The 71,131-nt window shown below is 51.4% G+C and overlaps 1 protein-coding gene across 1 annotated transcript; it reads left to right on the top strand.

Moving 5' to 3' along the window:
- The first annotated feature begins 691 nt into the window (after window positions 1–691).
- On the top strand, window positions 692–29,090 carry ST8SIA2 (ST8 alpha-N-acetyl-neuraminide alpha-2,8-sialyltransferase 2). Its single transcript, XM_084868997.1, has 6 exons — window positions 692–941; window positions 12,891–12,953; window positions 16,101–16,229; window positions 18,053–18,310; window positions 20,133–20,426; window positions 25,721–29,090. Exons 1-6 carry the CDS (start codon window positions 844–846, stop codon window positions 26,004–26,006), a joined length of 1,128 nt encoding a protein of 375 aa, XP_084725123.1. The 5' UTR covers window positions 692–843; the 3' UTR covers window positions 26,007–29,090.
- The last annotated feature ends 42,041 nt before the right edge of the window (window positions 29,091–71,131 follow it).

Consider the following 71,131-nt stretch of genomic DNA (forward strand, 5'->3'; position numbering starts at 1 on the left):
GGCACAGCCTGGGGTTCCAGCCACGGCTGTGTGACCTCAGGCAACTCAGGGAACCTCTCTGAACCCAGTCTCCACCCATCTATCAGTGGAGACCAAGATGAGTGCCTGGTGCAGGGGAGTAGGGAGGAGGAGGGCGGAGAGGTGCAGAGTGTCTGGCAGTCACCATCTCCACCAAAGTTGTTGGCCCACCTCCCGTCTGAATTTGAATCCTGCTGACACGCCTGGCGGCCTGAAACCGCCTCCTGGCCGCGCGCTGGGGGCTGTCCCCAGGTGCGGGCCTTTGTGTCGGGAAAACTTTTAGAGAAAGCGGGAGGCACGGGACAAAGAGCTGGCGGAGAAGGGCGTCTGCCAGCCAGCCAGGCGGGGTACGCGGGGCGGTGCTCGGTGCTCCGTACCTGGGCGCACGCGGCTCCCCAGCTCAGCCCCCTAGGCTGGGAGTGGCCGGCTCCAGCCACGTCCCAGAGCCCCCCAGGAGCTGGAAGGAGGCACGCGGGGTACCCCGAGGCGGGCGGCTGGACATCGGAGGGGCCCGGGTGGGCGGAGGCGAGCAGAGGCGCGGAGCAGAGCTGTCAAACTGCGCGCGGAGCCCCCACGCGGGGCGGGGGAGGGAAGGGAAGAGAAGAAAGGGGAGGGGAGGGGGAGAGAAGGGGCGGGCGGGAGCCGAGGGGGAGAGGGAGAGCTGGCTCGCCTCGCCTGAGCAACAACCCCTGTGTGCCGCTATCGCAGCTGCCGCCGCCGCCGCCGGCCCCGATCGCCGGGAGCGCGGGGTGTGTGCCCGGCTGCGCCCAGCTCCCCGCTCCCCGCTCCGGCCCGCACGGTCCCTCCCGGGGGCGCGAAGCCACCATGCAGCTGCAGTTCCGGAGCTGGATGCTGGCTGCGCTCACGCTGCTGGTGGTCTGCCTCATCTTCGCGGACATCTCGGAGATCGAGGAAGAGATCGGGTAAATAGCTGCGCCCGGCGGCGGCGGGATCCGTCCCTCCCGGACTCTCCGCACACGCCCACCCCATCACCCCGATCCGCTTTGTGCGCGCCGCGCCCCCCTAGGTGGCGGGCGCTTGTGGCCAGGGTGGCCGCGCCTTGGGCCCGGGACGGTTTGGGGAGCGGCGGGTGGGGTGTCCCCCGGGCAGCCTCCAGCCGGCCGGGCCCCCTGTCCCCCTCCCCTCTCCGGAGTGTCCACGCGCGATGTCGCCGGGGAGTGTCTGGGGCGGGCGGAGGGGCCGGGAGCAGAGGAGGCAGGAGTTTCTTTGTCTCCGGCTCCGCCGCTTTCTCGCCCTGGCAAAGTGGGCAAGGGACGCGCGGGGATCTGTGCGCTGGGGGAAGGGATCCCCAGACCGGCGGAGGGCGAGGGCTCTGCATGGGGGGCTCCCGGGAAAGGGGAGTGTCCCCGGTAGAGAAAGACACACACGCGCTCTCCCCGCGGTCCGGAGAACCTGGCGTTGGGGTGCGCGCGGGGCTGGGCTGAGACCCCCCGCCCTCGCCTGGCTTTGGAAGCGCAGCGAACCCACGGCGCCCCTGCACCCCCCGAGCTCCCGTGCGCTCTCCCCGCGGGAGACCGAGACCTTTCTGGAAAGTCTATGTCGCCGCCCGGTGGTCTTCGGGGCCCCCTGGCGCGCGGTCTCGCCCCAGCGTTTCTGGGGATCTCTCCAGAGAGGGGCGCGGCGGCGAGCCCCTGTCCTAGCGCGGACACCCCAGCCGTGGATCCCGGAGGCTGATGCTCGCACCCGCCCGGCAGCCTCCCGCACGCACGCACGTGGGGCCCGGCCCCTCTCTGCTTCCGCGCCACACAAAGCCGCCAGCCCGCAGCGGGCAGGTGGGGGGGGGGGGGCAGCGGGGGTTCGGAGGGGCCCAGAGCAGAGCTACCCGGCCCTGTGCCCTGAGACGGCGAGTTCTCAGCGTGGGCAGAAGGTCCCTTGCTCCAGGGGGCTAGTGCCAACCCTGGCATCCGTGCCTCTTGCGCCCCTCCTTTGTCCCATTTGTAGTTTCATCCCATCAGCACGGAGTGGAGAGCCTGCGGTTGACAGTTTCCTCGAAAGGAAAATTAATGCCAGTCTTAGGCCGAGAATGCCCACACCCCATGGACCCACACCTGGGGCCGGCGCCGCTTCCCGTTCTCCTCTTTCCCCCTGCCCCTGTCCATCAGTGCCACCCCAGGACCCCTCCTGTGAACCCCACCGCGCTTCCAGAACCCTCTCTGCCTCTTTCTCCGCATCATCCTAGCTTTCCCCCACCACGGAGCTCCGAAAACTTTCACAGATGCCGCCGAGTTCATACGCGGCGCGCCAACAGCTCCCACCCAGACAGGGAAGAGCTTGCTGTGACCGCTTAACTCCACAGCGTGGGTAGGAGGGGAAACGGGCTGGCCACCTTTGGGGTGATGGGGGTCCCACTGGGGAGGGCCTTCCTCTAACCCCCGGCCCCCCACTCTCCTCCCGGATGTCGGCTCGGCCTGGCCCAGAGCACTCGCTGACCTGGGCATGTGAGAGGGCGGGACCAGCGGCTGCCCATTGTTCTGCTATAAAATCCTAACGAGTGCTGGGTGTGCATGCGGGCACCCCTCGCTCGCTCGTCTGTTCGCTGAACTTTTGTGAAATGCCTTCTACATGCGGGGGACTTCTGATTTTTTTTAATGCCATCAGGTCATCACTTTGCACGTAAAGCTGCACTTTTCTGCCAGGTGTGTCGTAACGCCCCCATTCCCTACATCAGGTTGTTCCAACAGGCCAGCCATAAGCTCTAAGGCCTGAGCTAAGAAGGGTGCTTGCATATCTATTTAAAACCCGCCCATCCCACATGGCTCAGTGGTTGAGTGTCGACCTAGGAACCAGGAGGTCACGGTTCAATTCCCGGTCAGGGCACAGGCCCAGGTTGCCGATCCCCAGTAGGGGGCATGCAGGAGGCAGCCGGTCCGTGATTCTCCCTCGTCATTGATGTTTCTGTCTCCTCTCTCTTTTCCTCTCAGAAAACAATAAAAAAATTTTAAAAAGTATTAAAAACAAAAGGAAACAAAACCCAGACTGTTTTGTGCTATGAGTATGCCCCCAGGACCTGTTTCATTGGGGGCGGGGAGCCCCCATTTCATTGTGAGGGAGGTCCCCTGCCTGGGAAAAAACTGGCAGCCATGTCGACAGCCGAGAGCGAGGTAAGGGGCACCTTTTAGAGGCCACGTCCAGTAGATGGGAAAGGAAATGACCTTTTCTTTGCGTCGTGACAGCCAGACACTCTCTAAGGAGCATGCAAATCTGCTCTCAAGACGATGCGACTTTTTTTCTCTCTAAAGTTCCTTCTTCTCTCCAGTCCCGAATACTTCACTCAGATAGAAACACGATTGGGGGATAAAACAGGAAGGAAAGAGACTCTGGTTTTTAACTCGCTCGTTCCAAGTCCTCATTGCCAATGGATTCTAGCGTCACATTTACATTGTAAATAGGTGTTCGGTTTGGAAACCAATTCGCCACTCGTGGTCTCTGTCCTGTTACGGAGCAGGGTTGCTGGGTTTTAAAACTGTTTGGGTCTTACTCATTGGGGATGTTGTAAATTGCAAGTTATAAATGCTTCTCAGAGTCAGTGGAATTTGGTAATTTAAAATGATAAAATTTTAAATTTTATAAATTTGCTTGGAGCACAGATAATACACAACCTAGCCCCTGCCCCCCCGTTCCATTTTCCTGGGCTCCAGCCATCCATGCCACATGGTTCCCAGTTCCCAGAATGCACCGTGGCTTCAAGCTTCCGGGCCTTGGCACACGCGTTCTTCTTTCTGAAAACAACCTCCTTGCAAAGCATTCTCAGACCCCGCCCCACTCCTTCAGAATGTCTGGGGTAGCTGTCCCTCCTGTATATACCCTGAGCACGCCAGTATCCTATGGAAATGGGCTCAACAATTATGGCTTAATTTTCCTTACCCCCAGCCCCTGGTGATAAGTATATGGTTTATTAAACGAAGCCCATAAAATATCATTTGGATGAACTCGGGCCTAGGACATGACGAAAACAAGCATTCAGCCTTCTGCCCCACAAAGGGTGATGCTATTCTAATAGCAATTAAACACCCTGCACCTGCTCAGAACACAGGTTTTTTAAATATATTTTAATGACTTTTTACAGAGAGGAAGAGAGAGAGAGAGAGAGTTAGAAACATCGGTGAGAGAGAATCATCCATCAGCTGCTTCTTGCACACCCCCTCCGGGGGATGTGCCTGCAACCAAGGTACATGCCCTTGACCGGAATCGAACCTGGGACCTTTCAGTCCACAGGCCGACGTTCTATCCACTGAGCCAAACCGGTTTCGGCCGAGAGTCCTTTCTTGCCCGCACAGCCTCGCTACCCTCCTCCTGCCAGAGCCCAAGTGCCAGCTCTGTCTTTATCACCTGACCCACCCCCATGCTGGCATTAAGAGCAGACTGAACTCGGGGCCAATCGTCTGCTTGCGAGGGCTGGTCCCCAGGAAGGAGGCTGCGAGTCGGGTGTCTGAAATACTGAGGGCGTGAGACATGGGAGGCCAGGTCTGCCTGTGTCATCACAAAGATACTCTTTATTAAAATAGCACTTGCAGGCTGGGTTTTGATTTTCCAATGCTGGTCACACCAGGGAGTGGGGGTGGGTCGGTCAAGACTTGTGGCAGCTGTGTGGCCCCGAGACAAGCCCGGAGCCTCATCTCTCTCAGCAGAAGTGAATCAGACAGACAGATGGAAACCTCAGTGACAATGCCTGAGGGAGGGGCTGGGACCTGAATGCCATGGGCGGGTGGAGGGAAAGGGGGTGCATTGGGAGACAAGCCATCTCCCCAGAGAAGCCCGGGGTGAGATGCTTAGGTGCCATCAGTGCCTGACTGACTGCCGGTCTGGGGCTTGTCCTTAAGTGCTGGGATTAGTCACTCTCCTGGGTGGCAGCTGGGCCGGTGGTAAATGCTCCCCGGTGGCCTGAGATTCGTCATTCGGCGAGGAAACTGCCTGGTGTCCTGACGGGACCTGTTTGTCCCAGGGTTTTCTCGGCGTCAGCTGTCTCAGGCTTCACGCTGGCGCAGGGGACTGCTCCAGCTGGGGAGGAGAGACAGCAGTGGCCCCAACAAGACGTGTCTATTAGAGGTCGGTGGGACGGGGCTCCGCCCGACATGGCTAGACAGGAGTCTTGATTCACCCAGTTCCCTCCTGGTGTGTGTGGGGGTGTTTGAGTTCTGGAATTTCTCTGGGAGAATGAATGAATGACGCTCTAGCCATTCATTCACAGAGTTTCCCCGAACGCTTTTTCTTATTATTGTCGGACGCACTGGGCTCTGCTTCCTGGTCCCTCAGTGAGGCCCCCGGCTACAAGTCCCAGCCTCCGTCAACGGCTGGAGGTTGAATGACCCTGAGGTCGGTGGTCCCCAGATGCTGGTCTGCATACGGGGGGCGATCGCAGAAGAAAAAGAAAGAAGAGAGAAGGCACAGTGCAGCGAACAGCAAATATGTTGGTTTCAAGTTGCCAATCGGGCTGTCCCGAGAACTGTTCCGTATACTGAGATGCCGTTCGTGTTTCCTGGAAGGCATGGATGCCCGTTCTTTCCTGAAGGAGGGAGCTGGCAGATAAATCTTGTGATGGCCTTGTTAGCTCAAGAGGTTGGTTAACCTGTGACTCCCCGACCCCAATTTTCTGGAAATATTACTGACCCCTGAAATCCAATCGTCTGGCTCCGAGTCAATCTTGAAGAGTACCTCACCCGTCTTTTCCCCACGGAGGCTGTCAGCAGGAATTACAGCGATCATTTTTGTCCTCTCTGCTGTGTGCGAGGCCATATCCTAAGCCCTTTGGCTATATTCGCACCTGTCACCTCCCCGGCCACCCCCGGGGTCTGAGTTACTGTCATCGTCTTGACGCAGGTGAGGAAGCTAAGGCACAGAGCAGTTAAGCAACTCAGCCACAGCCACACAGCCAGGAAGTGGCAGTGCTGGGGTTTAAATCCAGGCTCCAAAGGATGAGAACTGTCCAGAGATGACATCCAGCGGGGAAATACGCATGCTCGGATTTCCCAAGGACAGAGCCTGCAAACACGAAGGTCCGTGGGAGAGAGAAACCTGGAAGAATAACACCAACAGGCTGAAGGGGGCAGAGCTACAGCCGGACTCTGGCATTTATTTAACTATCGAGAAAGAAGTTAAACGCCCAGGCACACTGCAGCCTCCTTAAACATCTCTTGGACTCTGCCCACGGAGGTGGGGGCGCTTGCTGTCGGGTATCCCCATCTCCGATTTCAAGAACAAGGTGTTGGCTGTGCTCGCAGGAGCGGCAGCCAGGATTAATTCACGCCTTTCTCGGTAAATGTCAGCGGCGCTTAAATAATGAAGGGAGGAAGCATAAGCTCTCCGGAGAGAATGAGTGGGTAAACGGATAGCACGGATAGCACGGCGACTTCTGAATACTCTTCTGTAAGCCCGAAGCTTGCGCGCAAGCTCCTCCCACCGCACCGCTGCTTCCGGAAGTTTGAGAGTCCCTTCACGTGGACGCTAAACTATCCCCTAATGAGCATGAGGAGCGCCTGGCAGGTGCCCAAGACACATTGATTTGAGAGTGGGATTTGGGTTTTAACAACACACAACGTCCATGCATTATTTAACTCAAAAAACTGTGTTAATACCAAGAGGCATGGTGGGGAGGTGAGTGGAGGGAGAAAAAGAGGAAAGGACAAAAACCTGGAATTAGAGAAATCATCACATTTTTTTGTGATGCGTCTACTGGAACGCACTTCCTGGAAGGGGCCCGAGCAGCCGACCCCGGAAGTTAGAACCGTGGGGAGTGCGCATGCGTACTTTTTTGTGGGCCCTCTGTGAATGCTGTTGGCCTGCCTGCCTGCCCCCACTCAGTGGAAGGACCCATTGGTCTCCGGAAAGCCTAAACCCCATGGAGGGAAGACCTGGATGGAGGTCAAGGGCACTACAGCCCAGAGCACCCCTCCCTCCCAGATCCAGGGTCCCAGCTGCCCCTTTCCTTACCACCTGCCTCCTTTAGTGTTTGGTTCAAGGGTGCACCAGAGTTTTTCATATATTATTTCACACCTTTATTATAAAACCCCTGCAAGACCCACTTTATGGACAAATAAACTGAGACGGTAAATTACGTGCTTAGTAAATAGATAGAAAAGAGCTGGGTTGTATCGAGGTCTAGCCACTCTTTCCCAGGTGCCGGGAGATAGCCCTGAGCACAGAGATGCTTCTCTTGTTGTCCCTCTCCCGATGAGACCCAGGAATGAGGTACAGCAAGGAGGAATCCTAACGAAGGGCTGAATTGATTACGGAAGATCTCTAAGGAGGCTGCAGCGTGCCTGGGCAAGAAACAACCTTGACCCAGGCTGGAACAGGAAGAGAAATCTCCAGAGAAGCTGGGCAGCAAAGCACTCCTTGGCCTTGGCCTTGGCCTTGAGTCCCTTGTGAGCTTGGCTAAGACGTGACCACTTCCACAGCCAAGGGCCCTCCTTCACCGATGGCACACACAGGAACAGTTCCCTAGAGTTCCGAGTGGCTTTAGTGACCTGCCCAGCCTGCTGTCTAATTCCAAACTCCACCCCCAGTTATGAGAAATGGAGGAATTGAGGGGGGGCGGACTCAAGGGGTGACGGAAGGTGAGAGTATGGGGGCCTCTTAGGACCCATCTGCCCCTTCGGATAAAGACAGCCTCCGGGCGGGATGGAAGCCAAGAACGTAATTGCATTTATTGTTGCCATTATTTTCTATTTAGGGCAAGGGATAGTGGTATTCTACTTAGGATGGTGAAATCAAGATTCCTTTATGATCAATTCATTTATGTTTCTAAGTGAGTCGATTTAAATAAAGCAAAGTATTAAGTCAATAAAGTAAAATTACGCAAACCAGCGAAGGCAGACCGGGAAAATGACTGAGGTCTACCCATTGCCGACAGGCTGGCCACCACGTGCCCCAGAGAGAGGGAAGCTATGACAACTCTTTGCAAAACTTCCAGAGAGAGGGAGCTAATCTCTTCCAGAAACAGAACCAGAGATAATTTCCCACTGTATCTGGGAAACTGCCCAGCGTACAAACACAGCATCCTCCAATCAAACCATCTTGTGGATGACTTACAAGACAAGGATGGCTCGGCCGGTGTTGCTCAGTGGTTGAGCGTCCATCTATGAACCAGGAGGTCACAGTTTGATTCCAGGTCATGGCGCATGCCCAGGTTGCGGGCTTGATCCCCAGTGGGGGGCATGCAGGAGGCAGCCAATCCATGGTTCTCTCTCATCATTGACGCTTCTGTCTCTTTCTCCCTCTCCCTTCCTCTCTGAAATAACAAACAAACAATATATTAAAAAAAAGAATGCCCAGTCCCAGATAAAGTTAAGTATGGTTATCAGGGTGACTTGTGGTTCTACACAGGCTCCATGGCCTGGCACACAGGAGCCAGAGGACTGAGGGATGTGGCCAGAATTGGGAATGAGCCACACTGGCTGCTAGCCGGCTGCAGCAATCAGGCCGATAACAAGGAGATCCATCAGGGTCCGCAAGCTCCCCACTCCCCTGGCATCACGGAGGGTTTTTAAATCAATGCTGGTCTCGCTGGCTTAATGGTACCTAATCTTACCTTTGGAAGCTGGGGCATTGGGGAGCTGAGATCAATTGAGATAAAATAAAGTACAACGTATTGACTTTGGGATTTGGGGTCTTCATCAGAGCCCCATTGTGTGGTGTTGTTTCTATTTTCTGTCTTGGAACTCGGTGGAGGTTAGCCACCGAGGACTTGGGGCTGGGCTATTGCCTTTTGTTCTAGTTTGTGGGGGTTTTTTTCATCTTATTCAGATGGTTTTTTGTAAGGGAAGAACCCTCTCCTGCCTGTTTATCGCTGTATACCCAGCACGTGGCACCTGCCAAGTGCTCCATGCCTGTTTTTCACGGGCAGCGTTTCAGGGTAGCTAGCACCCGCCAGGAAAGCATGTCTGTTTCCACCATACCAGGCCCTCACAATGCCCCAGGAGGAAAAAGGGCACCTGCCCTCTGTGACGGGTCCGTGGGCTCCTGTGGTCATCACAGAGCTGGTGGCGTGAAGTGCACCTGTTGCACCGTGCACAGGGGTTTAGAAGCTCTGTGCTAGATGCTGGGCACACGCAAAGATGACCCAGCACAGAGAAGGTGCCCGGACGGGGAGAGAGTTCTCGTGTGAGGATGGAAAACGAGTCTAGAGTTGGCGATCGGGGCTTTCCAGGTGACCTTAAGGACAAGCTCTAGCTCTCTGGGCCTCAGTGGTCCCATCTCTGAAATGAGGGCGGGTCTCTCTAACGCAGCGGTCGGCAAGCTCATTCGTCCACAGAGCCAAATATCAACAGTACAATGATTGACATTTCTTTGGAGAGCCACATTTTTTAAACTTAAACTTCTTCGTACGCCACTTCTTCAACATAGACTCGCCCAGGTCGTAGTGTTTTGTGGAAGAGCCACACTCAAGGGGCCCAAGAGCCGCATGTGGCTTGCGAGCCGCGGTTTGCCAACCGCTGCTCTAACGCATCACAACTGGGCACCGCCCTCCCTGAGTTTCCCTGTTGAAAGGGGAGTGCAGACTCGCTGGAAATAGCGAGTTCTTTTGTTTGCCTCTAACTTCCTTGCCCTGAAATTTTAAAGCAGGGCAGCAAACAGATGCTGATCTATTTTCATCCATCACCTGCTCTGCATTGAAAAAGGGTGGGGAGGTGAGGGGATTCACTAACCGAGGAGGAGGGCAAGCTAACCCACTGAGCGTCTGCTCCAGGCCAGGCCCTGCGATAGAGGCGTTCACACCCGCAAGACAGCCTCTGTGGCATCGCTATTGCCGCCGCTTGGCACCACCAGGAGAACGGTGGTGTTACAGCAGGATTGGTGTTCCGGGTAAAAATGGAACCATAAAGTGTTGAGAGGACATGATTTAAAATAATGGACTTTCTGAGCCAGAGGAATATTAAAGACACCCTGAAAACTTGAACCCATACCTTGGAGTCATTCCTCATGCCTCAACCTATCCAGAGGAGGAGGGCTGTGCAGGGCCACCCTGTGGTAAGACCTGGGGGGAGAGGGGGGCTCTGTTTACTCCGAAGGTGTTCTGGTTTGGATTATAAATTACTAGAGGCCTGGTGCATGAAATTTGTGCACTGGGTCCCTCAGCCTGGTCTGTGCCCTCTCACAGTCCAGGAGCCCACTGGGGATGTCTGACTGATGGCTTAGGCCCACTCCCCAAGGGGAGTGGGGGGGACTAAGCCGGCAGTTGGACATCCGTAGCACTGCCATGGAGGCAGAAGAGGCTCCTGCCACTGCTGCTGCACTCACAAGCCACGATCCCAGCTTCTGGCTGAGCTGCGCTCCCTCCTGCTTGAGTGTCTGCCCCCTGGTGGTCAGTGTGCATCATAGCAACCTGTTGTTCCACCTTTTGGCCAATTAGCATATTAGCCTTTTATTATATAGGAGGATTGGGTCCCACAGGTTACAGGTGACAGTTCATGGTGAGAAAGGATCAGGACTAAGCCTGATGGGGAATGTTTGCCATTTGATGTGCAGTTGCCCATAAGTGCTTTTATAGAAAGACAGGCGCAATCGGCTGGAACCTGACCAAAGTCCTCAGTTCTCACGGGTGTTTTCTGAAGTTGAGCAGAGGGGAGAACCCAGGGTGGACCGGCACCTCTTTGTACCACGACAGAAGCTGACTGATAAGCACAAGTTTGCTGAGATCAAAGCAAATGGCTGAATGCCACCAAGCTAATATTTCACAGGAAGGAAGAGAGGGTGGCAGAGCAAGGAGCCGGGCAGTCAATAAGCTGCGCTCAGTGGCAGAAGAGAGATGACCATGAGCTTGCTGACTTCACCCTCCCCGTTGGCACCTATGGAAGCATCCATGGAAGCCCTGTTGCCATGGAAACACCACTGTCAAGGCTGCAACCTACACTCTATCCAGTGCTCTGTGCCCAGCACCATTTCTGTGTCTATGAAGTTCAAGAGCTTTGGCGCAGTGATAAGATTTGCTCTAGAGGAAAAGGTGTCTCGGAGACTGCTAGGCACAGGGATAGAGACACCAGGCCTGACCTGATGAGAAAGAAGTTAGTTGAGTGGGTGGAGCTGGAGAAGACTAACACGTTGGCGACAGGCAGGGGTGGCGCTGGGACTAAATCTAACTTCGGTGCGAGCACCATGCTATAAAGGAGCACTTTTGCTGCCTCTAAGGCTAACACTGCTCTGATGTTCATGGTCACACGGAGTCTCCTCTGGCCCGGGAAGCCCTGGGGCTGACCCGAGTGGTCTATGGTGAAGGAGCCAGAACTAACCAGATAGTCCCAGCCCCCGAGTTAGAAGGCAAGAGCTCCACCGTCCCCAGGTGAGCCAGGGGGGACAAAAAAGAAATATTGAGAATTGACTTGACGTGTGAAGAACCAATGATGCTCTGGGTAATTAAGAACTAGACTTAGGAGTGGCAAATTTGAGACACTCAAGAGTCACAGCATCCTTTCTGTTGTCCAGTCATCTAGCTGTGAAGTAGGAGAACACTGCCTGTTGCCAAATAGTTTAAAAAGACATGTAAGTCTATCAGGGAAAGACAGTATATGTGTTTACACACACACACACACACACACATACACACACACACACACACACACACACACACAAAATATCTACAAGTATGTGAAGCCTATAAAAAAAATCCAGACTCAAGACATCAACCTCCCCCAGAGTGTTCTCATTAGGTCACATCATTCCTTAAAATACGCAGCTTTCCCAGACTTCAGTTGTTCCTTTGGACCCCACCAACGCCTTGACTCAAAGGCTAGATTGAACTTTAAAAAACAGAAAGTAGTAACAACGAGAAAAGTACGAAGAAGTATGTCCTCAAACCACACATTCTCTAATCGGCAAGAAAAAAAATGATTTCACATAAAGTAAGGAGCCTCACCTACAACTTTTTAAAACCAGTGCCCAGGGCACAAAGTGGGCAAGGTACGAGGGTAAGATGGAGTCACCCGTCCCTTGGCCCCGTGTGATAGCCAAGCATCGCGAGACTATCTGGCCTTGGAGTCCAGGTCCGGAACGGAATCCAACAGGACTGAATGGATGGTTGGCCTGGAAAGGGCCTCCGGATGCTTTTACTCGAAAAAATGTATCCTCCAGAGCCATGGTCGGCAAACCGTGGCTCGCGAGCCACAGGCGGCTCTTTGGCCCCTTGAGTGTGGCTCTTCCACAAAATGCCACGGCCTGGGCGAGTCTATTTTGAAGAAGTGGCGTTAGAAGTTTAAGTTTTAAAAAATGTGGCTCTCCAAAGAAATTTCAACCGTTGTCCTGTTGATATTTGGCTCTGTGGACTCATGAGTTTGCCGACCACTGCTCCAGAGGAACGTGTGGAGGACCCCGTTAGTCACCCACCTCCTGCTCCCCAAAAAGTGACACCACTTAATATGATTCCTCTCGTCAGCAAAACCCAAACCGCTACCACATTCGGTTGCAGGCACCACTGAGCCATCTGGCTGCCTCTGTTGAACTTCTGGTGTCTCGAGTGTGGAATGTAATGTATAATATCTTGACACATTGGATGGAAAACCAGAGACTCTGGGAGCAGATTCAGAGACATGCTAAGGAGCAGTGTCTTGTGGGGTGGCGCAGGAGAAATGAATCCCAAAGGACTCTGTCTCAGGACCCAAGCGGAAGTCTCAAGGGGAAACCGGAAGTCTCAAGGGGAAACGGTGGTGTGGATGAAACTATGTTCAAGCGGCAGGCAGAGGAACATCTGGGAGGTCCCGTCCCTGAGAGATGTTTGGGTTTGTGGCCGGGTCGGCATGCTGCCCATCTTGGAAAGGCCAGAGGGAGGTCTCTGGGGCTGGCTGCGGGATCTCCCGAGGACCGACGAGGGCTGTGCAAAGAAGAGCTGTGTTTATAAATAATGCATTTCCTTTGTCTTGCAGGAATTCCGGAGGCAGAGGTGCAATCAGATCGGCCATGAACAGCTTACATAGCAAATCTAATAGGTTTGTAAATTAGATTTTGTGTTCATTTGTTTTTGCTGTAAGGCAGCTATTAATCTGCTTCTCCTCTTGGCGGGGCGGTGCCCTTCCTACTTGGCAAATAGATCTGTTTTCTTTCACGTTGCCTTTGCATTTTCCTAATCACTTTGGGCAGGGGGCGGTGGGGGGGGAGGAGAACTGTCCATAAAAATGGCCATGAAATGGCCCAAGGTCTAGAGCAGGGGTCTTCAAACTACAGCCCGCGGGCCACATGCAGCCCGCAGAGGAGTCTGATCCTGCCCGCCAGGTTTTTTGGGCAGTGAGCGCAGCAGAGGTGTTACAGTAGGAATTAGTAGTTCATATAGTCCAGCCCTCCAGCTCTCTGAGGGACCGTAATCTGGCCCCCACTTTAAAAAGTTTGAGGACCCCTGATCTAGAGGCTGCTCAGATGCTAAGAGTCACTTTCTGGACAAGAGTCCACCCACTTGGAAGCAGTAGGGCCACCAGAGAGCTTATTCGTAACTTGCATTTTTTTTGCTGAGCAATGGAGACTCGGAAGAGAATCGGGGCATTCACCCAGTTTCATTGTAGATCTCGCGTCCAGGACAATATGATGGAAAGTAAGGCATTCAGCAACTTTGCTGAGGCCCCTTACAAATATTAGGGAGTCAACTGAGCAATTCGAACCTTGATCATTAAACGCACATCCTACATTCTGAGAGTGTTTCCTCCTATGACAGTACTTGGCCAGGGGACAGCCTGGTGCGGGGCAGCGAGCAAATGCGTTGCAAGCCAACAGACTCTAGTGTCGCTGGGCTGGACGGAGTGCTGAGGACAGGAGGACACATCCACTAAAGAGGACTCTCGGTTCATTCATCCAGCCGTCTCTGTGCGACACCCAGCACATACAGCCAGTGAGCAGAGCCGGTCCCTGGGGCTATCTCATCCGTTCCCTTGATTTTTAAAGAGAGGAATACAGAAGCCAGGGACTCAAAGCGACTTGCCCCAGTCCCCCAGCGACAGAGCCAGGGTTCAAGTTCAGCGAGACCACGGCTGGTTAGGCAGAAGCCCATCCACGTTCGCGCTAGAAAGGAGAGACAAACGGAGTTTGACCGCTGTCCGTGCCGGCCTTTGCCTCTTTCTTTTTCCTGCCTTCATTTCCCGCGTCCCTCCCTCCATCACAGAGAAGCCTGGAGCCCTCTCCGCAGGTTTCTGAGCACATCTCCTCCGTGAGCATCCCTGTCACCATCCCCCTGCTGATCCTTCACGGCTGAGAGAGCCCGGGGCACCCAATATGCTCCTTTCAGAGGAGCAGCTCCCCAGATTGAATCTAAATTAAACCGTAAGAGGCCCCGTCAATGGTTACTGATGAGACTATCAGCCGGCCTCCTGGTGTTTCTATCACACGTCTGCTGGCGTCAGCTGCGGCGGAGCTTGAGGTCTTGGGGTATGGCAGCTAAGTCAGTGGCCCTGGGGGTCCCTGCTCCCTCCTGTGGCCCCCACGGAAGTGGCAGCACTACGGAAACACAGCCACAAGCACCTCCCACTGGAGCCTCGTGAGACAGCAGCCAGCGAGGGGTACGGGCCATTGGTGGTCCTTCCGGAATTCCAGAGCCTTAGCGCTGGTGTCTTCCTCTTCTATACCCCCTTCCTACAAATGGGAACTCTGAGGCTCAGAGAGGCCAAGTGATTTTCCCACAGTCACACAACTTGGGGAATCGGCAAACAGTCCAAAGGGTCAAGTCTTCCGTTCCTCTCACAGGCTTCCCGGAAGCCTGGATGCTAGGACTTGGTCAGTAACTCCTGACTCCTTGATTCCCTGCTAAAGTTGCATTTATTTGAACCCAAGACGAGTGATACCAGTCAGGGATGCCGAGGAACAGAGCTGTCTGGGGAGAACGCGCACAGACAACGTGCACCCCCCAAATCGATGTCTTCTCTCCCTGCAAATAGCACAATCGAGCACTGGGGGTAGACCCCCCCTTTTTAACGTGGAGGCTCAGGTGCTTGGTTTGGATTCTTCAAAGCTCCCGGATCAGATCGGGCCTCCCAAACCTGGCCATCGTGGTCGCTGGGAGACTCGGCCGCCAGCACAGACCAAGCAGCCTGGCAGGTGACCCACAAGCCTCTGCATGTGGCCGGCAGAGGCGGGCCAGCTCCTGCCTGCGGATGTAATTGCGACCTAGTTTCTTAGAGACCTACTGGCACAGATTTCAAGCCTCGGAACTGAAGCGGGGCCTCTGGAGCCTGCGGTTCCTGAACTGGGTGGAAAGAGGGTGTGCACCCACAATGGTGATTTGCCACACACACACATACCCCCACCACCCGCAGAGCCAGCCAGCCAGCTCCTTCATCCGTCCAGGCTCACGCAGGACAAAATTCACACGTGAATCCAGCAAACACTTCGTTATTGAGCAGCTGCTCTGGGAGGCCATTGGGGAATATAGAAATGAGGAGGGGTGGGGAATCCCCTGCTTATAATCTAGTGCAGTGGTCGGCAAACTGCGGCTCGCGAGCCACATGTGGCTCTTTGGCCCCTTGAGTGTGGCTCTCCCACAAAATACCATGGCCTGGGCGAGTCTACTTTGAAGAAGTGGCATTAGAAGTTTAAATTTAAAAAATGTGGCTCTCCAAAGACATTTCAATCGTTGTGCTGCTGATGTTTGGCTCTGTGGACTCATGAGTTTGCCGACCACTGGGCTAGTGGGAGAGAGAGACACAGCATCGAGAACTCTGGGACAAGGCATCTCAGGGACAAAGGAGGGATTGTTACAGATCTGTGGTTTTCTCCTCATTAAGTTTGTAAAACACCGCGATACTCTGCTGCTAATGCCACTGCTATCTGGAGTTTTGCGAAAGTAGCTTGGAGAAGTATTATTCTGACCGTGACTGGTAGGTTCCAATGGGAAGAAACACAGGGGTGGGAACAGGAGGGTCGGGGGAGGAAGAAAGATGGTTTATTACCCCCTTTCCTGCTTCCAAGAATGTGTGAGGCATACACCGCGGGGAGAACGTTTGTGCATTCTAGACTTCTTCACTTCTCCGGTAATAACTGCAATCTTGCTCTTCTGGAGAAGTCTACAGTCAAGCCCCAGCAAAAACAAAGCAAACGGACTTGTCGTTGGCATGCTAGCAGATCATATTTATCCCTCCCTCCCTTCTCCCTTCCAGAGCTGAGGTTGTAATAAATGGCTCCTCGCCGCCAGCTGTTGTTGACAGAAGCAACGAGAGCATTAAACACCACATCCAGCCGGCCTCCGCCGCGTGGAGGCATAACCAGACGCTGTCTCTGAAGATCAGGTAGTGGGAATCACCTCTCGGACGGGGGATGGGCTTGGCCTTCTCGGGCGCAAGCCGGCAAATTGCCACTCTCTATCATCCAAAGAAGTTGGTTTAGAAGGAAAATGTTTACCTCCCACCGAGGCAGGCTTCCTCTGTGAGCGGTGGATGGGAAATAAGAACCCAAGGCCGGCCCATGTGCGTGCAGCCGCTCCGCGGGGGTGTCTGGCAGGAGCTGAGGTTCAGGGTGGAAGGAGTGGGCTCTCAGCAGGGGGGCAGCTGTGAGACCTGGAGGTGGGGGAGGGGGACATAGAGAAGCGGGGGGGGGGGGGGACACGAGGCCACAGGTGACTTTTCCAAAGGGCCAGGGAAGAACTGCTTGCTTGGGACTGTTTGGCATCTGTGCCTTCCACTTGGAGAATCTTTGGAGAGCTCCGTCTCCCCTCCCCCCACATACACATACACATACACATACACATACACATACACATACACATACACATACACATACACATACACACGGCCCTAAAGCTTGAGTAGGCTGCCTTCTCCAAAACATGAAAATGAGAAGCCAGCCGAAACTGGTTTAGCTCAATGGATAGAGCGTCGGCTTGGGGACTGAAGGGACCCAGGTTCGATTTCGGTCAAGGGCATGTACCTTGGTTGTGGGCATATCCCCAGTATGGGGTGTGCAAGAGGCAACTGATCGATGACTCTCTCTCATCGATGTTTCTAACTCTCTATCTCTCTCCCTTCCTCTCTGTACAAAATCAATAAAATATATTTAAAAAAAAAAAAGAAAGAAAGAAAGAAAGAAAGAAAGAAAGAAAGAAAGAAAGAAAGAAAATGAGAAGCCATATCCGATCAGGTGGCCCAGGAGCTAGCATGACATCTGGTTGCAAAGACAGAGCTCCACGTTGCTGGAATGGGGACACGTAACCTAGGAATTCTGGCTTCAGCACTTGGGCTTATTGCCTTTGATATCGCTGCCACTGACTCAGCAAAGATGGATCAGCTAAATACAACCACTGGTCTCCAGGCATCGCCCTGGGGGCCCGGAGTGTTGCCATGAATCAGGCATGTTAGTGGGGAGACGATCGAAGCAAGGACAGGACAGGGCGGTGTGATGCACACAGTAGGCATCTTATAAGGAGTTGGAGGTAAAAAGATCATCCGAGGAGAGAGTACTTCATTTTGTAAGAGGACCAAAAGGGCTGGCCAGGAAAGGAGCAATGGGTTTTGAAGGATGATTAGGAGTTGGCCAGGAACGCCAAGCTGCGCTCCACTCGTAGGCAGACTGAAGAGCAGAGGTGCCCAAACCTGGACGCAGGTTAGTCACCTAGGGCCCTAGCTGGTTTGGCTCAGTGGATAGAGCGTTGGCCTGCCAACTGAAGGATCCCAGGTTCGATTCGGGTCAAGGGCATGTGCCTTGGTTGCGGGCACATCCCCAGTGGCATGTGTGCAGGACACAGCTGATCAATGTTTCTGTGATGAGCTCACTTGTGTCCTAATGGAGTCATTTCCCAGGGCAGTTTGCACACCTCGTAGGCAGTAGGCATAACCATAGCAACCGGGTTGGCCATCACCATAACTGGAATTTTCCATTAGAAAATTGAGGCACTGACTTTCTTGCCACCAAGCTCTCCAGGGACCCCTCCTGAACGGTCCTCCGGGCCATTTCTGACTGTCTCTGCCCGGAACCTCAGAGGGCATCTGAACTCAGTGCTCCCTGAGTGCTGGGCGCCAGCAGCCCTGCAAGGCGATGCTGGCCAGGAGACGCCGGGTTGGCGAAGGGCAGCTGGCACCGGGGAGACTGATCCTCAATGTGCGTTTGGTTTTCCTAGGAAACAGATCTTGAAGTTCTTGGATGCCGAGAAGGACATTTCCGTCCTCAAGGGGACCCTGAAGCCCGGGGACATCATCCACTACATCTTCGACCGAGACAGCACCATGAACGTGTCCCAGAACCTGTATGAGCTGCTGCCCAGGACCTCGCCGATGAAGAACAAGCACTTCCGGACCTGCGCCATCGTGGGCAACTCGGGCGTCCTGCTGAACAGCGGCTGCGGGCAGGAGATCGACACCCACAGCTTCGTCATAAGGTACCCGCAGCAGGGGCGCTGGATCGAGAGCAGTAGGCGTACCTGAGTGTTGCCAGTTAGTGAACCAGGTTGAACCAGGGCACACTGGTTGGGTTAGTCACAACCTTGTGGGTTGTGTACCAATTATACAGTGTGAACAGAATGAAATAAATCCATGTAAAATGGGGGGTGGGGGAAATACCTTGATGTCTCGGGTCTCAACCTTGGGGAACCTTTAAAAGTCCCAATGTCCAGACTGCACCCCAGACCAGTTATCAATCTGGGGGTAGGGGGTTCGTGGACCAAGGAGCCAGGTAATTCTGTTGCACAGTTAAGGATGGGAATTGCTGGTCTAGTGCAGAGAGGTAGGCAATCTATGGCCCACAGCCTATTTTTTATCAATAAAGATTTATTGGCACACAGCCATACCAATGCATTTTCATATCCTCAGTGGACGCTTTCTCACTACAACGTGTGTAGTTGGAAAGAGCTGAACTGTTGCAATAGTGTATACAGCCCGCAAAGCATAAAGTATTTATTATCTGACCTTTTAAAGAAAAAGTTTACCGGCCCCTGCATAGAGCCTGCTATAAAAGAGTAGTAAGAAAATCTCCTGGTTAGTCCAAGTTTGCAAAAGTCTTTTAAGTGGAAGGTCCTAGGCTACTAGGAACTTTATACCCTGGAGTCAAAATCTGGGAAGTGACAGAGCAATGGAGGAACTTGGGTTTTATATTTTCCCATCATTCTCACTGACATCGCATCTCTCATTTTTCGGTCCCTGGGACACACCTGGAAATCTTTACCCAGGGCCCTGACACCTGACCCCCATCCAGACAGACTCAGAAACAAGGCCTTGCTGTCCCCTGGTCAAAAGTAGGACACAGGGAGCCTCGGGTTTCATCCCAAACAGGGCCCCGGCCCTGGCAGAGCCGCTACCGAGTCTCGCGTTTCTGTCGGGACCCTTCCTGCGCAAAGAGAGCCTTGTCCCGGGCAGCCCCAGCCTCGAGCTCCTGGGACCTCGGGACGTGGGACTGGGCGGTGTGTTTACCTCCGTGTCCGCTGGGATGGAAAAGCCACCTCAGCCTGGCGGCCAAACCTGTTTTAGTTTATCTTTTGCCAGGTTCTGCCCGTTCAATCTGGCCTTTCTAATGGCTCAGCCCCCACTTCTCAAAGCCCTTCAGTCTTTAGAGGGAGGGGAAAGAGAGCATGCTAGGTTTTGTCTGACTGAGAACCAGAGAAGGGGTGAGGGTGGGATGGGGTAGGCGTTTAAGATGTAGAGTTTTGAGCGGAGGAAATTGCGTGAGGAAAGAATGGAAATAAGAAAGCAGAGTCATGCATCATGGAGGTCACTGCCTGACCACAGTTAGGTTGCATACAGTGCTGTAAAGAATTGAGACCAGCCCTAACCGGTTTGGCTCAGTGGATAAAGCGTCAGCCTGCAGACTCAAGGGTCCCAGGTTCGATTCCGGGCAAGGACTTGTACCTTGGTTGCGGGCACATACCCATTGTGAGGTGTGCAGGAGGCAGCTGATGGATGTTTCTCTCTCATCGATGTTTCTAACTCCCTATCCCTCTCCCTTTCTCTCTGTAAAAAAAAAAAAAAAAAAAAAAAATCAATAAAAATATGTTGGGGGAAAGAAAAACAAACAGAATTGAGGCCAGACAGGAGGGCTGGTCCCCACAGGGTCCCCATGATGGCAGGAGGAGGGATGACGGGAGCCGCCGGCCAGTGCAGGAGGATGCTCTTTGGGGATGAGAAGGAAGCAAAGGATGGATCCGGTTAGATGTAAGCAGAGGCGTCTCGGCGTCCCCAGAAGAACCACGTTGTCCTTTTCACCGGCAGGTGCAACCTGGCCCCCGTGCAGGAGTACGCCCGGGACGTGGGGCTCAAGACGGACCTGGTGACCATGAACCCTTCGGTCATCCAGCGTGCCTTCGAGGACCTGGTCAACGCCACGTGGCGGGAGAAGCTGCTCCAGCGGCTGCACAGCCTCAACGGCAGCATCCTGTGGATCCCCGCCTTCATGGCCCGGGGCGGCAAGGAGCGCGTGGAGTGGGTCAACGAGCTCATTCTGAAGCACCGCGTCAACGTGCGCACTGCGTACCCGTCCCTGCGCCTGCTGCACGCCGTCCGCGGGTGAGCGGCCCTCCCCGGGGGAGGGGGCTGTGGCTGAGTGCGGGAGGTCCTTGGCAGGCAATATTGCCTTCCTAGATTCATCTCCATCTCAACCCTAGACAGTTTTTATTTATTTGTATTTTATTGATTTTTCTTTTTTTTTTTTACAGAGAGGAAAGGAGAGAGATAGAGTGTCAGAAACTGACATGGCTTAGGGGTCGGGGGGAGTGAGAGAAAGAAAAGGACTGCCTTTTGGTAAAGAGAGGAGAGGTCCCTTGGTGGGGAACGGGCAATCAACTGGAAGAAACGTGTGCAACTAGAGCTATTTCCAGCTATAACCGGCTCATTTTCATCTGTCAAAACAGCATTAAGCACCAGTAATAAGTGTTAATCCTTAGATCCAGCGTCTTCCTTCGCAGGGACTCCGAAAGGCAACACGGCAGGAGAGGCAGGTGGGGTGGGTCTCTGATTTGGGGAAGGGGAAGAAGTAGTGGATAGGGGGCTTCAGGGCCTTGGAATGGGTTTCTACCAATGGCCCTCCCCCTCTGTGAGGTCACGGGGCATTCGGGGTGCAGGGTCCAATAGAGCTTCAGGGTTGCTTCGCAATTATTTTTGGACAGGCTGACACAATGAGCTCATCTAAGAGGCAGCGATGTAGCGTGGACAAATGCAGCATTTTAAACAAGTGTACAGAGAGATGAACCACGCCAATCATCAGCGGGTGTGTGGTCGCTCAAAAGAATCTATGGCCCTAACTGGTTTGGCGCAGTGGATAGAGCGTCGGCCTGCGGACTGAAAGGTCCCAGGTTCAATTCCAGTTAAGGGCACGTACCTTGGTTGCGGGTACATCCCCAGTGGGGGGTATGCAGGAGGCAGCTGATCCATGTTTCTCTCTCATCAATGTTTCTAATTCTCTATCCCTCTACCTTCCTCTCTGTAAAAAAAATCAATTGAAAAAAAAGAATCTATGCTCTTGGGTTGCAGCAATGGACACAGAATGTCTTTGAGAGTCAGGGAGGGTGGCCATGGCCTTTTTTAACTCTCCTGGGTCAAACCCCACTCAGAGAATCACACTCTGTGTTGGGTACCCGGCTGGAGATGGACCACAGTGGCAGAGAAATTGGAAAGCTGGAAGGTTCAGGGAAAGAAGGAGGCTCCAAGAAACATGAAATTCAACAAGCTTTCTTCATTCAGTGAATCCTGACAAGCACCGAGCGGGCTCCAGGCCCGTGTAAAAGTCAATAAAACAGGGCATCTGCCCTTGAGGGGCTCCCCGATTTGGCCTGTGAGGCTCCAGCAGTAAAACTAGGGCTGGGAGAGGATCCACAGGGAGTCAGTGTCATCTGGACATTGAGAAGAGCCTTCCAACAGGTCAAGATCATCTGCATGAGCATGGCTGCCTCTCGGAAGGCAGTGAATTCAGCCTCCTGGGGGATGTTCAGGGAAGTCGGCACAAATGCCCCTTCTGGGCCATGGAGCCAGAAATCCACTCCACACAGGATTGCTCGGGCTGCTGGGACACAGAACCGCTGGGTGGCCTACACAACAGAACCTACTGTCTCACAGTCCTGGAGGCTGGACGGCCAGAATGGAGGTGTCGGCAGGGCTGGTTCCTCCTGAGGGCTCTGAGGGCAGAATCTTCCCAGGCCTCCCTCTATGGCTTGGTGGCCACTCTTCATGTTCACATGGCATCTGTCCCGTGTGCACGTGCTCTTCAAATGTCCCCTGATTTTACGAATGTCAGACATACTGGACTAGGGCAGTGGCCAGCAAACTCATTAGTCCACAGAGCCAAATATCAACAGTACAATGATTCACATTTCTTTGGAGAGCCACATTTCTTAAACTTAAACTTCTTCTAACACCACTTCTACAAAATAGACTCGCCCAGGCCATGGTATTTTGTGGAAGAGCCACACTCAAGGGGCCAAAGAGCCAACCACTGGACTAGGGGTCACCTTAATGACCTCATTTTAACTGGATCACCACGGTAACCACCACATATCTCCAAATAAGGTTACACTGTGAGGTCCTGGAGGTTATGCTTCAACATAATCAACCTTTGGCCTAGCTCCCCCTTTCCCTACTCAGACGCTTTGATGCAGTGCACCTGTGCTAGGAGTGCCTCTAACCACCATGTGCTCTCAAGATGCTGGCCCATTGGAGACAGTGCTTGGGCCAGGGCATTGCAGGGGGTGGACAGCATAGCACAGAGACCCAGAGCAGAAGGCCTGCCCTTCGACTCTTACCAATCCCTGCCCGCAGCTCTTCCAGCCTGGAGAGTGAGTGGCACAGCGCCTGGCTGGCTGGCTATTGGCAAGGGGGTGAGCAACCGAGGGGGAGGACACCAGGCAACTGAGTGCGGCCACGGGAAGTGGGACACTGGTCAGCAGCTGGTAGCGCGTGGCTCTAATTCAATTACAACAGGGACGGCTGTGAGCCACAGAGAGGGGGGGCCGCGGGCAAGAAAGGAGGCCCATTCAGCCGCCCAGCCACAGCCTTGGTGCAGAGGAGGCCTGTGAAATGGGGCCTAATTAGGCACTAGGCATGCTGAGCAAGGCCCCGGGCTGGCACTGATCCAGCGGGCATCCCTGCCAGGCCTGGAGCAGCATGTTGGCCAAGCAGGCCCCGCTGCCCGTCTATGGGGGGCAGAGACTGAGGACCGGAGGGCAGGCCCAGCGGTGAGAGGCTAAGCATGGTGCAGAGGCTAAGGAGAGACCAGTGAGGGCCGGAGATGGCCCCTCCAGGGCATGCCCACAGCTGTCACAGGGAAAGAACCACTTATGGGACACAAAACCCTCCAGGGAAGTCCAGGAAGGCTTCCTGCAGGAAGAGGCATTGAAGCTGAGACCAGGAGAAGGGTTGCAGGTCAGGAGCCAAGGGAGATGATGGTGAAGAAACCAAGAAGGTCCTCGTGGCAGATACCCGGTGGGGAGTGTGCAGGAGGCAGCTGATCGGTGTTTCTCTCTCTCCAATGTTTCTAGCTCTCTATCCCTCTTCCTTCCTCTCTATAAAAAAATCAATGAAATATATTTTTTTTAAAAGAATGCAAAATGAACTTCTGCTGCGCTAAACCATGGGAGTTCCACAATCTGTTATCACAGCACAGCCAAATTGATGATCCTGACTTCTATTGTGCTCAGCACACGTTGGACTCCGATGAAACTGAGAAACGGGGAGAAGTCGGAACGGAGAGAGGAGGAAGCAAGCGAGGCACACAGCTTTGTCACCGTGGCCAGCTGAGATGGGACAAGAAACGCCCTGCCTCTCATCCCCGGTGCCAGGCTTCCCACCCAGAATCGCTCCCTGGGAGAGGTGTGAACAGCTAATGAGGCTCCGGGTGCAGTGAGAACTCCGCGGCCTGGAGGGACCCACTTATTTCCTGTTCTGCCTCTACAGCTAAACAAGAGTTCCTGAGAGGTGTGACAGGGACACGGGGCACCTTTTAACAAGCTGCTTGTACTAGAGGCCGGCTGAGTTCGGTGGGGACAGAACACACCCTCCTTCCTTTATGTCACCTCAGTCGTCCTGGCCAATTTAGTGACTGTGCGCCTGGCCAACTGGTGGCCGGGTTCCTTCCTTGGGATAACAGCTGAGCATGAACACTTAGTTTTCACACACTAACTAATTAATTTTGCCTTCCCGAATGAGGCTAGCTGGGTGCATCTGGGACATGGTATTGACAGCGCACCTTTAATAGCCCAGGCTTGAGATTTTAATTAGAAGGCACAGTCATCTCTAAGAAGGCAGTGATTATTTTTTAAATTGGTTACCCCCAATGGCTAAGACGATTAAGCACTGTATTTTATGAGTATGGACAGCAATAAATAAGGGTTGCCAAAAATCATCTCAAAAGCATATTTGGCCTTTTCCCTGGGTGCCAGAGCTTGGTACATGGCAATATATTTTCTTGATTTGTTGTTGTTTTTTAAAGAGAGGAAGGGAGAAGAATAGAGAATTATAAACATTAATGAGAGAGAAACATCGATGGGAGAGAAACATTGATCAGCTGCCTCCTGCACACCCCCTACTGGGGATGTGCCCACAACCGAGGTACATGCCCTTGACTGGAATCGAACCTGGGACCCTTCAGTCCACAGGCTGATGCTCTAGCCACTGAACCAAACTGATCAGGGCCATTTCTCATTCTTACAAAGTACCATTTGTTGGCGGGGGCTCTCTTCCAACCAGTGGTTCAGGGATCCAGGATTCGCCTGTCCTTAAGCTTCCACCGTCTTTACAGGAAGCTGTGAAGTCCTCTGATGCAGGAGAAGAGAAAGCAGAGGACCTGCTTTTAACCAACATCGGCCAAGAAGGGACACATTTGTGGTCACAGCCTATTGGCCATAACTGGCCACATGACTCCAGTCCAATGACAAGGGGTTCTGGGATATGTAGGGGCGCATCTGGAGTATCTGCGGAGCGCTGCTCTCTGCCATAGAGCCTTGGCTGCACCAGGCACGGAGCCAGATGCTGTTGAACCCCCTACACAGAGGTGTCTGGCACAGCCCCTGCTATCAGAGAGGTCACAGTACCGTTTTGGTTTTTTTTTTTTTTTGTGAGGAAGACCAACCCACGCAGTGATGGATTGTCAGCTCGGTTGATAAGCACTTTGGGGAAAGGAGAAACAAAGCTCGAGATAATAATGTGGAAGTGATTAAGTCAGTGTGAGCCGGAGAGAAGAGGGTAGAACAAAGGGAACATTTCCAGGAAGACGTGATGCATGTATTTAGTTTTGGGAGGGGGGGGAAAAGAGAGAGAGTTCATCAAGGGGACACGTGAGGGAAAGGCATAGCTATGAGGAGGGCACATTATATGTCTGTGTAACCTCAGACCCACCTGTGGAGCTCCTTGGATGTTTCCCACTGATCTAATTCTCCCTCCCCCTCCTCCTCTCCACTACTAGCCTGCAAAGAAATTCATTCCGAGAGCCTTCCCCGGCTAAGGCCTTACTATCAGAAGACAAGCCGCAAATCCCTAATATGGCACGCGGCCGCTGTTAGGGCTTGAAGGAGCTCAGGAAATGATCAGCCGGTGAGACGCACTCACGCGGGGACACTGCCGGTGGCTCGCAGGTCCCTGGGTGGTGTCTGCCGCAGCTGCAGCCAGCTCCCTCCCAGCCCCGACTCTCCCAGAACCCCCTCGGGGTGAGAAAGACCCAAGAAGCAGGCTGGGAGGAGCTGCCTGTCCTCTGAGCTCCATGTAAGCGGCTGCATGAGGAGTTGCCTTGGCCTCCCACGTTTCCTCTTCCCGGAAAGGATCGTTCCTAACCCTGGGGATCTCCTTTTTTTGTTTCTTTTGTCCCTCGTTTCCAGATACTGGCTGACCAACAAGGTCCACATCAAGAGACCCACCACCGGCCTCCTGATGTACACCCTGGCCACGCGCTTCTGCAACCAGATCTACCTCTACGGCTTCTGGCCCTTCCCGCTGGACCAGAACCAGAGCCCCGTCAAGTACCACTACTACGACAGCCTCAAGTACGGCTACACCTCCCAGGCCAGCCCCCACACCATGCCCTTGGAGTTCAAGGCCCTCAAGGGTCTGCACGAGCAGGGCGCTTTGAAACTGACTGTCGGCCGGTGTGACGGAGCCACGTAAGCGGGCGCCCGGCGGGACGCAGTGGCTCACAGTTTCCTGCCAGCTACGCCACGGGCAGATATGGGAGTCGGGGTGGCACAAACTCTAGAAACAAGCAGGCTAGTGGTTTTCTTTGTTCAAGTGTAAAACAGTGACCAGAATATATATATATATATCTCTACCTGCATATATATATTGACCTGAGTATGTATGACTGTATGGTGTTCAGCTAGCATTAGGCAGATAAGCCACAGGAAGAAGGTATGGAGAACCCGCCGGAATGGAGACCCATCTCTGGGGGGATGAGAAGAAGCCAGTGCCATGACTTTGGATGACAGACTTGACTGCCTCCTGGGTTGGAGGGATCTTCGGGCTCATGGGCCTGAGCCTCTGAGACACGTGGGTTTTGGGTGAACCAAGACCTGAGGGGACAACGTGACCCGAGTCTACACGGTGTCGTTCACGGAGGAGTGGGAGGTCGGAGCGATCAGCTGGGCAAAGGAGCACGCAGATGCCAAGAAGCAGGGGCCACGTCGGAGCTGAAGGTGAGGGATGAACCGCAGGTGGCCCGCCTGCCCCAGACAGGCCTCTGCAGCTGCGGAGAGACGGCCAGAGAAGACACGACGGACGGTTTATGCTCTGACTTCGAGAGAACCCCTGCGCACCCGGGACAGAGCAGGCAGAGGACAGCGGAGAGCATGGGTGTTGCAAATTGTGCTTTTGGAAAACTGCAACCTACCGCTAGGGGGCGGCACTCCCGCCCCGGAACAGACCAGGAGAGGGTCCCAAATATTGCTGCAGTGGGTGTTCTCTAAAGCACCCAGGGGTGTCATCCCCAGAGTCAGCCTCCTTCCCGCCCTGTCAGAATGTCACATGAGGGACTGCACTGTCCCCTTCCGCCTACAGGGAAGCCCGGGGGAAGCTCGAACAGGCACCGCAAAGATAAATGTCAGCCTTTTTTTTTTTTTTTTTTTTTTTTAAATAGGGTGGTTGCCTTTCGGGGTGCCTCCAGAGCCCCCCCCCCCCCCCCAGTGGGAGACCTGGAAGAATGCTAGGTATTCAGCTCTGTTTCCCCGCAAACACACTCTCTCTGCCTCCTGATGGTCGCACCGGCTGGCCCTGAGCGCCAACCTGAGGTTTTCTGCTCTGCCTTCACTCCCTTTTGCCCCAGACGCAGTGGTTTTCGAATTTTGCCAAAATCCCATTTTCCCTTCGTTAACATAAAGAGCTGGACTTTCAAACAAAAACAACAACAAAAACCCAAGGCCAAGTGCAGTATCCAAATCCTGGACCTAAACTCCCCGGGGAGACCTGGGCTCGGGGCCCAGAACGTAGAGACCAGCGTCAGCCGGCTTGCTTCGTTCGGTGTGTTTTCTTGCCTGACAGATGCGTGTCTTACAACATATTTGAGAGATGAGCAAAAAACCGTTATCTGGGAGATGAAGGGAGTTAAGGAGTCAAGATCTGCTCCCCAGTGAGGAGAGCGGACAGGATTCACCAGTGGCAATTCGGGACGGGACACTTGCTCCTAATGAATGGCGGACAGGAAGCCAGGGGAGACAGACAGAACCGTTAACCCTCATGGATGCTCCAGCTCCAGCTCCAGCTGTGACTGAGGTTCCACTTCTCTGCGTTCCTTGCTGTGCCTGTGGGTGCTCGAAGCCTGAGACCTGGGCTTTGCGTTATAAGCGGGTGTTTCAGGAAGCACCAGCCCTCACAGCCGCTCCAGGGCCTTTCATGGTGAGGGTCTCCTTACCCCTGGGAGATGTTGAATTTCTGAAGCTTGCAGAGCCGTGGAGAGCGGATAGGTCCTCCCTTCCCTCACCTTCCCTTCACACACACCCCCGACCTGGGAAGGGACCTCAGGCTCACACTGCCTTTCCTCCCGACCCCCACGCGGCCTCCATGGCCCTGGCACTCCCACGATGCCCACCGAAATGACCTTTCTCACCACCAAGCTCTCCAGGGACCCTTCCTGGGCACTCCCTTCCCTCCTGGTTTCTGGGACCACAGGTCCTTGTGGTTTTTCTCCTCCCTCCCCAATGCCGCTGTGGCCCTTATTTATGCATTTATGTATTTATTTATTTATGTATCTGTTGTTTATTTATTGACACCCTTCGCCTAGAAAGGAGCCGAGGTGGATCTGACCATGATTTCCCTCTCTCCTCCTTGCCCAAAACATAGACATTCCCCTCTCCTTACCTCCTGTGGGTCTACCCTCTGCACTTCCCTGCAGCCCAGCTCCCACCCCCCACCCTGCCCTGGATCCCAGGCCTGGACTCCACATTGGTGGCTGGGCATTCACCCCGTCTGCTCTGGGTTCGCCATGAACTCGACACAGGAAGCCAGGGTGGTTGTTTCCACCACCCCATCCTCCACGACCCCTCCTCTTTCTGTTAGAAGACCCTCGATCCTCTCAACCACCTCGTTCGGAGACCCCCCCCAGGCACCTTTGCCTCCTCCCCTTCCTTGCTGTCCTTCTCACCAGCTCTGCCCCAGCCTTTCTGTCCTGTGGGCAGTGTCAGCCTCAGTCTCCCCTCGAGGGCTCCTGGGCACGCCTGCCCCTTCTCCTGTGAGTCCTGACCACGCACAGCCATCTTTGTCTCTAGTCACACGCACATGCACGCTTTTCAAAGCTCCCCTGGCCCGCAGAGGAACGCCACAGTCTTCATTCTGCCATTCCGGATCGCCCACGGGGGCCTGCGTTCTTCCTTTGCATCCACCCGGCCCCCGCTGTCATTCCTGGAAGGGGTGCCCAGGTTTCCTGTCTCTGTGCCTTCGGACTCACTGTTCTCATCTCCCGGAGTGTCCTCGCCTCCCGGAACGCTCTCTTCTGTTTTCCTTCGAGGCCCATGCAGAAGCCACGTCTTCCATGAAGCCCTCCCGGGGCCGCTCCCTCCGCTGAACCACCGTAGCACTTTATTTGTACCTTTCTCATGGCGCGTACCATAGTCTGCCTTGTATTATAGTCCCCGTGTGCTCGTCCTTTGACCGTTCTTAGATTGTAAGCTCGCCGAGGGCGGGGCCTGTGTCTTATTCACGTGTCCGTCACGGCGCCCAGAGTGGCGCATAGCACACAGCAGTTGCTCAATAAAAACGTTTGTTGGATTCAATCCTCGATGCCTGGTGAGGCCTGTACGATCAATGAAGCCATTCTGCATCTATTGCGTCACAAGAACCTTCAAAATAATCGTGAGTTGGGGAGATGCAGAGATCGTTATCTCCATTGTAGAGGTCCTAAAACTGAGGCAAAAAAATGATACTGAAGCCACACCAGCAGAATTTGCATCCAGGTCATCCTGTCCGCCACCTCAGGGCTCCTCTGTTAGTCCTCGTGGTTGGGTCACTGTGGGCAGAAAACTAACCCTGAGCGCAGTCCCGGGCATCACCTTCACAGTCAGGCGAGCCTCAGCGTGAACCCCAGTTCTTGTGCCCACCAACCAGGACGCATTCTCATCCTCCTGGGGGAGGACTAAAGCCACCCGGTTTCAGCAGGCTCAGGGGTGGAGCCGGGGGGACCCCATAAATCATTCCCGCTGCTGAGTCACAGGGTAGGGGACTGTCTGTGCAGGCGGCGGCGAGACCAGCCGCTCCTCGGGTTGCTGGTCGATAAATCTCTCCGTGCCTCATGGAGGCTCCGCTTGCAGAATGGACGGAGCAGGAACAGGAAGGAAGGATGCCGCTCAGATGGGACTCAGGCCCGTGTGCGGCCTCCTGGACGCCCTCTATAGCTTCCCAAGGACACCGCCCTCTATAGCTTCCCAAGGACACCGCAGCCTGCCCCGCCTCCTCTCTCTCACCAGCGCTGCTGGATGCCATATCTTCCCCACCTCCACCCTGTATTTCCGCCTCTCAAGCTCTTCCCCTTGGCATCCACAAGAGCAGGGTAACCCCAGAGATTTGCAGCTCCCCTTGAGTACCCCAGCTCTGACCTGGGGCATGCAGGGAGATGGTAAGGAGGAAGGTGAGTGAGGAGCACTCTCTGCCATCCTGGCTCCAGGAAGCTAAAAAACTAGGGGCTTTGTTCTAATGGTGGGCCATCCGGGCAATGGGGGGTTTCCATGGCTACTGCACAGAAGCGATGCTTTTTGCCTTGGGGCTTCATGGGGAGGGTGGAAGGTGGTGGGGCCATTTCCACCTGCAGAATTAGGGCTGTGGTTTGCAAACCGTGGCTCTCCAGCCACAAGCAGCTCTTTGGCCCCTTGAGTGTAGCTCTTCCACAAAATACCACGGCCTGGGCAAGTCTATTTTGAAGAAGTGGGGTTAGAAGAAGTTTGAGTTTTAAAAATGTGGCTCTCCAAAGAAATTTAAATCGTTGTCCTATTGGTATCTGGCTCTGTTGGCTAATGAGTTTGCCAACCACTGGGTTAAACAATCATATACTTTGCACCGTGTTCCCTCCCCATAATACAAGTGCTCACCTAGCACCACACAGTCTCTCAGGGAAGCCAGCAGAGCCGGCAACGAGGAGCGATGGCCTCGAATGGCACCTGTGAGACACAGCTGACGAGCGGAAGGGAGATGGGGAACGGAGGGCCTGGCAGAGGACTATAAGGGAGCTAACCGCTTCACCTGGGTCAGTTCACTTAATCCTCGCAGCCCCCGCTTCGGTGCTGTCCTTATTCCCACTCCACAGGCGAGGAAACCGAGGCAAAGAGGCGGATGAACCTGCCAAATGGTTAAGAACGAGGAAGTGGCTGAGCTAAGATTTGAACCCTGATCCTTGGGTCTCAACGCGGCCTGGGAAGTCCCAAGCCTTGGGGACCGCTGAGCAAGGTGGGTCCCGTGGGTGCGGTCCCCACACCAGCCTCAGCCGACAGCCCCTCCCCACAGCCGCAGGCCCACGGCGTGGGAATCCTCATTAGCGTAGTGACTGACAGGCTGTGGCTCCGCAGCCTCGGGCCCTGTGGACGCAGCTGCTGCCTCTGGAACTCGGGAAATCGGAACATTTCCCTCTGCATACGCAGGGCCACTTGGCCCAGTGTCTGAGGATGACATGGGGACAGCCAAATCAGTGTTTCTAAATCTCTATCTCTTTCCCTTCCTGTCTGTAAAAAAAAAAAAAAAAAAAAAAAATCAATAAAAAATATTTTTAAGAAATATTTAAGGTAATAAATTGACATGACAATCATTAAAACTGATGAAAAGGTGTCAGAGGAAGCAAGGTGTAATCATGACAGAGTTAAGCGGTCGTGCTTTATGGGGTCTAACCTCACCCCGACCACGTGTGTGCCAACAGAGTGTCTGCCTGCGCCACGCCCGAATGGAGACACAAGCTTCCCTTCTCGACACCAGCTGGTGGCTTTGGGCTCGGTCTGTTTCAAAGCAGCACGCACAATGTGGCGTCCGGGCTGCCGCACGGAGAGGAGCTCTGCCCGCTTTGGATTCAGGCATTGTCGCTGCCAATCCTGAGGGAGAGGGTGAAGAACAATGCGACTTCCATTACGGAATGGAAATGAGGCTTTCCCGGGGAACACGGAAGCAGAGGCTGGATGCCAACCCAGAGTGTCCTCCTTGGGTATGCCGGTGGCAGGTGGCAGGCCTAGATGGTGTGGAGGAGACTGTCGGGCTCTGAAACTCTAGCCCGTGGCCCCGAGGCATGACCCTGGGCAGCTGCCACCAGAGCTTAACTCAGAAGGGCCTTCGCTCGGCTCCAGGGGACTGAACAGTGTGCCGTGTAAGTCTGTGCGCGGTGACCCGGATGTGCCCGGAGTGGACTGGAAAGCAGTGCTGGTGAAGTGAGCCCTGATAATCTTACAAACGCTCTCCCAGATGAAAGGTGCCCTGGTTCCAGGGATCAGAAGCCAAATCCCAAGCACAAAGCATGCGTTTGTCCTCCCTGTGGAGGCGCAGACAACGGCCCGTTTCTGCTGGAAACAAAAGCAAGCCCGTACAAGCCTATTCCGGGCCTCAGCTTAGACATGCGGCCCTCATGTGCTCCCCGCCAAGTCTCCTTTATTCTGCCATGTTCACCAAGAATAAAATTAAAATTAAAAAAAAAACAGTTAAATTACATTGTGTTTCTGGATTTCGGGTCTTTTATGGCTCTCTATAAAGAAAACAAAGTACGCTCTCATCAAACTTTAAATAAACCATTAAACTCTCAAAACATTAAAGACACTATTCCTCTTCCGGGTTGAAAAAGCCCACGGAAAGCCATAGCATCTAGTCTTCCCCTCTGACGGTTCATGGAAACAGAGGCACAGCACAACAGTTAGGTCTCGGAAACGCTCAGTAGACGCACTGTGTCCCGGATGATGAGAAAGAAAGGCTCCTCCCACAGTCAATAGTCCTAACTCTACTCAGCTACCTGGTCTGTCAGCCACAAAAATGCTCGGAGGCTAAGAAATCTACTTCTCCCCCTTGCTGCAGAGGAGGAGGACGGCAAGGTGTGGGAATTGCCCTTTTGTGCTTTGTGAACGGCAGTGGGACAGAGCTGCCCCGAGTTCTAAAGAGAGCAATTTGAAACGAAAAGATGTGAGATACCCACACAGTCAGCCAACAAGCAAGAGCGTTTCTAAAAATTGTGAGAACGTGTCTCCTGCACCAACATGGGAGTTAAGAGAGTCCATTTACCCCACTTCCTTCAGAAACCCTATCAAAGTGATAAAACAAGGGATGCAAATCCGCTGGCACATAAAGAAAGGAGGGAAAGGGAAACAAGAGAAAGTTGGAAGATGAAAGGCACACGGAGGCATGGGAGTGGCTTGGCTGGGGATGTGCCCGCAACCAAGGTACATGCCCTTGACCGGAATCAAACCAGGGACCTTTCAGTCCGCAGCCTGTTGCTTTTTCCACTGAGCCACACGGGTCAGGGCTGGTGCCTTAATTTCTAACTCAGATGTATGTCAGGCCCCAGGCCACTGGGCCCCCCAATTCCAGGGAAGAACAGCTTTGCAGGCAGTCCTCCGGATGACTCCTCTCACTTCTTCCGCCTCCCCTCCCCCACAGCATGTGCACTGGGTATGAAGGAGGTCACATCACTTACCAACAACTCTCCGCCAAAATATCCAGTCGGTCCAGTTGCCAGCCTCAATGATTTTATACCCAAGACAGGTGATGGGCTAAAGGTTAGGACACAGGTTGCAGGCCTACCCCTTTGGCAGGTCCCGCATGGATGCCTAGCTCCTGGCTTTGGAGTGTGAAGGTGCTTGTCTGCTGTGTTTTGTTCTTGACCTTCAATATTTCAACTTAAAAAAAAAGCAACAGGAAGTCCTGTCTTAATACGCTGTGACAGGTAATGGTCCAGGCGGCTTGACAGGCCATCCTACAGGGGCAGGCAATTTCAGAGCCCTAGCTTCTGAAAGCTCCATCTCTAAGGACCTAGAAAACAGACATCTAGTCACTGAAGGGCCGTGATTGCGGCTAACTGGGACGTACAGAACTGCAATCTAAAACAAGATGAAATTCCATTATCTGCCCCTTGCTTCTGGTTTACAATCTCGTTAAAATCAGCATTCCCGATCAGCTGGATCTGTGTTTCCCTGGCATCCAATGGCGTGTTGCTAGAACTGTTCCCTAGCCAGGATGTAAAAACTTCCCGGCGATGTGCAGATGGACGCGGGCGTCTGGACAGAGGCTCCCCTGGTGTCCGAGAATGGTTTCGAGGCTTAAGTGCCCTCCTTCCGCCTCCAACCGGTTTCCAAATGGTGTTCGGGCTTAAGGTTAATGGTTGGACAGACTGAACCCCAGTTACAGTGTCAAGGCTAGAAGGAACACTGGAGACAGTTCAAGTCTTAATCAAATAAGTCGTGAGCACACTCTCGCTGGGATCCTGGGCTCACATGGACTGTATTTCACCGCCCTGCCCACTCAGCCCAGCCTCAAAAAACACTTATCGGTGCAAGGTGGCATGAGAGATGACCTCCATTTGCCAGTCCAAGTTCTACTTAATCTCCTTATATTACAGATGGGGAACATCATCCTAGCATCTGCTCAAGGTCCAAGGGCTAGTCAACAGCAGAGAAGAGCGTCAACTCCCTGCTCAGTGTTCTTTCAACCGCCCCAATCTGGATAGATGGGAAAATGAGCCGTTCCCTCTTATTTATCTTTGGTTAATCCCTCGCATCAAGTCTCTTCAGACACTCAAAGCTTATTCTAGTTTTAAATGGGATCCAGATGCCATACTTATCAGTCTCTTCTGAGCCACCGTACTCCTGCTTTTCCATTCTGAGGTCCTCCCAAGAAACATCAAACTCAATTTAAATAGTTTTTAATGGAGCAGAACCACTTAAGTCATTATTTATAGAGCCTTCTGACCTTCAAAAAAAAAATCGAATGCTATGTTTTCAAGTTAAAGGGCCGAACATATTCCTGGAAAAGTGAAACTGGAATACTTCCAAGTGCCAAGTTATGGATGCACTGAACTCTTGGAACTGGTTGCATTTGAGGTCTGAAGTCTGGGAAGGGGCGAGAGAAAAACAAATACTATTTTTCTTCGGAACCTCGGCATCTTTCTGAGTCTCTGCCAGATGAACTTGCCTACCTCTGTCCAGAAGCAAAAGTGCCTGCGGGTTAGAGGTGACCGGAAATGCAGATGTAGAGAAATGGCGTGTTCTATTCTTGGACGGCATATTGCTGTTCCGTACGGGAGGGGTGAGGCAAAACATATGGCGTGCCATCTGCAAGACGGGGCTGGCTGGGTCCCATGAATGGCTTTTAATGCGAGTAGACTCAGCCTGATTTGGTCTGCCTCCAAAGGACAAGGAAAGCCAGTGACTCAAATGTTGTTGGAATTAATGGCACAGAACAAGACTCATTTGCATTCTGCCTAATTTAAAAGATGCCCGCTTAGTGTAAAGCAATGAATTAGTTACGGGGGTGTTTGGACTAAGTGTTCGACGTTCTTCCTGAAAGAACAAAATGCCTTTTTTCTTTCTCTCAAGCCACTCTCTGTTAACTTATTTTGTGCCATTTCCTACCCGCCCGCCCCCCCCCCCACAAGGAAATCTCTCTTAAGCATTTTGGCTTCTAGAATGGGGGCAGATTTCACAAAGTTCACCACACTAGGCGCAGCTAATCCTACTTCCAACTCCCCAAGATCAGGTTGGGAGGGAGAATTTGAGAAGATGCTCTTCTTAAAGCTGTCTAATGGAGTCATCTTGGTCATGCCCCGCCAGTAAAATCTCCAAGGACCACTTGTCATCAGCAGACCCAGCGGGAGAGAGCTTGGAGCTCAGACTTGGATGATTGTACTGTGCTCCTGTGCCACCCGCTCAGTGGAATGTCTCAGAGAGCTCACGTGGGGGTCCCACACTGCTCTGTCCCTGACCTGCGGTCCATCCGCTTCTGGGATAATGATGATGAGAGCCTGCTCCGTGCCAGGCATCATGCTGCGCATGATGTGTGAGTTATCTCATTCCATCGTGACCATGATGTCATGAGGTGGCTTCTGTCCTCCCCACTTGGGAGCTGTCTCTCGTCACCTGGTTTTCAAACCAATTTCAGCAATCTGGACCTTTTCTCCCCCAAGTGAGAGTGGCAAACAGAACCCCTCCATCTGAAGGGAAACTGGGAAACTCGTGGCTTGCTTTTCTCAAGAACTTCTGGAAAGAGGCAAGGACCCCGATCCTGCCCAGCTGAGCCCTCCTTCTGCCTGCACCCCTCCTGTCAGAGCAGACATGGGGCATCTGCTTCTAAAGGTGGAGGGACTCAAGGACTGATAGCAGCACCTGGCCTTCGCAAGATCAACCTTCTGATCATCCTCGCTGCAGCCCAATCATCCCTTTTGCCGGACTGACGGTTAGCAGAGGACTGAGTGCCTGGTCTGCCCTCCTGCAGACTCCGAGTGTCACTGATTTTCCGCCTTCTCTCCTCTTCTTCTAACCGTGGGGGGAATACAAAACGACTTCTTGCAAGTCCCCAACGACAACCGTGCATTCCGGCTCCCCTCCCAGACAAGGGACACCGAGCTGGTAGTTTAAAGATTATCTCCTCCCATTTAATGACAGTCACTGTGAAAACAGACTCCCCAGGAAAAGGGGGACATGCCAAAAAAAAAAAAAAAAGAAAGAAAGAAAAGAAAAGAAAGAAAATGTCTATCTTACTAGTGCCTCTAACAGGGTCTCATTATGCATCTACTTCTGACATTTGCCAGGGGTGCTAGATCTGAGTTGCAAAAACGTCTTTTGAAAGGCAAACGGACATTTTCCACGACCATCCCCCATCCCTTTGCCCCCCTAAAATGTAAGCATTTGGCACGGCTGCTGGGATGAGGAAAGGAGAAGGGGGTGGTGACTGAACTCATGGCCGAGGAAGAGAGACTGCTAGTCGGGAGGGGGAGGGCGGGAGAACATTAGAGCGACACGTGAGTGACCTCGTCTTCTGGGTCTCCACGTGATTTCCTTTTCGGGAAACACTTAATAAGATACAGAAGCCAGATTTGGTGGAGCTGGAGGCAGGGTCGCCATGGCAACCTTCCTTTGGAGGTTATCCAAGTCAGGTAGCGAAGGCAACGCCGAGTGAAAGGTCACCCCAGCCGAGAAAGACGCGCATTGATAACGCGTCTTAACAAGACTCAGAGGAGCTGGGATTTGAAAGCTGCCTACTACGGGGGATCAACGAGGCCCAGGAATGGGAGGCAAATGGGAGCAGCAGCGAGAGGGGGTGCCCTGTGGGGTGTTCCACCCGAGCTACAGGGCCTGCAACTGGAAATATCAGGTCTCCCCAGAAGCCCAGACTTGACATGATTCGTGGCGGTTCACGCAAGGGCTCATGGCCGCTGTAACCAGGCATCTGGATGGAGGAGAAACGGGCTGTGTGCTCTGCACAAAGGTCTGTGTTCCTCCTAAGTCCTGGGTGAGCCACGCTTTCCCAAGCGGAACAGCCATGACCTTTCTCACTCCATAGCTGCTTTATTTAATCTCTTTTCTATTAAACAGCACTTTCAAATCTTGGAGTTGAGAAGACCTTTCTCTGGCTGATACTGAAGGCAGAATCCTTTGAGGAGACCACGTAAATAGGAATGTCTATGTGGCTGTGACCTCGGGAAAAACATGTAAAGATGAACTTTGCACATGAGAAAACATGAAATAGTAATCCAGCCTGCTTCATAAATGATCAATTAAAAGATGTACATTAAAATGGTAATATTTTTGCCTATCAAATGAGCAAAAATCTGGAAGAGTGGAAACTGCTACAGTTGGTGGGATATGGGCCCATGTACTGTTGGTAGGAATGTAAACTAGTGCCACTCCAGTGGGGGCAATTTGCAAATACTTATCAAAATTTAAAATGGGAGCTTCCTTTGAGCTGGAAATTCCACCTGTACATGTCTGCTCTCATGCAAAGATACATAGACGTCCTTTGCAGATGTTCATATAAGCAAAGATTAGAAACAATATGCAGCCCTAATTGGTTTTGCTCAGTGGCTAGAGTGTCGGCCTGCGGACTGAAGGGTCCCAGGTTCGATTCCGGTCAAGGGCATGTACCTTGGTTGTGGGCACATCCCCAGTAGGAAGTGTGCAGGAGGCAGCTGATGGATGTTTCTCTCTCATCAATGTTTCTCTCTATCTCCCTTCCTCTCTGAAAAAAAAAATCTATTAAATATGTTTACAAAAAAGAAATATTTACAGGTCCACCAGCAGGAGACTGAGGGAATAAATTAAGAAACATTCGTGGGATGGGATAATATACAGCTTTTACAAAGAATGGAAGATTTATGGTTGACCTCAAACCATCTCCCTGATATGGTGGGTGAAAAAAGCAAGCATAGAATCGTGAGCATCCTTTGTCACCCATACCTTTCCACAATTAGAAAGCTGAACTATGTGCATGTATTAATTTTGCAACTTAAAAGTTATGTTTAAAGGGTCATCTGGGCCCTTTCAATCTGTCCCATGTAATGGACACTGTTGGCACCTTCCTCCCTCACAGAGCCTTGGCTTCGTCTTGGAGGCCATTCCTCCCTCAACCAGCCCTTGTGGTCCCAGGGGCTAAGCCAGCTCCGTTCCACTCGTGGCTCTGAGCCGCTGGGTCTCAGACAAAAGAGGGCACCAGAGCCAGCCGGGCTTTATTAAGTCAGAGTTTTTCTGATTCCCTGCTTCTACAGTGAATCCGGAGAGTTTTCCTTTCAAACAAGGGCTGGTGCTGCTGGTTTAGAGACCACACTTTAAGAGCTCCTGATTTAAGACACGTGCCTGAAATCCCTCCTTTTTGCCAATGATGGCTCGAGAGATAGGTTCCGACACCTTCTGAGCTATGGTGAGATGTCTGATGGGTGTTATTTGGAAGAAAACTTCCTTCTCTTAAGAGAGGACCACAAAGCAAACCACATTTTCTATTTTTCTTTTCTCCGCCGAAACACAGCCAAGAGGCAGGGAGGAAAGCCCTGATTGTTACTGGCAAGTGTCCTATAACAAGAGAAATCAACCTTAGGAAGTCGCTGATACTCTGAAAGGCAGAGCAGGAAGGTGGAAAGATCAGATTCCTTGATCTGAGGCCCACCCCACTGCTAGATTTCCTTTTGTATGAGCCAACACATTTTTTAAAATATATTTTTATTGTTTTCAGAGAGAGAGAGAGAGAGAGAGAGAGAGAGAGAGAGAGAGAGAGAGAGAGAGGGAAAGAAAGGGAGAGAGAGAGAGGGAGAAAGAGAGAGAAACATCAATGATGGGAGAGAATCACTGACTGGCTGCCTCCTGCATGCCCCTCACTGGAGATCGAGTCCGCAACCTGGGCATGTGTCCTGCCTGGGAACTGAACGGTGACCTCCTGGTTCATACGTTGATGCTCGTACACTAAGCCACACCGACCTGGCTGAGCCAATACATCTGATATGCCATCAGCCCATCTGCACTGTGTCTTCCGTATCCTGGACAAATACATCATCACTGACACAAGCTTAAGAGGCTCTATTTTAAAATACTTAAAGTTAAAACAATTTTTTTTTGTTTGTTTTATGGCCAAGTGCCACAACAGCACAAAGACACCAGAATAGAAACATCCTTTGAAAAATTGAAGGGCACCTCACACGTGTCTCCCGCCCCCCCCCCTCCCCTCTTCTTGGTTAATCCCTGGCTAAATGAGTCTTCTTGCTCAGTTTAAATCCAGTGTCACACAGAGGTAAATACTAGAGAAATACAGTTCTGATTCAAAGCACAAAAAAGGAACTGTGCTTCATAAACAGCTCAGAGGGGTGGGAGAGCGGGAAGCAGAGTCTACAAAGGAAAGATTACAACACACGGAAAGACTTTCTTTAAAGAAAACGTTTAGCCCATCCGTCTTCCCCACATCCCAGCTGCCCCCAATCCTCTACATCCGTCCTCCAAAATGTTGCTGGGTTCTTGCCTTTTTGACCTCTGCCCTCTCTGGATATGCCAGGGTTACGTAAAGACGTACGATTCTCTTGGTGCTACCAACACCACCTCTCCCACTTGTCCCCACGGGGGTGGGAGCTGGGGGTGGGGGGAGAAAGAGTGAAGAGGTGACGAGAGAGTTTAAGGAACTCAGTCACAAGTCACATCTGGAAAAGTCAGGCCCTCAACCACGACATTCATCTGCCATCAACAGAGGGCTGAGATCCCCGAACACAAAAATAACTTGCAAATCAAAGGAGAGGGAAAAACCACCCTCATGGAAAATTTCGCCAAGAACATGGACCAGCCAATGAGAAAAGAAAAACAAATTGAAGATGTTCAAGCTCACTAGCAATGAAAGGGATGAAAATTAAAACAATATTTCTGCTAGCAGATGAGCGAAGACTTTTGAGGTTAATTATAGCCCGTGTTGGAGGAAAAGCAGCTCCCCCACTCTGCTGATGAGCGAGCAACTGAAGAAAAAATAGGTAATTCTTCTCCAAATCTAAAATCAGCATACAGTTGACCCAGTGATTCCCTCCTAATAACTTATCCTAATAAGTTCATCAGAGAAGCAGGAGAGGAATATGTACAAGAAGGTTTTACAACGCCTGTGTTTTAATAATTTAATAGTAAAATATGAAAACAGCCTAAGGATCATTCACATGGCATTATACCATATTTAAAGGAGAGAGGGAGAGAATGCGCTTCTCCATACAGACCCCCACAACCGACTGCCTTTGCCTACTGGGTCACAGGCAACATCGGATAAACACGGGCTCCCTCAACAGGACCAGATCCTCCCCCAATAAAACAGCAAGGAGCCCAAGACAGTGTGGGGGCGCTCTACAGCCCACAGGAAGGTAGCGGTGCTGAGGGCACAGCCTCCTCCTCACACATCAATGGGTCCCGACCAGAAAGCTCCACCACATCTCACTGTGTGGAGTTTGATTGGGGTTTCATTACCTGGGGACGACGAATCGATTGAACCATTGGATGTGTGATTGAAGTCAATCTCCAATCTCTCCCTTCTCCCCGGAGGTCGGACTGCTTGAGAATCCCAACCCTTGAATGTGTGGACTTTCTAGTAATCAGCCCCTGTCCCGGCACAACTTGTCTCATTCCCATAACAAAACACTCTTATCGTTCTGGAATTGCCAAGGGTTTTTGAAGCTTTGTGCCGGGGATGCTGGGACAAAGGCCAGACTCTTTATTATACAACAACTCTGGAGAACCTCCCACGTGTGTGCCAGCATGAAGCCAACGTGGCTCAAGAAAGCCTGCATGCTTGGCCTAGGGAGACCACCACGCAGGGGCAGACCCTATTATCAGGTCCCATTACCTGGATGGGGTGTTCTTTACCCCCTACCTCACTCCCCCCACCCTGTGCACAGCATGAGAGACCCAGAATAGAGCCAGCAGCCTACCCCCTCGCACCACAATGTTCCACAGGCCACCTACCAGGCAGTGTCAAGGTGAGAACCTTTTATGACCTGACATTCACCCCAATAGATCAAAGGTGAGGCCAGCAATGAGTAAGTGCCCATGGGTGGCACGTTTGCAGGTTTTGTCCCCATTTAGAAATGAGATTCCTATTCTAAGATGAGGTTGAAAGTGGTGATGAAAGAAGCACACTCCTATAAACTGAAAAACTGAGTTTTATGAGCTGCCCCGCCTCCGCAACCATATATCTAACATATGTATACATGCATAAGTATGAATATACTCGCATGCACACGTATGTATAAAGCTTTGTTCATATTTCTGCATAGAATATGAGAACACACCGACGACACTGGTTCTGCAATTGCTTCTTTCACTTGACAGTGTGTCGTGCTCCTTACACAGTGATTAACACAGGATTCCACTACATGCGTTAAATGTAACATGATTTGAAGACGGTTACCTTGGACCCATGAGTCTTCTCTTGAGAGCAAACATCTCCAGCTCCTTCGATGGCACTCGTCCAGACCTGTGTTTGGCTCACTCCTGTATACTTCAGCTTGTCACTGTCCCTCTGAATGGACGTCCTCATTGGGCCTGGGAAGTGAGCAAAGGCAGGTAAGGTGGTCTTTTGTGTTTCTTTTCTTTTGTTTGTTTTAAATATATTTTATTGATTTTTTTTACAGAAAGAAAGGGAGAGAGGGATAGAGAGCTAGAAACATCAATGAGAGAGAAACATTGACCAGCTGCCTCCTGCACATCACCCACTGGGAATGTGCCCGCAACCAATGTACATGCCCTTGACCGGAATCGAAACTGGGACCCTTCAGTCCACAGACCGGAGCTCTATCCACTGAACCAAATCGGTTTCGGCAGGAGGTCATTGGTTCATGGCAAAGCACTCAGCAACAGAACTCGGGCAAGGATGTGGCCCTTGCCACACCCTTTCTCAACCCCAACTGGAAAGTCTCTTTCCGAGATGATACAATGCAAAGATATTGATGTTTGACCTTGCCTTCTGACCAACCCGCTCTTGCATCCACCCAGTCAGGCCTTCCAACTAAGAGAGAATCGTTGGCTGGCCGCCTCCTGCACACCCCACAGCGGAGATAAAGTTCACAGCCCGGGCATGTGCCCTGACTAGGAATCGAACCATGACCTCCTGGTTCATAGGTGGACACTCAACCATGGAAGCATGCCAGCTGGGCTGTATTCTTTTCTTTTTCTTTCTCCTTTTCTCCCATCCTCCCTCCCTTCTTCTCTCTCCTTTTCTTCTTCTTCTTTCTTTTTTTTGTCAAAAAACATCCATTCATATGGTGGCTCCCCCTTATCCTGAGAGGATAAATTCTAAGACCCCCAGTAGGTGCCTGAAACCACAGATAGTACTAAACTAAACCCTATATATACTGTGTTTTTTCCTATACCTGCATACAGAACTATGATAATGTTTAAATTATAAATTTGGCTCAGTAAGAGATTAACAATAACTAATAAAATAAAACAATTATAACAGTACATTGTAATAAAAGTTATGTGAACATGGTCTCTCTCTCTCTCTTTATCTATCTCATGGTATTAGACTCACCCTTTTTCCTGTGATGAGAAATGCCTACATGATGGGGCAAAGTGAGTTAACTGAGGTAGGCCTGTGACTTAGGCTATTATTGACCTCCTGACGATACAGAAGAGCACTTTATGGCTTGTCCTTGACATATCTGAATTGCCAGCATCACCAATCGATGTGTCTCTCTCACATCAATGTTTCTCTCTCCTCCTCTTTCTTCCTCACCCTTGCATTTTGAGGCTATTAAGCAAAATACAGGGTCACTTAACACAAGCACTTCGATACTTCGACAGTGGATCTGACCCTCAAGACGGCTACTCTGTGGTAAAGGGGGCAAGCACCTATAGTATGGAGACCCTGTACAAAGAGAGGAGTCACGTCCTGAGCCACGCGAGATTTCATCCCACTTCTCAGAACAGCCTCCATTTGAAACGTATCAATTGTTTATTTCTGGACTCTCCCATTTAATATTTTCAATCCGCAGCTGACCACTAGGAACTGAACCTTGAGAAAGTGTAACCTTGGAGGAGGGAGGGGCTGTGGTCTCAGCGAGTGTGGGGGTGGAGGATGCGATGCTGAAGAGTAAAAGTAAAAGCCAGGTCGGCCTGAGAGGCCATGCTTGCATTCTGTCTGGAAAGCAACGGGGAACCGCGAGTAATTTTATGCCAAGGGGAAATGTGATCAGATTTGTATTTTAAAGAGGCAGCACTCTGCCAACAAGGAAAATAATGGAAGAGAAAATGAACAAGAACAAAAGGCAATGGCAGGGGAAATAGAGCCTGCAGAGAGCAGATGTTGGAGGGTGTCCAGGGAGAAAACAGGGGTCATGGTCAGGGTGGGAGGCCGGTCTGAAGTTCACAAGGTGGAGGACTTCAGACCTGAGCCGAATCCAAGCTCTCATTGTGGAGGAAACTACAATAGTAATCTTGTTGGACCTCCTGAGCCTCAGTTTCCCTCATCTTTAAGAGAACAGAGCAACTTACTGAGAGGACTGAAATGAGTGCTCACAGAATATAAATTGCCAGGCAAGCTGGACTCACCGGAGGTGCTCAGAAATGGAACGCTCACCGCAGAACACTTTTGTTTTTGGTTAATCTTCACCCTAAAATATTTTTTCCATTGATTTTTAGAGAGAGTGAAAGGGAGGGAAGGAGGGGGGAGAGAGAAGTGTGTGTGAGAGAAAGAGAGAAGAGGAGAGAGAAACATTGATGAGAGAAAGACACATCAATTGGCTGCCTCCAGAACTGGAGCCGACCGGGCTGGGGAAAGAACCTGCAACCCATGTTTCTGTGCCCTTGACCCGAAATTGAACCAGTAACCTTTCGGTGCGCAGGCCATCGCTCTAGCCACAGAGAAACCCCAGCTAGGGCCCCATGGAAGACTTGAACAAGTTTCCACAGAGAGCAACAGGGTCCGAAGAAAAGCTCCTAAGAAAAATATCAGTTATTTCACAAGGTTGCCAAAGTTTTTGAGCAGAAAGAGAGCTGAAGAAGGAAGTGAGCAGCCAGGTTGGGACTTGATCAAGATGCAGAGGCCAGGACGAGCCTGGAGGAGGCCCTGACAAGCACCCTGGGAACCGCTGGGAACAAGTGGAAACGGCTGTGGTTCATTAAGAGCCTTGGGAAAGCCACCAAGCCCTGTGGGGCCAACAACAGCACCCCCCCTCCTGCCCCCATCAAGAAACACACTTCCAGGGCACTGCGTGGGTCACATTCCTGGAGCTTCCCGAAACTAGCTCTCCGGGAGCTGTTCCCGCAGGCATGACCAAGGCCTCCGTCTGCCAGCGAGCAAAGGAGCCATGAGCTGCCAGGGACCAGGACACATCAAACGGGGCACTTTCAAGGAGGACGCGGAAAAGAACCCGGAGAACAACAGCTGGGATAAGCTATTTGCCAATGTTTCTTTGGAACCTTTCCATACAGAACGCCTTCATCAAGAAATGGCATTTAGCCCTAACCAGTTTGGCTCAGTGGATAGAGTATCGGCCTGCAGACTCAAGGGTCCCAGGTTCGATTCCGATCAAGGGCATGTACCTTGGTTGCGGGCGGGCACATACCCAGTGGGGGTTGTGCAGGGGGCAGCTGATCGATGTTTCTCTCTCATCAATGTTTCTAACTCTCTAGCCCTCTCCCTTCCTCTGTGTAAAAAAATTATACACACACACACACACACACACACACACACATTTTTTTTATTTTTTATTTTTTTAGAAATAGCATTTACATGCATAAAAGCATAACCCATGGACACAGGCAGTAGAGGGGTGAGGGCATGTGCTGGGGGGTGGGACCAGCTGGGGAGAGGTCAATGGGGGGAAAAGGAGACATTTATAATACTTGAAACAATGAAGAATTTAAATTTAAAAATATCAATTCATCATTCATGTGCAGCCACTTGATCTGGATCCAGTAAAAGCTTACCCTTGACCTCTGATGGCAGGGCTTCCCCAGCTCACTGTAATTAGGATGTCTAGAGAGATGGAACACCATCTCATACAGGTGCTCCCTTCTTGTCGTTTTTCTTACATATGCCAAAAACACACTCTCTTTTTGCCCCACAGAGTAATATCAGGGCACAATTAAAATAGTACCCTCCACAGCCACCAGTCTAGCAGTCAAGGCCTTTCCCATGTTGGATTTAATGTCTCCGTATTCCCCATGGCAGCAATAATGCACACACAGCACACACACCACCTCTCATCCTGCCCAAGCCCTCTGCAGACATGACTAGCGGATCAGAGCTCATGGATCCTTGTCAACCCTGCGCTCCAGAACAAACAAGAGTTCCTTCCTCTCAAATAGCAAACCTGTCGTCTGCCTTTCAAAGATAAATATCTGTCCTGTGCCCAAGGTCCTAAGCCCTGGGGGTACGTACCCAGTGGAAATACCCTTCCCATTTGAGGAAAACTGGCAAAGCAGATGGTAGAACATGGCTTTGGTGTGGGGGGGGGGAGAGGGGGGGGCGCGGAATCCCCAGATGCCCATTCAACTGAGAGTCAGCCTAGCCTGGGGGTTGAGCACATGACTCTGAGTTCAAACGCTGCCTCCATTCTATGTACTGTGTGCGCTTGGGTATGTTACGTAACCTCTCTGCCCCTTGGTTTCCACATCTGTAAAACAGAAATAACAACAACACCTGCCCCGTAGCATTGTTGTGAGAATTGAATGGCATAATCAGGCCTGGGTGTGATCACCATCCAAACGTTGGCCCTGCCCCTTCAATCCCTGATGAGGCGGCTATGGATAATACCCTGTTTCCCCGAAAATAAGGCAGTGTCTTATATTAATTTTTGCTCCCAAAGATGCGCCAGGTCTTATTTTCAGGGGATGTCTTATTTTTCCATGAAGAAGAATACAGTACACATTTATTGTTAAATGAAAACAAAGGAAATTGATTACCTGTATACGGTACGGTAGTACGGTCGTTGTCAACACAAACCAGACAAACTGAATCCTACAGTATCAAGAATTTACTCATTTATTCAATGACAATCATGTCATCATCTTCTGGAACATCATCATAACAATCCAATTCCTGAATTTCCTGGTGAATTCTTGTGACTCCATTTCTTTCAGAATCAGTGGACCAAATCTCTCATGTTTAGCCTAGGGGGGCCTTATTTTCGGGGGATGCCTTATATTTCACTCAGAAGGAAACCTGTAAGTAGGTCTTATTTTCGGAGGATGTCTTATTTTCGGGGAAACACGGTAGGAAGTGCTGCGTATAGTCCTTCCTCTGGACAAGCACTCATCCCCACCACCACCATTCATGGGCGCACAGGCCTCGAAGCCTGTTAACCTCAGACGCTCACGGGGCCCAGGTAAAGAGGCCGGATCGATGGGATGAAGCAAAGCATTTCTCAGAAGTCTGTGTCAGAAAGCAGGGCTGCTGGTCAGCGTGAGCCACCCAGCCCGGTCTCTGTGGGCAACGGGCAGGGGGCTGGGGGAAGTTGTTATTTTTCTAACAGGCCTCAGAGGGGAAATGGATCATTTTTCCCCCCTGCCGAAGGAGCCACCGGTTGGCAAGCATTGGTGTTGCAGGAAAACAAATACACAGCCGGGACACTCGTTTTTCTTCCGTTATTGTATATTGTTGGCTGGGTTCAAAAGGATTGCAAACTCGGAAACGCTTTTAAATTCCCTCCCTCCCTTTCTTCCGTCCTCTCTCCTCCACCCCGCCTTTTGATGGTGTTTCGGGGCCCACATGCCGTCCTCACGATATTTCATTTTGCATTTCTATGGCAGGAAATGTAGGCCACTGATTTTAGAGGTGGCCTACTTTCCCAGCTCTAAATAGCAATCTTCCCCCAGGTTGAGGCTTTTGTGTCTAATAAGAGTGTCACCTGCTTAGCGAGGCCAAAGCGGCCGAGCGCTGGCCGCCTCCTCCCCGCCCAGCTGTGGGCCTGGGAGGCCAGAGGGGCGGCCCTCGAGGCTTGCGGCCTCAGAAGTGTGCAAGGCCACAGCTTTCCCTGGAAGGTACACAAGGGCCGGACATGCCTCTGGGGGCACAGGTGCCAGGGCCACACAAGGAGGTGGTGGCAGCAGCTTGTCACCAGGTCCAGGAAGGACGGGGCAGCTAAGATCTGCCGGGTGCCCACCTGTGCGGGACACCTCTGCCCCTCACATCTCCTCCCTCTCCGGTCGGCTAAGGGGTCTTCTGTTCTATTTTCTTTTCCTTTCTGTTCTTTCCTTTCTTTTTTTTAAATATATATTTTATTGATTTTTTTACAGAGAGGAAGGGAGAGGGATAGAGTTAGAAACATCAATCAGCTGCCTCCTGCACACCCCCTACTGGGGATGTGCCCGCAACCAAGGTATATGTCCTTGACCGGAATGGAACCTGGGACCTTTCAGTCAGCAGGCCAACGCTCTATCCACCGAGCCACACTGGTTAGGGCTCTTTCTGTTCTTTTCTTTCCTCCCTCCCTCCCTTCCTTTCCTTTCTCTTTCTCCCTCGCTCCCCCTTCTTCTTTCCCCAGCTCTCTTCTTGCCTCCTTTTCTATGATCTCGGGGAACCCCAGAAGGACCCCAGCACCAAGTCCAGTCGGATTTCCTGCAAGAAGGGACGTGCCCTGCACTCGCCACAGTGGTGGTCACCGGCCCCGGGTGGCTGCTGCTGAACGCTCACGACGTGGCTGCTGTGACTGAACCCAGATTTTTCATTTTATTTCACTTGAATGAAGTCTTACAAAACCGTGCGGGGACCACGGCTCTAGAGAGCCAGCCTGGCGATGGCGTGCCAGCTTCTCCCGCCTGTCCCGGGGACTCACTGAGAAGACAATAGCCCGCGCCGTCAATGCCTGAGCTCAGATCTCAGCCCCTCTGACATGAGTCAGAGTGCCTTGGAGAAACTGCTGTATGTGTGTGAATCAAGTGCCAAGTTCATTCCTGCAGCAGCCCCGCTAATCAACGACGTGTGTATAAATATGCAAAACACACAATTAGTCAATACCACCGAGTCTCTGCGATGGGACCATTGAAACAGGTCCTAGGGCCAAGGGTGGGGGAAACCAAAATAAATTTCGTTTTCGCTCTAAACCCTACAAGCAATGAATGCTGAATAATTTACTTCTGAGGGCTGCAGCACAAAAGCGAGTCATTTATTGGTTCCTCTGAGCACGAGCCACACATTCGAACCTAATTCATAGACGTGGAAACCCATTATAAGAAGTAAATGAGTTACCAGGGCGCGCAATGGCAGATGGCAGCTGTTTCTGCACTCCTTGATGGACCCTGAATTACTCTAATCATCATTTTATTTAAGCCCAGAAGGCCGTAAGAAATACGTTACCGACTCCGCTGAAATATGTCTCCCTTAAACATAGAAACTCGAACCTGAATAGGTACATTATTCAAGCAATTTCTCTCCGTGACAGGCACCAGCCCACAGGCCAAAGGCAGCCGAGAAAATAAGACGCTCGAGCCCGGTGGAGGGCCTGCCTTTTCTAGAATCCTTGTTAGTGTATTTGCTGTAGCCCCTCTCCCAGGAATGGCGCAGTGTGTTGGCCCCTGATGCCCAAACCAGAAATCTGGATATTACATTTTTTTGTTTTTTTCTCCCCGGTTTTATGAAGCTATGATCCTATCTAATAAAGAGGGAATATGCTAATTGACCCTCACATCATCACATAGATGGACCCTCTCCCCAGCCGGCCCTGCCCCCAAGCAGTCAACCTGAGGACCCTCACCCTGGCCAGCCCACCTTGGTGGCCTTCGTCGGGAAAGTTAGCTGGACCCAGCAGTGCACGAATTCGTGCACTGGGCCTCTGGTTTCTTTATAATTGTAGACTTCACCCATGGTTCCCAGGTCTGGAGCAGTCCTCCCGCTTGCCCCTATATTGATTGTGTAACAAGTTCCCTCAGGGAACAATTGGCAAACTTGCCCCTGATACAATCTATCTGGGGCCTGATATTGACCACAGGGCGTTTTAAAATAACTTAAACAGAAAACAAGGTTCCCCAATGAGGATGTCACAATTGCCTCTCTCTCCCCTGCAGAGACGGGTAACCATTCTAGGCCTAGTAATTCCGTCACTCATTAGTTTAGTTGGGCACATGTCTTCCTGCAAGTCATTCCCTTCTCTGTGGTTCTTCCTTTTCCAATATATAAAAAAAGGATGGCCATGCTGAGCTGCCTCCTTCCTCACAGAAGTGTTGCATGGATTAAATATGATAATAAATGTCAAAACACTTTGCAAACTGCAAATCTAAGATATTATTATTCCCTTGGTGAAAGTAAATATGGGCCTTACATCTTCCCTGCAGGAGTATAAAGGTTTGGAGTTTTCATTAAAGGCAAATTCACAATATTTATTGAATCCCTTGTGTTTGCATGCATTTATTAAACCCTTTTATATAAATCACCTCATTTAATCTTCTTAGTAAGCCTGTGGAGAAACTAGTATTAAAGCCACTTCACAGATAAGGACGTTAAGACTCAAAAATATGAAGTAATTCACCCAAAATCACACAGCCAGGAACTGCTCACATCAGTTCTGGGCTCACACAGCACCCCTAGGCTCAGCAAAAGCAGGTGTTGCCCTGGCCAGGTAACTCAGTTGCTTTAAGTGTAGTTCTGATAAGCCAAGGGTGCAGGCTTCATCCCCAGTTAGGGCACAAGAATCAACCAATGAGTGCATGGGTGGGACATCAAATCAATCACTCTTTCTCAAAAGCAGTCAGTAAATTAAAAAAAAAATTTAAACAGAGCCAAAACTGGTTTGACTCAGTGGACAGAGCATCAGTCTGCGGACTGAGGGTCTCAGGTTTGATTCCAGTCAAGGGCATGTACATTGGCAGCTGGTCAATGTTTCTCTCTCATTGATGTTTCTAACTTTCTATCCCTCTCCCTTCCTCTCTGTACAAAATCAATAAAAATATATTAAAAGAAAAAAAAAAAAGAATTGAAATCAATAGACCTGATGATGTCACTAAACTGGGAAAGATACTCCAAAGAAACACTAACAAAGCCGGCAAAAACTATCAGAATCAACTTTGTCAGAATTCTGGAATCTAGTCAAAAACTTACAAGTAGGGGAACATTAAGAAAGATGCTATTGTTCTAGCTCCGTAGTCGGCAAACTGTGGCTCGCAAGCCACATGTGGCTCTTTGACCCCTTGAGTGTGGCTCTTCCACAAAATACCATGGCCTGGGCGAGTCTATTTTGAAGAAGTAGCATTAGAAGAAGTTTAAGTTTAAAAAATTTGGCTCTCCAAAGAAATTTCAATCATTGCATGGTTGATATTTGGCTCTGTTGACTAATGAGTTTGCTGACCACTGCCCTAGCTGATTTGGCTCAGAGGACAGAGAGCCAGCCTGCAGACCAAAGGGTCCAGGGATTCCATTCCAGTCAAGGGCATGTACCTTGGTTGCAGGCTCCTCCCCAGCCCGGACCCTAGTCAGTGCAGGAGACAACCAATCCATGTGTTTCTTTCCTATCGATGTTTCTGTCTCTCCCTCTCTCTTCCACTCAGTGAGTATTTAAAAGGAGGAGAAGGAGGAGGAGGAGGAGGAGGAGGAGGAGGAGGAGGAGGAGGAGGAGGAGCTACTAAACTTTTGTAAAGGAGCACATTGGCATTTTAACTTACCTACCATTGCCCCAGGTCAGCAGCAGCTGTGAGGGTGGTGTCTCCCGTGCCAGCTGTGGCTTGCCAATGACAATGGGACAGTGCTGATCTTGTTCTGCCAGAATGGCAGGATGTGGTTTGAGCTGCCTGGTGCATCCCTGGGGAATTCGTTTGGAACTTTCTAGGGGCCAGGGCAGCCTCCTGGGTGGTGGTTGTCAAAACCATTCAAAGGTAAACATTCTAACTGCAGCTGCCTAGGGCAGGGGATGCATAAAAGGCAAGCAATGGCTGGACTGAGAAGCCTGGGGTGGGGGGAGCTCAGGGGAGGGGGAGATGCATGGGGAGGATGAGGGCTTTGGGGGCTTCTACATATGCCAAGGGATCAGCAGGGACGTGTGTGTATCCCATGCTTAGAAAATACCTAAAACCATAAGCATGTACTTTTGGCTGCTCATAAGCTTCACACAAGCTGAAAGTGAGGGCTGAGGCAGAGCGATGAAGTGCCCCAACGCAGAGCCAGTCAGTAAAGATTGGGAGAGTTTTGCTTGTGTGTCTGTTTGTTTGGTTGCAGGCCTTTAAGGGAATCTGTCAAAGTATTAGCTGACGACTAAGCAAACAAGAAGAGACTTCAGTGTTCACTCATGACAAAGAATATGATTTTTACAAAAATAGTTTTTAAAAGGCACTAAACAAACAAAGGCATTTCATAATCAGTGGCAACAACCGATGAGAATCTGATTTGTAGAGTTACCACATTATAGTTTTCAAAATGTCCAGTTCTCAATAACCACCACACACAAAATGAGACATGTAAAGGAACAAGAGAATATGTATGGCCCATTCATAAGAAATTGAGAGAAACCATCCCTGAAGAAGTCCAAACATCAGAGTTACTGCACAAAGACTATAAATACCTGTTAAGTATGTCAAAGAGCTAAAGGAAACCATGTGCAAAGAAATAAAGACAACCAGGAGAACAATGAATAATCAGTTTGTGTAATATTCTAAGTCCTTGGTTGTCACTTTGACAATCGTCATAGCATCTTCACCAAGAATAGATTCTATCTCAAAAAAACTGTTTTCTTTGTTCATCCATGAGAATCAACTCTTCATTGATTTAAGTTTTATCATAAGATTTCAGACACATAATCAGGCTCCACTTCTAATTCTAGTTCTCTTGTTATTTTTACTTCATCTGAAAGGGTTAAAGAGAATAAAACGGGGCAGAGAAAAACTTGTGGTGCTTAGCAGATATCTTGCAGAAAGCTTGCAACCTTGAGCACCGCATAGCCCAGATAACCACTACCCATCTGACGCTGGGAGGAACCAAGGACAGACCAGACCCTTACATTAGCAGAACGGATTGCAGCAAAAAAAAAAAAAAAAAAAAAAAAAAAGTTAATAAAAACCTAGCTCTCCCTGCTCTCTTCGCTGATGCCTTTCTCTCTTTCAGCCCACCTGCACCCAGGTGCCTGGAATAAAATCTTTTTTGATACATGTTGTCCTCATGTCACAGGTGTGCAATTCTAGCCCACTTCGAACCTTTAAACTTCCTCCACTGAAGTCTTGTGCTCCTCAAAGTCATCCATGAAGGTTAGAATCAACTTCTTCCAAACTGTTGATATCTTGACCTCTTGCCATTAATCACAAATGTTCTTAATGGCATATAGTATGGTGAATCCTTTCCGGGAGTTTTTCAGTATTCTTTGCCCAGACCCATCAGAGGACTCGCCATTAAAGGAAGCTATAGCCTTGCAAAATGTAGTTCTTAAATAGTAAGATTTTCAAAGTCAAGACTGCATAATGAATGGGCTGCAGAATGAATACTGCATAAATAGGCATGAAAACAACATTGATCGCATTGTACATTTCCATCAGAACTTCTGGGTGACTAGGTGCAATGAGCAGTAATATTTAGAAAGGGGTTTTTTTGTGGGTTTTTTTTTTTCTCTGAGTAGTAGGTCTCAGGCGTGGGCTTAAACAATATTCAGTAAACCATGTAGTAAACTCATGTGCTGTCATTCAGGCTTTGTTGTTCCACTTACAGAACACATACAGCATAGGTATGTGCTGGCTTCAACTTAAAGTCATGAGAACCTAACAAGAGGGCTTTGGTTGTAATCTGGCATGGTCTGAAGCTGACCACTGGGTTCACCAATTCTGGGGCCTTCCAGGAGATAAAAATTCAGCTACCACCTGTACCCTGCCTGGGGCCACCCAGAACGAGCTACAGAGCAATCTGCCGATGGCTGCTACTTGTGTTGGGTTTAGAGAGACCAAGCTGTGAACCAAAGCAGGCTGCTGCTAGTGCTGAATCTGGGACCACTTATTGAGAGCTATGGGGCACACTGATGCCAATTGCTGCTTGTTTGAGAGATTTTAGGAAAGTCTGAAGCCTGAGACAGGACAGGCCACCCATTTGGAAAAGCTACTGCAAATATCTTGGGCGGGCCTACAAATTGGGTGGGGTGGGGTCTCAAGGAATCACCAAGGTGGGGCAAATAATATGAGTCAGGTTGACGGAGACTCAGATAGGGCACCTTTCTGTAGGCTCTGTGGCAGGGAGGTCTCAGCAAAGGAACAATGACCTCTGTCGGCACTTTTGTTTGGGAGAAAGCTGCTCCCCAGCTCTTGCTCTGATGCCTAACAATTTAGTTCCTTCCTTGGATCCTTTCAAGCTACTGTACCAGCGCTGGAGCTCAGAGGAGAGAGTCTGAGTTAAGTCTGTGCATGGGGCCTTTAAGAGGATCTGCCTAGGATTCCAGCAATCTCTGTATCACAATCCCCACTGGTTTTTACAGCCCAAAGTTGTGAGGACTTCTCTTCCTGTCTCTGGAATCCTGGGCAGAGACTGGAACCCCTTGCTCCTTATGGGGGACCTCTACCACCAAGATATACCTCCCAATTAAAAAGCGCCACACCTGTGTTTCAGACCAGCCCATTTCTGGCTTCTACCCCTCCCACCAGTCTCAATGTGGCTTCCCCTTTAATTCTCTAGTTGTAGGACTTCCACTCAGCCAGATTTTACACAGTTTTGAATGATGGTTTTCTGTAGTTTAGTTATAACTATAGTTTAGTTATATACATTTTGATGTGGTTGTAGAAGGAGGTGAGTACTGAGTTTACGTATGCCACCATCCCCAAGGAAGCACCTCTGTTTCTAGTATTTCACTATTAGTTTCTCCGTCACTTCTTTTGTCAGCTTTTACCTTTAGATTTGGCCCTTCAATAACCCTATTATTTACAAATTATATTTACATTGCCTATCACCTGGTTCCCATGCCTATGATGGAGGCCAGTCCATGGCCACCACGAAGAGTACGTACTTATTTAGAGCTCATCCAGGGACTTGCCTTTGTTCTCGGTTCTGGCTACCCAACCCAATGCCCATCAGGCAAACCACTAATGCCTCTGATCAGGACACTTTTCACCAAAGGCTGTCATTATTGTAGAATGCCTCTACATGTGGACTAGTAGATAAGCAAAATCTAAGCATTAGCACCTGTGCTATAGCTCAGATTCGAGAAGAGCCAATGCCTTAGACCGGTTCCCCAGAAGCAAAGATTTGTGTACAAATAAATTAACAGCTCCCAGGAGAAAGCCATAAGAGAGTGGGGCAAGCAGGGAAAAGGCTGGGAAGAAGCCAGGCAGGGATGCAAATGCAGGCTAAACCCACAGGCTGCTCAGGGTTGTCCCAGTGGTGCGGAAAGGAGCTGCACGCACAGCTGAGGTCCTCCCACCCCAAGGTCTGATCTGTCCCCGAGTCTTCCTCAGCTACTTCCTGCGTGACACAGACATACCTCCCCTCCCCCAATTATCTTCCTATAACATATCAATCTTTGCTTCTCATTTTCTCGATTCACCATCTTTGTCGGTATTTGCAGCCTGGCTGAGCTGAAGGGTCAAAAACTCTACCCTCTGCATTGGCCACTTGGCCTTCTGGTTTGGGCTCATTTACAGTTTTGAATTTTTCTGTGCTGCTTGTATTTATAGCAAATCCCTGGTGGATGTTTTTCAAAGGTGGGTGTCAGGTAAGCCCCTGGGCTTAGGGGCCACGTGAACTCCCGGGCAGAGGCAGGACGCACAGAAATAGGCGAAGGGGTCCGAGGGCATAAGGCCAGTGCGTTGGAAGTGTCCACTACGCTCAGTTTGGATTTGGGGGAAGGAAGAATTTGGTGACCTATACCCATCAAGTATATTCCATAGCCCTGGAATTTTGGCGAGGTCTGTGAGGTCTCACACTAGCCTGAATTTTCTAGATATGTGACCGAACACTGGCGCCCAGCCAGTGGGGCGCTGGTCTGGCCATGTCACCCCCACCTGCTTTCCCAGTCATGAAGGAAAACGCAGTCTGTCTTTGGAGCCCATCAAGCCTTCTTTACTCCCCTCTTGCCATCCCCTCAGAAGACCACCACTCAGACGTCAGCCATGATCAACTTGGCGCGCCCTTACAGACACCAAGCCTTGGAGCTTGAGCTGTCACTTGCCGAAATGGACTTGCGTCCACCTGCCACTGAGGGGCCAGGTTCATTCAAGTCCAATAATCACTAATAAGTAAAGATCTTAGGAAAAGGAAACAAGCATTCATAACTTAAACCTAATGCCCAAGCTTCTCTTTCCCGGATGACAATGGAAAAAGACGTCCAGTTCTCTTAAGTCCGTGTTTCTTAATGATGCAACCTGTTATGTATCATACCCACATTCTTCAGTTGTATACACCATTGCAGGAGCTGGACTCAGGCTACAATAATAAAAAAATACCACATTTTTCTCAAAGCATGTGCCAGTGAGGAAATTTTCAGAAATTTAATATTGGAACATAAGACATGTCCCACCAAAAACCAGAATGAGTTCTAAAAAGATGTCTACTTATTGGATGAGGAACTCAAAAAACACATTTTTCTGAAGAAAAAGAAGAAAAATGTAAGCAATTGTGGTCAAATTCCAAATCCAGCCCACAGAAACCTATTAAACGAATATAACCAACAATGCATTTGCAGAGTAGGAAACTATACTGTGGAAATCAGTAACTAAGTCACAATATGACAGAATTAGGGAAGAAATCGCTAAGTTGAACATCCCTGCTTCAGAAAGAGATCAGAGGGTGCATACTGAGGACTTCTGGGACTTCCGGGTCCTTTGAGACGTTTTAAGATTACTAAAGAAGTCTGGAGAATTGCTTTTTTAAAAAAAAACAAATACCACAATCATTCTACTTACTTTTAAAGAAGCTCTGAAGAATGAGGAAAAGCTCAAGGCACAACAATATTGTCCCTTAAAAGAGAGCATCCCTGTGAGTGCTTGCATTTGAGGGGTGGGGGCCTTGGTGGGGTAGACAGGCCAGGGAGTGGGATGGAAAGGTACTAGCTCTGAGCCCCACCCGTGCCATTCGTGCCATTCGCCAGCTCAGGAGAGGTGACAAAGGAGCTCCCTCTGCATGGCTCAGCTTTGCTGGTCACAGAGCAGGATGCGGGATGCGGCAATTCTGCCATTTAGAGTCGGAGATGCCTGACTCCGCCCACTCGTCTCTGGGTGCCGTCCCTCCCCCTCAGCCTGTGAGACTCTCTCTGCTCGAGATCCCACCAAGGTGCCTTGGCCACAGTTACGTGAGCTCAGCAATCCCAAGTGGGCTGGCCCTTCCCTAGAAACTGAGCTTTTCCGGATGGGCTCCCCACAACACTTCCGCTCTCCCTCCTTCCCCCCAGCCCAGGAAGAAGATCTTGGAGGCTGTTCCCGCAGCCTTGCTTCAGGCCCAAAGACCTTGCCTCTTTATTCTCCCTCCATTTCTGCTAGGTTCTCATATTCCAGTCTGTACATTCCAGAAGCTTTCAGGAAGTCCCAAGAGATGATAGGGCGACCATCAGGGGTCATTCCGCATTTTCCAGCAGAACCCCGAGTTCCTAGGAGACAATGTTCACTCTCAGCATTCCTGTCCAGGCATTCCTGTCGCGAGAGCCCAGGGCCCAACAATGCGCGGGGCAGCCAATGCCCAGTCTCTGGGGAAATCGCTTCAAAGGACACTGGAGCCCCAAGTGGCTACAGGGGAAATCCACGCCAGCTGCTCACCACCCACCGACCACCTGCCTTCCTTGAGGCTCCCTCTCCACCGCACCCGCGGCAGTCCGTAGAAGGTTCTGGCAGCAAGGAACTGCTGCACTTCTGAACTGACTCTTCCTTGGGAGAGGCAGGTGCCCTGCCTTCTTGTATGCAGCTGTGAGCGCATGCAGCTGTGAGTGCATGCAGCTGTGAGCACATGCAACTGTGAGTGCATGCAGTTATGAGCGCATGCAGTGCATGCAGCTGGGAGTGCATGCAGCTTGTCCCCAGGACCTGCAGGCTTTAGCACCACTATAGGGCAGTAAATATCCTCACTGCCCAGTTAAGTATCCTTGGTCCTCATTTCCCAACTCGGGCTCATTCCCGCAAAAGAGACATCCCTGAGGCTGAATAATACCCCCACCCCATTCTTCCTTGCTATTGGGGCTCCTCAGAAATGCAACCTGCTCTCCAAACCCCCGCCCCCCACACAGAAACATATCACACCACTGAAACACCTGGCCTCGGCCATTTCAGAATGCTCTCGCCAGAACTGTTCACACACGGTCCCTTTGCCCTTTGGGGGCCCCAAGCTCTGTCTCTCTGAGAACAATGGGTTTCAAAATCCTGTGCTGGAGACCTTCTCCCCCAGACCTCAGCCATAGAACTTGACCTCTCCTCTGGGTGAGAGACACATTGCATCACTGTACACCCCTGGGGGCCAGACTTTTCCCTCCACCTGTCAGCGGCTGGGAACAGAAGGTAACTCTGTATTGCTATGCTGTGGGCACTCTCCCGAGGAGGACCCAGCCACACCCCGTGAGCCCACCTGCTTCACGGAGGTCCGCCTCCTCTGAAGGCAGGGGTGCCTTTTGTGCTGCGATTCTCACCGCCTCCCCCACTCAGTGCCTCGTTTTCCTCCCAAAACTGGCTACATCTCAGAGAGGGGAGGGATTCCCTTCCCCAGAAGGTCCTGGGCCACAGGCCGGGTTCTCGTTGGTCTCCGTCTCTGGGTACAAAGGGCAGGACACGGGTGGCCAGCTACTCAGCAGAGAGAGAGAGGAGACACACTTCATGGAGAAAACATGACTCCCTGCCCTGGGCATCTGCTCCCCCAGATCATGCTTTGCTCTTTCCAAGTAAGTGTCTCAGGTAGTTATGTCCTCCTGTGTCTTCTCCTCTGACCCTGACCTTGGCGGGAGACCTGCGGTTGTGCCTCCTGGATCATCTGTTGCCTTGGACTCAGATACCAGAATCACCAGTACCTCCTCAGACAACACCCAGCAGCTGACCCCCTCTCGTGCCGGGAGCCAGCCCTAGTCGAACAGGGTCTCCAGACTGAGAAACGCACAGCAGCTGCCCAGGCAGCCAATGTCACTGTTGGCTTGCTGCCCTCTGTGCACCTCCAGGGGAGACTTTCCAAGGGTTTCAGACCCTTGGGGTCCTTGGCACCGATTTCAGTGCCCCCAGCTGGACATTTGGCAGCTGCACTTCTCAACGCTAATGCTTCTGCTAAGGCAATAAGGTTCTTGTGGATGGATCAAATCCATTCTCTGACCTCATGAAATGGCCACTCTCCATTCCATCTGGACATGTGTTAGGTGTGCCCCCAATGCGTTCCGCACCCCTGGGCGGGGGGACGGGAAAGCCACAGGCACAGAAGAAAAAACTGGAGGAAGACGAAGCCAGCAGCCTCCTGCTGAGTCCTGCTTACGGTTTAGGGTACAGATGGTCCATCCTCTAGCTGGAATTCACAGAAACTCTCTGAGCCCATGTTCCCTCAAGTGTAGAAGAAGGATGGACCCTATAGTCGCCAAGTGCCCCCTCTATGGTAGACAAAATGCCCCTATCCCCCCAAAAACTGTCCTCTGCCCTACTCCCCAGAACCTGTGAATATGTTGTTACCTGGCAAGGGGGAATTAAAGTTGCAAATGGAATTAAGGTTGCTTAGCCAGGTAGCATTGAGAGGCGGAGATTACCCTGGATTATCTAGCTGAGCCCAATGGAATCTCAGGGGGTCCTTAGAAGTAAAAGGCAAGTAGGACTGCCTGTGCATGGGAGAGAGACTGCAGATGCTGACTTAGGAGATGGAGCGAGGGGGCCACGAGCCAAAGGATGCAGGCGGCCCCCGGAAATGGAAAAGGCACGGAAACAATTCTCTCCTGGGGCCTCCTGAAGGCGCACAGCCCTGCCAACACCTTGATTTCAGCCCGGCGGGGCCCATTCTGAACTTCCGGTCTCCAGAACAGGAAGAAAAGATATTTGTAACCTTTCAACCCGCTCATCTTATTGTGATTCGGCACGGCAGCAACAGGATACATACAGTTCCATCCTCCATCCCTAACATCCACGTGGCAACTTGCCACCAGCTCCCGCCCTTCCCCCAGGGCTCCGGCTCAGTTTCTCAGCCACAGAGCCCCAGGTACCAGTGCTACCGTGAGTCAGAGTCCCAGTTCTAGCTCAACCTCATGCAAAATATGGCCAAGGCACCTTGGCGGCCTCCATCGCGTTACTACCTATGGGATCTCGAGCAGAGAGAGTCTCCCAGGGTAGAACATGCTCTTGAGGAATGTTTTGGGATCTCGAGCAGAGAGAGTCTCAAAGGGTAGAACATGCTCTCGAGGAAAACGGGTGGATGATGCCCTGCATTGGCAGAGGGGCCTGCGGTTTTAAACCACCGCCAACAAGATGCATCAGGTGCTTTTATGTGCCAGTCATTGAGCTGGTTGCTGCAGGCTGCTGTCATTCTCAAGGAATTCATTGTCTAGTTGGAGGAAAAACAAAACACAGAAGCAGCTAACCTAGACTTCGTGATGTTTCAGAAGTGAGGCTGGGGCTGGACTCCCCCAGCCTCCCCCAGTGAAAGCAGCCAATAGCAAGAAAAGCAATATTAGCCGCCTCTGCTCCAACCTCCTAACGTTGGACAGTGGTGTCTGATTCAGGCGTGGACCTGACTATATATATTTTTTAAATATATATAATCTAACGACTAATTCTGAGTCTCAGTCAGGACACCGAGTCACTAAAAGATCTTTTCATGTTTCACCTTGTATCAAATAATTCTTTGGACTTCTCTGTCGTCAGAGAGGGACAGGAAATTCTGATCATAGGGGGCAGTGAAGAAAAACCACTGCTTAGGAGCAGAATCATGCACAATGCATCCTTCTCCCAGGTCTTCTCTCCCCTTCCATTTCAAACTCAGGTATATTCTTTATGTAGATGGGTAAGACCTAACTCAAACTTGATTCATTCCTTCCTGTCTTTTTTACTTTATTTGAACCTGGGCAGAATTGCTGTTAGGAACCAGAAAGAAGCACGTTGCACGGAAGACTTACTGACAGAGGAAATTTGACTCAATCCATCCTCTTGTGTTAAAGATTGACGCAAGAAATACCCACAGCGGCAATTTATCAGGAGGAAACCTGGCAAATCTTTCGGGCGAAATGTCTAAGAAACGATCATTCTTATTGGAGTTGAGGGCTGCCTGTTTTTGCAATAACACAGATATTTCCTGAATCCAGCCAGGTATGACCAAGTATGTAGTTATTAATCAAGTAGGCAAAGATCAGTGCGACCATCACAGTCTGTGCAGAAGCATTTCTAAAGGCAGGGATGCCTCCCCCACCCCCCTGGGTGTGTCTTTAGCTCGGGTTTCTAAACCTACAACCTGAAGGAGGCCCAGCAAGAAGTGGCCCTCATGGCTCCCAAGATTCTGACATTGGAAACTTGCCCTGGTGCATCCGTGATGCAACATGTCCCGTGTCAGTGGGCTCAGCCTGGGGAGCATCTGCCCGGAATATTCCTCCTGGGCCTTCGTACCTCTAACTCTTCTCTTGGGAGCAGACTGCCTCTTGATCCCCCGGGGCAAGGCCTACGGGGCTCTGTTGTGGGCGAGGCATCGGATGAGAAGGGAACAGTACCAAAGGCAAGAACGTTTAGCGGAAACCTGCTTCAGAAGAACCATGTTTTTCCTCGTGTCCCCATGGAGACTAAACACCCTTGAGGAAAATGTGAAAAGCAAGTTGCCAGCTGTCAATCACGGCCACTTTGGGGGGGTGGGGGGGGGGGGGCTCCCAAAAGACACGTAAAAACCTTCGCGATCAAAAAGCCCTTGTTCCTTTCACGCTTCCAGGCCGTCTATTAAAGCTGGTAGTGAACGGGACTGCTCTCTTTCCTGTGTGCCCCCGCTTTTCACCTCCCTCCCCAGCCCTCCCCCTGCCAGCATGCTGCTCACCAATCCTCTATCAGGGCAGACGGGGCGGAGGCTCCCCCTGAGCCCCGTGCCCGCGGGCACCCAGCCTTTAGCATTTGCTTTCCCTGCTGCGATTCTGTCGGTCCGCTCTTCCTTTGAAAGGCCACTGCCCTCGCCTCTCAAAGCAGCAACCGTTTTCTCCTTCCCCCTCATTTCATCTCAGCCCAGGCCTCTTCATCTGCTCCGGACCACACAGGGCCGTGGGCACGGAGTGACCCAGCTCACGCACTGAAACGTGCAGGTGCCAATCAACCCCAGCAGCAGCAGCAGCCACAATCATGGGCCATGAAGCCACGTGGTTCAGTACGCCGTTTTCGGAGCTGGGGACCCCGAAGCAGCATAAGGCCCAGGCGCATCCTGGGGTAAAAATTGGGTTCCAGCAAAGGGTAGAACAGCTCCAGACAGAGGAGGGAGGGGCGTGGGGACGGGTCTGCCTGAGCAGAGGAGAGCTGGCCCGAAGGGTCCTCTTGAGAGGAAAGGGGTTTGAGCAGGACTGCACCGAGGCAGGGGGCAGAGGACCAGGCAGGAGATGAGGGCTCTGCTGCCATGTCCGCCAATGTAGACCATTCAAAGGGGACTGGAGGGAGTGAGGAGGAGACTGAGAAATGGAATGTGAAAAAGGTCGTTGGGACCAGACTAGGACGAGTCCTCTAAAGCTCAGCTAGAGAGACAGGACTTTATTCTGTTGGCAGAGGAAAGTCGTTGAAGGGTTGTAGAGGGTGGGTGAGGGGTTCTAGCCTCGCTCGGTTTGAGAAAGATGGCTCTGACAAGGTCCCTGGGATGAACTGGGGGCTGGAAGTACCCGAAGGCAGAGAAGGCAGGGGGGTTTGAACGGGGCTCCTCCAAAAATCACGTCCACCCGGGACCTCAGAACGTGACCCCATTTGGGAAAAGAGCCTTTGAAACTGTAATGAGTTAAGAGGAGATCACACTAAGCCAGGGTGGGCCCCGAACCCAATGCCTGGTGTCCTTCTAAGAGGAGAAAACACACACAGACACACGCACAGAGGAGAGCACCACGCGACAACACAAAGCAGAGACTGGAGGGATGCATCTACAGGCCAAGGAGCGCCGAGGGTTCCCGGCCAAGAGGAAGGAAACATTCCCCCTCGGAGACTCCGGAAGGAAGCAACCCTAGTGACACCTTGATTTCAGACTTCCGACCTCCAGAGCGGTAAGCCAGTAGGTCGGCCGTTGTAAGCCAACCCACTTCCAGCAAGCCCCGGGAAACTAGTACAGTGACCAATGAAGAATCGAGCCAGAGTGCAGGCTCTATCCAGAAATGAAACCTGAGACAAAAACAAGGCTTTCAAGGGGGGCAGGAGGGCAATTCTTAAAGAATACTCGGTGACAATAACTGGAAGGCAAGCAATCTGAGGCAGCTAGATACGACCCTGAATTCATGGAGTGGCATGAGGGCTCTCACATCACTCCCCGGGGGGGCCAGCTCCCTGGGATGTGAAGTTCAAGGGCGCTGACAGTCACTGCAGATGCTCCTGGGGCCCAGGGGTGAACTTTGACCTCCCCACCCTGGAGTCAGTCTGGAAAGCAATGAATGTCAACCTCCAGAGATCCAAACCAAAAGATGAACAACTAGGTACTGTCCAATTACTTTTTTTTTTTTTTTAAGGAAAAAAGCTCTGGTCTAGAAAATATCCTAGTGTCTACAATGGGCAACCAAACCAAAGACAGCAGCTGCCCTCGGAGTCGGCGTGGTGGAAGCGGGAACTTTTGAGGGTGAACACGGAGGGAGACTCTGCCTCTCCGGGTTTCCCCTCCAGTGACCATTTTGCAAGACCTGGGGTTTATGCATGAGGGAGGGCCGGATTTCTTTTGGGGTTCCCTGCCTCCCCCCTTAGCCGGGTGCATGCAAGCAGCCCTTAGCCTCTCTTCCCCAACTGGAAATCATGCAACTCGACATCAGAGGCGCAAGGACCCAAGCTCTCACCCCAAAGCCTGTGCCTGGGGCAAAATCGAGGGAGAGGTGGCTTTGGCTCACCCAGGAGCATTCGCACCCCCCTGCTCTCCCCCCCGTCCCCCGCTCCTGGAACCCAGTCTCTCCAGAAGCCTTCAGCCAATAAGCCACCACATTAACTCTTCAGAAGGGGGTCAGGGAGCAAACAAAAACCCAGCCTGTATACCCACTGCCCCTGTGCCTCCCTCCCTCCTGCCGGGGGATTTCTGAAAATGAAGGGCCTGGTGCCCCGGGCTCTGTGCCCGATGCCCCAGGCACCAGGCCGGCCCCTCCCAGGTACTCAGAGCTGTCCTCTCAACACCTAGTCTCCTACTGTATCGCCAGGTGCCATTCCTTCCTCCTTAAAAGCAACTCCCAGGGTGGGTTGGGGGCACCCAAAGGTCCCTTTCACCCACTATGTTGGCGCAGCTGGAAGAAGGTTTAGTAACACGAGCTGAGGGCTGGGCGGGAGCAGAAGCACTCTTGTGCTTTTGCTGTGGGAGTGTCAATTGACTCCCATTGCCTTGGAGGTAAAATCCGGGATTGAAAAGCTTTTCCAGCCTGGCCGGTGTGGCCCAGTGGATTGAGCACACCTCCATGCAGCAAGAGGTCACCAATTCAATTCCCAATCAAGCCTGTTCCATGTTTCTCTTTCCCACTGATATGTGTCTGTCTCCCTCCCTTCTGCTCTCCGAAATCAACTTTTTTAAAGATTTTTTTTAAAGACTTTTTTAAAAAGTTGGTTCTATCTTCTGACCCAGGAACTGCATTTTCCAGATGTTTACTCTAAGAAAATAAGGACTGTGTGCAAGGATTTAGTTAAGCCTTGGTATAATAGCAAAATAAAACTAAGTAGCATCTAAATACACAGGACAGGAAGTTATTTAAATTTTGGAACATTCATGCATTGGAATATTATGTAACCACCACTTAGACACGGTAAGGCCGTCCATTGCCTCCAGAAAGAACTACGTGGCTCAGAGGCAGGGGGTAAAAGCCAACTTGTTACTCTCGATGCCCGTTTTTTACCCGTGGCATTTCGAACCACCGGAAACATGCCTAGGAGACAGGCAGGAGGATAGAAATGTAAAGGACGCTTTGGAAGAACAGGATGCAAGAAATATTCAGTGGAAGGTAGGGAGGCGGTGCTTCCAGAGGGGAACGAGGTGACCCCGGCTGCCACAGCAACCTGGGGCGACAGCGGCCATGGGGGGGGCCACCTAGCCTGCCGCCACCTGGGCCATACCTCAGGGGCCCCCCTTTCCGCCCACCAGACCATGGCCTCCCCGGGGCACAAGGAGCGCGAGAGATGGTGGCCACGCCCCTCACGGAGAGGAGCATGAAGGTTGCACGACTGCCGTTCCAGCCACGAGACTACTGTGCCCACCACCTCATCCAGCTGCTCAAGGGCAGGCGTGGCAGGCTCCCCAACTTCCAGGCGTGCGAGCGGGAGCAGCACGATGGGGATGCATGTGAGCGCCTGGACTGGACCCCGCGCGGGATGCAGGTCAGAGGCAGCAGAAGTCGCAGAGGAGACCGACCTGGCCAAGCCCCGCACCCCCACCTCACCCCACCCCACCCCACTCCCGCTGCCACTGCCACTCCAAAGGCCAGCGGAGGAATGAAATCCTCCAGGCCCTCAGCGCACCGCAAAAAAAATTAAATAAATAAAAAAGAAATATTAAGTGAAAACATAAAATGTGTGGCAAAATGAGAATGTACTGCCCTGTTGGCTAAAAAACAAAGTCTGGCAGGAAATCACCCCCCCGGGGTTTAATGGTATATATTTCTCACGGAATAAAATTACAGGTGAGGAGATACCTGTCTACATGGCTCCACAGGGGAAACAAGCTCCAAACCACACGATCCTGGGACCAAGAGGCCACGACAGTCCGGATCGAAAGATAGAAGACAACGCGTGCGCCAAAGCAGGAGGGAAAATCCCGCTGAGATGTCCAGCTCAGAGAGGATTACTGGCAGACTTGCGCAGTGAGCCCGCCTACTTCGATCGCTTGTGGCACAGAACCTGACGACATCGAACGGCTGCATCAAGTGTCTCAACCAATTGGAAGCCAACCATCCCAAGGAGGTCTTCCCGTGGGTAGTATTCTGTCCCAACTCGCAGAGTCTCTCAAAGGCTCACAAAAACTGGGATGGTTCGTATGGAGACAGGCCTAGCGATGGTAAGAGACGGAATACAGAAAACGCAAGCAGCAACGAAGAAACCAAGGTTATCACGTCACAGACGGGATCGGGTGGTTGGATCAGAAACGGGAGGAGGAGTTTGCTCGGTCCCGCCCGGGACTCAGCCCCCAGCCCAATGCTGCCAAGCAACAGGCAATCCAAGAGCAACCTGGCTCCTCAGGCATAGTGGAATCAGTGAGCACATGCAATGAATTCTTTTTTTTTTTTTTTTAATAAATCTTTATTGTTCATATTATTACAAATGTTCCTCTTTTTTCCCCCCCTCCATTGTTCCCCTCCACCAGGTTCCCACCCCACCCTCTGCCCTTTCCCCACCCTCCATTGTCCTCATCCAGACTGAACAGAAACTGTGCAATGAATTCTTTACGGATATATAGACTCGCACCTAACGGGTCAAGGCTAATCATTTATGATTTAAGAAAAAAAAAAAGAATAAAAAAATAAAATTATAGGTGATTTTTTTTTCTTCCTCCTTAGATATATTTCCTGGCTTTTATTCAAGAAATTAAAAAAACAAACAAACTGGGGAGGAGGGGGGATGGCTGGGGAAAGGAAGAAAGTTATTTTTAAGTTTTAAAAATTGCCCCAACCATGAGTGTTGTACTCTCTCTCCTTATCTTGGTCAAATGTCTAGAAAGAATATAGAGATGCACTGTTTCTATTTCCTTACACACACACACACACACGTACCCATGCACGAACGCACACACCCTACCCAACGGCATACAAAAAAATTGCCTATACCGTTTCTTCCATATGCATCAGCTCAGACAGAGACCAACCCTCTCTCCAGCGGCTCGGGTCACTGCTTTCATGAGCTGGGGGCCGGGGGGGGGGAGTGGACACACGGGTGAGAGCCCACCCCACGGTGCTCTTGGGATTCCCCAGTCCTCCTACCCTGCTCAGCCTCCTCTGTCTGTCCGGTTCTTCTGCCTGCCACACGTCTGTCCCCAGGGAACCGCCCACCCTGCTGCTCCTCGCACCCTCCCAGGCTGTGCCTCTTACCTGCTCTCAACTGTGAAAGCAGCAGAGACCTCCCCTTCCATTTCCCCGCCCCTCCTCTCCCTCGGGGTCACAAAGAGACTTTGTATGCTCCTTCCCAGGGTCTCTGCCTGCCCCCTCGTTCCCTACTGTATCCCAGAGTGCCATTTGTTTCTCCTAAAAAGCAACTGTCACCCCTCCCTCCCAATTTCTGTTCCTTTCCTAGGTGTTGGCACGTGACCGGGGCCATCCCTAGTGTATGATCGCCCTTCTCCCGATCCCCCCAACTTGGGGTTTCCCCTCCTGCCTGGTCCGTTGCAGTGGCTGGTGTGCTTGTGCTTGCACGTATTCTTGGGTTTTATTTCGATCTGTCCCCTGCAGAGTGCAGGCAGACAAGTGCATCCAATGAGCACACCATAGGCTGGTGTCCAGATATCTATATATATATAAAAGCCTAAACGACTAGCTACCGTGTTTCCCCAAAAATAAGACATCCTCTGAAAATAAGACCTATATACAGGTTTCCTTCTGAGTGAAATCTAAGGCATCCTCCTGAAAATAAGCCCCCCACCCCCACCCCAGGCTCTCAGGAATTGGATTGTTATGATGATGTTCCAGAAGATGATGACACGATTGTCATTGAATAAATGAGTAAATTCTTGATACTGCAGGATTCACAGTGTGTCTGGTTTGTGTTGACAACTACCGTACTGCCGTACCGTATACAGGTAATCAATTTCCTTTATTTTCATTTAACAATAAATATGTACTGTGTTCTTCTTCATGGAAAAATAAGACATCCCCTGAAAATAAGACCTAGCGCATCTTTGGGAGCAAAAATTAACATAAGACACTGTCTTATTTTCAGGGAAACAGGGTGTGATGCGCACTGACCCCCAGGGGGGGGGCAGACGCTCAATGGAGGTTCTGCCAAGCGACAGCAACTTTGCAGAGTGCCCTCTCGCACTCTGGGACCCCCTCAGGGGATGTCCGACCGCTGGGTATGGCCCAATCCCCACAGGCCAGGCCAAGGGACCCCACTGGTGCACGAATCCGTGCACACACTGGGCCTCTAGTCGAATTAAAACGCTGTACACCTGATATTTACATGTTATTAACCAACGGTGCCCCAATGCATTTCGTTTAAAAACAAAACAAACAATTTCACCCAAAATGCCACGGTGCCCCCTTTGTTGCCCTGAAGCTCATAGTCTCCTGCGTGCCCGATACTCAGGTCCCCCAGAGTTCCCCCACCCTTGCTCCATCACTCCTTTGTGCCTTTGTCCGAGCTGGGTGCCCCGATGCATGGACTGTCTCCTTAGCCCGTCCTGGCCTGGCTCTCCTTTCTTCATCAGAACTCAGCTCAGGCTCTCTCTGGCCTGGAACCTTCTCAGGAACTCGGGCCCTGGGAAAACGGGGGGTGGCGGTCTTTCCGCTGTGACTCTGACACAACACAGCAGAGTGGTCAGTCTGTTACGTGGCGGAGACTCGAGCACCATGCTTTGCCCGCAAGTCGGGCTCACCTCAGGAGAGCCACCGTGAAGAGCCTTGGCATGGGCAGCTTTAGGGCAATGCCTGGCCCATGCGGGCATGGCAGGCAGTAGACCAACAGCTGATGCTGTCACAGAAGGAACCAGAAAGAACTTGAATAAAGCTTCACAGTGTGGGCCGAGGGAGGGCACCTTTGCCTGGACTGAACGAGAGCCTGCAGGGACACCCCGGGGACTGGCCCCGACCGGGAGGAGCAGACATGCTCTCCATCCCAACGCCCTTTCTGCCCATGTGCACAGTTGGGTCCCAGAGGAATGTGGGACTCTGGACATTATGGTAAGAACCACCCCTAGCCCCAGAAGGTGCCCAGACCTAACATGGGGTGAAGGGGAACAGGGTGCCAGGACGGCCACATGTTTTAAACCTCATTTCAAGGGCCTAAAACCATAGGTCATGAGCCTTCTCTCCACACGAAGGGGCTACATCAGTTGCCACAATACTTTTCTGTGTTAAAAGAGCATTCACTTATTAAGCATTTATACCACTTACAATTTCTGTACTGACTTGTGGCATTTTTCTTTCTCAAAATTTTTATTTGTATTTTATCTTACAATCAAGGGACTCGGGAAATGGTAAGACCGGGGCTTCTTTCTGTATTTGAAATGCCTTCTCGGTGCCGATAGAGGGGTGGATGGTAACATGAGTTCGCCGTGTCAAAGGCAGGGGTTACCTCTTCTCCATCCAACCCCACGCCCACCCCCCCGCCGCCGCACAACGCACAACGCCGCAAACCACAGGGACAACAAACAGAACAGCTGACAGGCTAGGCCCCCAGGATGGACATAGAGACATCAGGGCTCCCTCCCTGTCGCCAAGGGAAGGGAAAGATTACTAAATCCAGCACATACGTTCTACACAGCCTGCCCCATCTCTGGGGAGTGCGTACATTGGCCATTTGCCTGGAAAGACAGGCAGAAGACCCAACGCGGGAAGAGAGGTGCTGTACGAGGAAGCCGGCGTCAAAGTCACAAACACCAAATTTTCAGCTAAGTCAGGAAGAGCCCCTGGGAAACCATCAGGGGGCGACAAGAAAATCTCATGCGTAGCCCATGACTGGCCTAGAACCCGTGCTGAGGATTAAGTCACCAAATGGATTCATCCCACATTCACTGGGCACTGCCAGGGTGCTGGCTGCTGCGCCTCCAAACACAGGTCTGAACCCAGTCTCTGGAGGCCTGAGAGGCCAACTGGCTTACGGAACCAGCATCCCAACTGCTGAGAATGTTCGTCAGGGAACATTCCGATGGCAGTTGAAGGCAACTGTCAAGTCAAGGCCCTGGACTGCAGGATCTACTGTCCTGGGAGGGGGGTCCAGAGGGAGGCTGGCCGGTTGGGGGCCTCCAGGGGAAGCCTGGAGAGAGAAAGAGGATTACCAGCGATCATGCTGGCAGGGTAGCACGGGCAGGGTCCTGATGGAGGAGGCCTGAGCATGCCATCAGATGGCATGAAGGCAGATTGTGCCAACCTTGCTCTGTCTGAGCTAACTGGCTCTTTCTTAGCCCAAAAGTCAGGAGTCACGGCTGTGCTGTGAAACAAGGTAAAGATTACGCCACAGCCCTAGCCGGTTTGGCTCAGTGGATAGAGCATCAGACTGCGGAATGAAGGGTCCCGGGTTCGATCTGGTCAAGGGCACATGCCTAGGGTACGGGCTTGATCCCCAGTGGGGGGTTGGGGGGGTGTGCAGGGAGCAGCCGATCAATGATTCTTTCTCATCATTGATGTTTCTCCCTCTTTCTTCTTCTCTGAAATCAATTAAAAAATATATTTTTTTAAAAAAAAGCTTACACCACATATGCAACTATTTTATAGAAACAAATCGATGGCAAGTTGGAGTGGGGAGACCCAGCAAAGGTGTCTGTGAGCCGGCATTTTGCCGTGTGCCCATCAGATTGGATTCATGCTGGTGTCTCACCAAACACACCCAGGTTGCCGAACCTACTCAGTTCAAGGCTTCCTTATTGTCTCAGTGATCATCAGTGATCATTTGCAGTGACCCCTAGCCTGGTAATGCCATTAACAGGCAGCCAGGTGCACGCAGCTTCAGAGCCCGGTGCCTGGCAGAGGTCAGTGTGTTCACTTTGAACATTGAAAGACCCTCTGTGGTGTTCTTGTGCATTCGCTGAAGTGCTCTAGGCAGAATTTGGGGACCGCAGACTCCAGCCATGGATTAGGGATCCTGGCAGTGAGAGATGGCAGGCATGCTTGTCTCATATTTTTGTAAAACCTCTTCTCAAAGGAGCAAGGAGTTTATTAACCACCAAACCAGCATTGCAAGAAATGCTGAAGGGTCTGTTGTAAGAAGAAGAAGAAGAAGAAACAGAAAGGATTGTGGGCAAGAAGAATAAAAATGGCAATAAATAAGCGCCTATCAATAACCACCTTAAATGTGAGGGAATTAAATGTTCTAATCAAAATATATAGGGGTAACTGCATGGATAAGAAAACATGACCCACATATATGCTGTCTACAAGAGACCCACCTCAGAACAAAAGACTCAACAAGGGATGGGGGAAAAAATATTCCATGCAAATGGGAAAGGAAAAAAATAAACCAGCCTGTGGTATCAATACTCATATCTAACAAAATAGACTTCAAAACAAAGACCATAATAAGAGGCAAAGAAGGTCACTACTAAAGGGATCGATCCAACAAGAGGATATAACCCTGATAAACACATATACACCCAATATAGGAGCACCTCAGTATGCAAAAAACTCCTGGAGAACTTTGAAGGGAGACTGACCACAAATACAGTCATAATGGGGGGCTTTTACCACCCCGCTGACAGCACTGGCTAGATCTTCCAGACGATAAAATCAACAAGAAAACAGTGACCCTAAATGACATACTGAGTCAGATGGATTTAGTTGATATTTACAGAACATTTCATCCCAAAGCTGCAGAATATACATTTTTTTTTTCAAGCACACATGGAACATTCTCAAAGACAGACCACATGTTAGGAGACAAAATAAATCTTTTACAAGTTCAAGAAGACTGAAGTCATAGCAAGCCTCTTCTTTGGATCACAATGGCATGAAACTAGAAATCAACTACAATAAAACAACAACAAAAAAGAGAGCCGCTGTGTTGCCATGACTGCCATTGAGTTGTGTTTCTCCAGCCGCGTAATAGCTAGCCTTCTTGAAAATCCCTGCCTGCGAGGAATAGTTCCACCGAGTGTGGTCCACGTGATGAAACTTGAAGCTCCCAAGGGTCTCAAGAAGTTTTTTCCCACAAACACAGATGTTTCATCTGCAAAATGCATCCCATTTGAAAGGAATACAGCAGCGAAATTCCACTCCAAGAGTGGCGCTCTCCATCTCCTCCTAACTGTCACTTCCTTTACTCTTCATGTCTCTGTTCCCGTGCTGTGCTCGGTGCCACTGGGGCCTTCTAGGGGGCACGGTTCTGGCTGACACCCTGCTCTCATCCCTCCGTGAGCACCCACCCACCTGGCCAACACGGGGTGCTCAGAAGTGCTCTTGGGCTCAGAAGTGCTCTCGGGGATACACCCAAGAAGTGGCCGCTACTGGGCAGCCCCCGCGGCTTCAGGGTGTCACCAAGGATGGGGGTGATAGACATGACACTAACACAGTCAACACCGTGCAGGTCTCCCCTGCTCTCTCATAGGAGCTCAGTAATGAATCTGGAGGCAGGCTGGATCCTTTCTTGCTGTTCCCAAATAGGAGTAAGGGGAAGTTACAATTGATTGAGGACTGGGCCTGAGGAGGGGCTTAGAGGGGACCCACCACCCGCATCCACACCTCCTCTTTGTCCAGTTAATTTTTTTCTGCC

The sequence above is a fragment of the Pipistrellus hanaki genome (genome assembly GCF_964339955.1).
Source record: "Pipistrellus hanaki genome assembly, chromosome: 21".
NCBI lineage: Eukaryota > Metazoa > Chordata > Mammalia > Chiroptera > Vespertilionidae > Pipistrellus > Pipistrellus hanaki.

Bases quoted from the DNA above. Each gene is read 5' to 3' on its own strand.
- ST8SIA2 (XM_084868997.1), top strand. From the start codon at position 844: ATGCAGCTGCAGTTCCGGAGCTGGATGCTGGCTGCGCTCACGCTGCTG. The intron at 942-12,890 runs GTAAATAGCTGC...TTTGTCTTGCAG, and splicing joins GAGATCGAGGAAGAGATCGG to GAATTCCGGAGGCAGAGGTG. The intron at 16,230-18,052 runs GTAGTGGGAATC...TGGTTTTCCTAG, and splicing joins ACGCTGTCTCTGAAGATCAG to GAAACAGATCTTGAAGTTCT.